The 72,089-nt window shown below is 37.5% G+C and overlaps 3 protein-coding genes and 2 long non-coding RNA genes across 5 annotated transcripts; all 5 read right to left on the bottom strand.

Moving 5' to 3' along the window:
* Nucleotides 1–29,327: 29,327 nt before the first annotated feature.
* Nucleotides 29,328–31,674, bottom strand: LOC135943737 (receptor-type tyrosine-protein phosphatase kappa-like). Its single transcript, XM_065490400.1, has 11 exons — nucleotides 31,582–31,674; nucleotides 31,386–31,526; nucleotides 31,182–31,306; nucleotides 30,990–31,125; nucleotides 30,834–30,935; nucleotides 30,512–30,641; nucleotides 30,246–30,454; nucleotides 30,080–30,193; nucleotides 29,877–30,025; nucleotides 29,685–29,820; nucleotides 29,328–29,631 (listed from the first exon to the last, which is right to left on the bottom strand). The coding sequence occupies exons 1-11, from the start codon at nucleotides 31,672–31,674 to the stop codon at nucleotides 29,557–29,559; spliced, it is 1,410 nt and encodes a 469-aa protein (XP_065346472.1). The 3' UTR covers nucleotides 29,328–29,556.
* Nucleotides 31,675–33,682: 2,008 nt separating this feature from the next.
* On the bottom strand, nucleotides 33,683–34,320 carry LOC135941867 (uncharacterized). Its single transcript, XR_010575021.1, has 3 exons — nucleotides 34,006–34,320; nucleotides 33,860–33,955; nucleotides 33,683–33,800 (listed from the first exon to the last, which is right to left on the bottom strand). It is a non-coding gene; the product is annotated as an uncharacterized LOC135941867 (long non-coding RNA).
* Nucleotides 34,321–41,090: 6,770 nt separating this feature from the next.
* On the bottom strand, nucleotides 41,091–42,323 carry LOC135943736 (putative ankyrin repeat protein RF_0381). The gene has a single exon (XM_065490399.1). The coding sequence runs from the start codon at nucleotides 42,321–42,323 to the stop codon at nucleotides 41,091–41,093; it is 1,233 nt and encodes a 410-aa protein (XP_065346471.1).
* Nucleotides 42,324–42,493: 170 nt separating this feature from the next.
* On the bottom strand, nucleotides 42,494–55,530 carry LOC135943735 (uncharacterized; the record flags this gene model as incomplete). Its single annotated transcript, XM_065490398.1, has 16 exons — nucleotides 42,494–42,532; nucleotides 42,576–43,355; nucleotides 45,276–45,850; nucleotides 46,796–48,415; nucleotides 48,586–48,828; nucleotides 48,886–49,124; nucleotides 49,240–49,465; nucleotides 50,522–50,657; nucleotides 50,782–51,050; nucleotides 52,712–53,785; nucleotides 53,843–53,924; nucleotides 53,995–54,209; nucleotides 54,266–54,487; nucleotides 55,016–55,052; nucleotides 55,107–55,279; nucleotides 55,332–55,530. Coding segments are annotated over 16 exons (6,129 nt in total), but the record flags the coding sequence as incomplete, so codon positions are not given.
* Nucleotides 55,531–55,594: 64 nt separating this feature from the next.
* On the bottom strand, nucleotides 55,595–56,137 carry LOC135941947 (uncharacterized). Its single transcript, XR_010575035.1, has 3 exons — nucleotides 56,029–56,137; nucleotides 55,803–55,841; nucleotides 55,595–55,678 (listed from the first exon to the last, which is right to left on the bottom strand). It is a non-coding gene; the product is annotated as an uncharacterized LOC135941947 (long non-coding RNA).
* Between the last annotated feature and the right edge of the window lie 15,952 nt (nucleotides 56,138–72,089).

Raw genomic sequence — 72,089 nt, 5'->3', positions numbered from 1 at the left:
CACTTGAAATCTTGCAAAAATCAGAAAAATCGGTGAAAACCTGGAAAATCCCACATTCATAGACTTTGCCTCCAATGCGAATTTCTTGTTACATTTTATTCATTAAAAATTATTTCTTATTTTTATTTGTCGATTAGTATGTACTGAAAAACTATTAGCTGAATTAAAAATAAAAATGCAAACGAATAATTGAATTCTCTAATTCAGAGTTTAAATAAAAAACGAAACAAATTCCGGTTATTTGCTGCATTTTCTTTCTTGTCATTTCATCTCAAAGAGTGATTGAAGGTGGAAGTTTATTTTATGAATTGCGCGTTGCTTCCTAAATAAAAAGGCGGCGAGTGACGCGCGTCGAAAGTAGTGCTGGCATAAATTTTGGCGCGCGATCACGACCGCGGAATGGCCTTTGAGCCGCGATTATTAGCCGACAAATAAATACACAAGGTGGCTGCGTGCGAGCAGCCAGCAATCAGGGCCATGATTGGTTTTTATTTATTTTCCAGGACAGGTCTGCAAATAAATTTAAATTTCCGGCTGGTTAATATTGCAGCACCCGTGATGATTCATTCGGTAGCAAATTGCACGGAAATTTGCATTTTATGATGCGGGTAAAAGATTCGTTGTCACGCGCCGAAAAATTTAATAAAAAAATTATAGAAACCTAATAAAAGAACTGTTGCAATATCCTAGCCCGTACTCGTCCGCTCGCTCCTCTTTTTGCGAGCTGAACCGCGCATTCAACTCCTTCCTCCCGAGACAGACGCTCAATTATGGCTTCGACCCACTCACCTGACCCATTAAATCGGCTTGTGATGTGATATTGCTATTTCCCTCTGGAAGCGTATTGAGCCGCATCAAGCATCCCGAGAGTATCGTCCGGAAAAAATTAAATATTTTAATCTCCTTCGGCGACCTCTTTTTCCGCCTCTTTTTTCTCCAAGGGCGTGGTCGATAACTGTTCATTGTAGAAATGCACTTCAAAAGTGACTCTTCGGGTAACTCTGCATCGTCCAACTCGTGGGATTTATTTAAAAAATCATCACCTGAGTCAAAATTCGATTTCTTAAATGTTTTTACTTCCTGACGCAGTTTATGGTCCTTTTTTAATTCATTTTTCCTGCCCCCATGATTGAAATGTGTTGAAAATTGCCATTAGTATATCTGATTTTGGATTTTTTCAACCATAAAATCGTTGCCGTATGATATAAGTGAGGGTTTAAGGAAAATTGGCAAGCGATTTTTATTTGTACAGATTAGATTAAAACAATAATTATGCTTCGCACTGTCCTCTCAATGATTTTAATTAGTTTTTCTCATATGATATTAAATCTATTTGCTACGGAAAGCAAAAAAGTTCTCGGCTCAAACGTATTTAATTTAATTCTATCGAGTGGCATCGTACGTGATCAGACTGGTTTGGATCTCAACAAACCAATCCTCCATCGTGAGCAAGGACATTGAGACGAGAACGAAACCCTGCATCCCAATCAGTGAGTTTTTATTCTTTTAATGCTTCGAAATTCATTTAAATGTTCCATCACAAGAGATTCGATTTATGGTTTTTGTTTGAACACGCAAATTCCTGATTTTTGTTTTTAGAGTAATATATGCAGATGTCGAAATAATCAAGTTTGCAAGTTTCGCCCCGAATAAAATCATTAAAATTTCAACAGAGGAAAACAGCGTGAAGACCGACGAGACGTGTGTTCTGCTCGGTGACGTTGAGAGTATGGAAGAGCAGAGGGTCGTACTGGGAGTCGTGCTGCTGATTGTGTTTGGTCTTTTTTGCGTCGTCTGCCTCTGCTGCATGAAGAGCAGACGCAGGGCACGCGAAATTGAAGAGCAGAATCAACAGCGATATGAATTAACAAAAAACGAGGTGTATTATATATTTTAAGGAAAAAAATCATTGCTTTGTTATCTAAAAAGGTGCAGAATAAATTATTTTCCTTGATCTTTAATAAAAAACAAGTACAAACTGCAAAAACAAGACCTGTTTTTCAAAAATGTTTTAGAAATTTTTAATTTAACTTATTTTGGGCATAATTTCACCCTAAAAAGATATTTTTGAGGTATTTATATAATTAAATAATAAACTACAACGACAGCAGTTATTATCTGAAAAAGAACCGAATCGGTTCCGTGAAAGGACTAAACAAAACAGTTCCATGAAAAAGGAACCGAATTACAGTTCCATCGTGGGGTTCCAACGTGGCTCCCACGTGGGCTGTTTGGCATATTTATATTACTGATATTCGAATAATTTTTAGGCATGTAATTTATAAGTTTTTTGTACCGTAATATTTTAAAAATAAAGATTTATTGATTGTTTAAATCATCTTTATCGTACTCATGGCGAGAAAGCACAAGAAATCAATTGAAAATTTTAAAAAGCCGTGGAAGTAAACAGCAGGTGCCGTATTTAAAAAAAAAGAAATTTCCTGGCGACCAGGTCAGTGAGACGTTGCATGATTATTTGTGCAGTTTCGTCAAAGGTCGGTAACGCAAAACATTATGAAATGAATCGGCACCAAATCGCCTGATAAGGCGTGTTTGATTTGCGTCGCAATTTTTCCGCGTTCACAAAAATGTTGAGCCTGAAATGCATAGACAATTATTTTGCCCAATTTTAAATAATTGCCCAACTCTATCGGCTGGTTGAATTATTTCATTATTTGTAACAGAAACATCATGCGAGGCGTATGACTAATTCAAATCAGAGTTTCTGAAATCCACTCGCGCTTAAATTGGTGTCAAACGAAAGCGCACGAGTTGAACTACAACTTAAGTCGAAACCGTGACCGTGGACAATGTAACAACCGAGAAATTCACGTTCGAATAGGGCCTCTTTTGGCCTTGGAAGAGAGGGCTATAAAATTTGTGTGCAGGAGAAGGCAGGGACATTAAATTTGCTCATTCCCGCAGTAAGAGCAGAGAAGCTGAGCAGTCAAGTGACTCAATCCCGCAATCTCATTGGCTAAGAGTAGGCACGCCCTTCCACTTCCTTCAAGCAGTGGCACGCACTCTGCTGCGCAGCTGCGCATGTCACACTCCTCAAGAGTGGGGGCCATTCAAGAGGAGGGAGAAGCAAGAAATGCACAATATGCCTGCTCTTAGCCAATGAGATTGCGGGATTAAGTCATGGCTGTTCATACCCAACAGGAACAGTGAAGCAGAGAACACAAAGCTTGAGTGTCACTTGACTCAATCTCGCAATCTCATTGGCTAATCTCTCCCTTCCACTTCCTTCAAGCAGAGGCACGCACTCCACTGCGCATGTCACACTCCTCAAGAGTGGGGGCCATTCAAGAGGAGGGAAAAGCAAGAACTGCACATGCCTGCCCTTAGCCAATGAGATTGCGGGATTAAGTCATGACTGCTCACACCCAACAGCAACAGTGAAGCACAGCACATAAAGCTTGAGTGTCACGTGACTCAATCCCGCCATCTCATTGGCTAAGAGCTGGAACGCCCTTCCACTCCCTCCAAGCAGTGCGAGTGCGTCTCGTTTGGGAGCAGCGCACAAAGAGCAAAACCATGACGTGTGTCGTGCGCGCTATTTTTATTTCCCTGATTTACGGTGGAATTTGATCTGTAACCCCTCATGCAATGCAAGTCATTTGATGTCATTTTCCTTGAAATTAAACGAGCTTTCAAGTGGGTTGCTTAATTTTGTACTTCAAACTTTCTAAATAATAGAAACCGCGCGGGGGAAAATAGGAATTTTTGATATATCGTTATTTTTGGAACTCCAAATATCGGGTTCTCACCATCAGAACTGAAATACCGTTCAACTTGTCTGCACCTTCCGTAGATAACCAAATTGTTTTTAGGGGGATCAACCCTCATCCCCCTTCCACCCCGTGTATTAAAGTAACGAGAAAAATCACGTCGTTTTGCACTTATTCACTGTTGTAAATTGTAAATAATGCTTTTAATTTTGAAAAAAAATCTACCCCAAATTCCAATAGCTGTCTAGAAAAGGTTATAATACAAGTCGAATGGTGATCAGTTTTTGCAATTCTGAAAGTTAGAACCTGAGATTTAGCGATTGGAATGGTGTCAAAAATTCGAAATATTAATTTTTCTGCAAATATTGCCAATGCCAAATCTTTGGTTCTAACCATCAGAATTGAAAAATTGCCCACCGTTGGACTCGTCCCAATCTGCTCTAACGAGCTAAAGGATTACATACTAATATTCGAAACCTATGACAACTTTAATTAGGGACTGAGATTATAGTCTTTTTATAATATTACTAGCTTCTATTTAATTTGATGATGTACTAATCATTAAACAACACTAATTTTAGTTGTTGATATCAAGAAATAGTTATTATAGTTAGTACTTGTGAAACTAACACCATTTATTTAGCCTCAATAGAATTGTTTTGAAGCTATGTTAAAATCCATTGTTTCAATTTTTCTTTAGTGTGTATTTAATTTATGATATTTGGAATTAAATAAATTTGTCAAGGGTGTATACGTGAGCTTTTTCTTAACAAGTTCAATTTTTACGACGGACAGAGATTTGGGGCCACTTGCACATTATTCTCAGGTCAGCGCACAGGGCTGCGAAATGGAGGGCGATCTTTCCTTCAGGATCGACTGCATCAATCAGTTTCTTCGTTCCAAGAATGGACTCGTTCCACAATTTCCAGTTTGTCTTCAGCGACGAAATAATGAAGCAGGTTCTTTATTTCCTGCGCTTCGCAGAGCAAGCAGTTTTTCAGCGATTTCAAAGTGTCTAAACCTGACTGTGTAGTAAATTAGACTCTCGCCGTCCACGTCCTTCTTCAGCTGGTCTAAGCCCTGGACGACAAAGTGCTAGGGGATCGATTTTGTTCAAAGCGACGAAGTGGAACAGTGTCACGCCGTAATGAGTGACAAATGTAGATCGAACGAAGTAACTAACTGCATTTTTGGTGCAAAATTCATTTGAATAAATTATATTTGGCAATAAGCCTCTTGTTTTTAACTCTTGACAGAAATTTAAAGTGTTGACGTTCCCACTGTAATTATCTTATTGAGGAAAGTAATTTAAAAATATCTTCCTGAGATATTTGCGAATCTCTTAAATATATGATTTAAAATCCTTCTTTCGATAGGTAACATAAATTTAAATAATACAAATTGAACACCATTACACCATAATTTTATTAATCAATATGCTTTACATAATAGGAGACAATTGAAGGATATGAATCGTAGCGTAATTTATTTCATTTTGCAGAGAGCACGAATTCATGAAACGTGTAAATGAAGGAACCATTCATTGAACACCATGGATAAATAGCAAGTGGGTTTTCATGCAGCGTTTGAGCATTGATTTTCCACATATTTTGCAATTTTTGAACACCTTGACCTTTAAATGAGTTGACTTTAGATGCATGAGAAGAAAAGGTTTGGAAATGAATTGTTTTTTGCATTCATCACATTCCACTCTCAATTCTAGCAAATTTTGTTTCACTGCGAGGTGGTTTTTCAAATTGGAAGTGGAAGAGAAACTCTTTGGGCAGTGGGCACAGTTCTTCAATTTTGTTTGGTTGTGCATCCTGTTAGAATGCCGTTTCAAGAGATTCGCACTTTTGTAGTACCTTTTGCAGGGTTCACACTTGAATCCGAGAGCTTTGTGCTCCAAACCACGCCATTCGCGATTTCCATGTTGTCTTTTCATGTGGTATACAAGCAAAGATGGCAGTTGAAAGCTCTTTGGACACATGGAACATTTCAACAAAGTTTCTCTGCACTTTTTCATGTGTGATTGGTACAAACCTGAACACTGAAACTCGTTTTTACACCGATCGCAGGACAACTTTCTTAAGTGTTGAGAGGCATAACGGACAGGAACATCTGATTTACAAATTTTGCAACGTTTGAATACATGCTTTGAACTAATATGCCTTGCCAAACTATCCTTTGTTGAGAACCCTTCACCACATTTGTCACACTTGAATGGCTTTACTGTTCTGTGTTTTCTAGCAACATGCCTTTGTAGATCACATTTGTTTCTTGTTTTGAAATCGCAATATTCACAATCGATCATTTTCGCATCATCGTGAAGAGAGTGAAAGTGGACCCTCATTTCAATTTTAGTTTTGAAAAACAAGACACAGCCACGAAAAGTGCAATTGACAGGAAATTCACGATGGACCTGACGCACATGATTGTTGTATCTATTATTTCCATTGAATTGCTTGCTACAAAAATCGCATTTGAATATTTTCAGTTCCCTCGATTTGTCATGCACTTCTTCATTGTGTTTTTCTTTTTCCTCAATTGTGTGAAAATATGTCGCACAATTATGGTTTTCACATCTGATAGCATCTTTGTGTGTTTTCTTTACATGCTCTGACAATATCTTCGATAATTTATATTGTTTACCACAGTAGAGACATTTTTCTTTTGTGTCTCAGTTTCCAATTCTTCCTCGTCATCTTCATTTTCTTCTTCTTCACTTTCGGGCGGATCGACCTCTTCCAATGCCACCCAACATTGCTCTATATTTCCCTCTGAAAAATATTTATTAGACTAAAAATTGATTAATAAATAAATAACACTTGTACCTAAGTAATGTTTCCGCAGCTCTCTTGCCGCATCGTCCAATTCCAAATTCCACCAAACCAAAGCCTCGTCTGACATCCCATTGAATTTCCAGAGAAACCTGAGAGGAAATTCCTCAAATAATATAATGAAAATTCGTTGAATATCTATTAAAAACTCACTCGGCATGCCAGAGACAAAAGCAACAAATTAAATCGTCATCCTTGATCTCTTCATCCAACTCGAATCCACAGACGTTTAGAAACCAAGTCTGCAATTTGTCCTGGTCCACGTGAGCAGCGAGAATTGCACCGTCCGCCGTCGGAGTCTCGCAGATCAAGCAAAGCGTCTTTTGAATCGACATGTCAGACAGACCACCTGAACCTGAATGGAAGATGGAAGGTTGCAGGTGAAACAGGGCGATCGAAGCGCCACTCTAAGGATAAAGGTTAAAATTTTGGCTTGCGTGGTTTTATTTAAACCAGTGACCGTTGCAGAAAATAGGATACATTGGTTTAAGTTAAAATAAGTTGAACTTATTATTTACATTATAATTTATAGTTCTTGCTTTTCTTCTATCAAAAGTCAATAAAGAACAACACGAATTCATACTCAGTCAGAGTAAAAATGATTTAATCAAATTAATATAACTTAAATTACCAAGGTGCTAGCGCCTTTTCCACATGCGGGCGAATGACGCAGAAGATCAAAATGGTATTTTGACTTTTGTTTAATTTAGCGCCGAGGCGAAGCAGAGTTTTGGCCACCTCCAAGTTTCCGCGAAGAGGGCGCCGTGCAGGGGCGTCTCCCCTTTTTCCGATTCTCCGTTTACTTCGAAAAAAGATAAGAGTGTGGTGGGCAGCTCGTTATCGGGGACGAGTATACATGCTCTTTGTAAAGGCTGGGCGGCAGGTGCCGCGGCGGCAACGGACGGGAAATGACGACGGCACAGAAGAGAAAGTGGCGGCCGGCGAATGATGGACCGGCAAAATTCTACAGAATCAAAATCGATGCAGTTCATCTCGCCGAGGAAAGACAAAAATACAAAGGGAAAATGCAACAAGTAGCCCATAAATTTCACACAATTTAGATTTTGAAATAAATAAAAAGAGACGAAAATGTCATTTAATTTTAATTGTAAAATAGTGATGATAACGGTTTCAAACTCTCTAATACCTTTGGCAAGGGTAGAATATAAATCCAGATGAGGACATTTAAATTGCGTGGAATAGCTGTGTAAGAAATGCAAAGTTTTGTGACGGTGAAATTATTTAATTTTTGGTACAAAAATCTAAAAAAAATCTATAACTGGCAATGAGCGTCTTTGTTTCAAACTCTTGATAAAAATATAATAAGTTGACATTCCCATAATAATAATAATTAAATGAAGGAAATTCATTTTAAAAATATTTGGGATTCTGATAAAAAAATATAATTTAAATCCTTTCTACAACAGGTAACATAAATTCAAATATTACAAATTGATTACCATTACACCAAAATTTTATTAATCGACAAAGGGAACAATTCAAGGATATATATCACATCGTAATTTATTTCTTCTTTCAGAGAGGAAGAATTCAGGAAACATGTTAATAAAGGAACCCTTCATTGAACACCATGGATAATTAGCAAGTGGTCTTTATAGTTGAAAATTGATTTTCCACACACTTTGCAATTTTCCAGCACCTTGACCATTAAATGAGTTGAATTTAGATGCTTGCGGAGAAAATATTTGGAAATGAAATGTTTTTTGCACTCATCACATTCCACTTTCAATTCTATCAAATTGTGTTTCTCCCCGAGATGGTTTTTCAAATGAGAAGTGGAAAAGAAACTCTTTGGACAATGGGCACAGTGCTTCAATTTGAATTGGTTGTGCATCCTGTAAGAATGCTGTTTCAAGATTTTCACACTTTTGTAGTACCTTTTGCAGGGTTCACACTTGAACCCGAGAGCTTTGTGCTCCAAACCACTCCATTCGCGATTTCCGTGTCTTCTTTTCATGTGGTACACAAGCAAAGAAGAAATTCGAAAGCTCTTTGGACATTTGGAACATTTGAACAGAGTTTCTCTGCACTTTTTGAGGTGCAATTGGTACAAGCCTGAACATTGGAACTCGATTTTACAGCGAACACATAAAAACTTTCTGATGTGTCTACCGTAATAACGGACAGAAACGTCTAATATGCATATTTTGCAGCGTTTGAATACATGCTTTGAACTCATATGATCCGCCAAAATACCCTTTGTTGAGAACATTTCACCGCATTGCTCACACTTGAATGGCTTTTCTGATCTGTGTTTTCTAGCAATATGTGTTTGTAGAATATAATTCTTTGTTGTTTTGTACTCACAATATTCACAATCAATCATTTTAGCCCCATCAGTTTTATGAACAGAATCAAAGTGGGCCCTCATTTCAATTTGAGTTTTGAAAAACGAAACGCAGCCTTTAAAAGCGCACTTGACTGGAAATTCACGATGGACCTTACGAACATGTCGGCAATAGTCATTGCTCCCTTTGAATTTCTTGATGCAAAAATCGCATTTGAATATTTTCAGTTCCCTCGATTTGTCATGCACTTCTTCATTGTGTTTTTTCCTTTCCTCGATTGTGTGAAAATATGTGGCACATTTACGGTTTTCACACCTGACAGCATTATTGTGAGATTTCTTTACATGCTTTGTCAAATTGTATGGGAATGAATATAGTTTACCACAATAGAGACATTTTTTCTTTTGTGAACAAATATTGGATTGTGTCTCCGATTCCGTTTCCACCTCTTCCTTTTCGACTTCATCTTCTTCACTTTCGGGTAGATCGACCTCTTCCAATGTCACCCAGCATTGCTCAAGATTTCCCTCTGAAAACATATTTATTAGAAATAAATAAATAAATAAATAAAATGTAATTTTTACCGAAGTAATGTTTCCGCAGCTCCTTGGCTGCATCGTCCAATTCAAAATTCCACCAAACCAAAGCCTCGTCTGACATCCCATTGAATTTCCAAAGGAACCTTAGGGGAAATTCTTTAAATAAAAAAGGAAAAAATCCCGAATTCCTCTGAACTCACTCGGCTTGCCAGAGACAAAAGTAGCAAATCAGGTCATCGTCCTCAATTTCCTCGGCCAACTCGTATTCGCAGACGTTTAAAAACCACTGCTGCAGTTTTTCCTTGTCCACGTGGACAGCGAGGACAGCGCCGTCCGCCGTCGGAGTCTCGCAGATCAAGCAAAGCGTCTTTTGAATCGACATGTCAGAGAGACCACCTGAACCTGAATGAAAGAAGGAAGGTTGCAGGTGAAACAGGGTGATCGAAGCGCCACTCTAAGGATAAAGGTTAAAATTTTGGTTTGCGTGGTTTTATTTAAACCTGTGACCGTTGCAGAAAATATGATACATTTGTTTAAGTTAAAATAAATTGAACTATTAATTTATATTACAATATATTATATCTTCAATTGAAAGTCAATAAAGAACAAAATGAATTCATATTCAGCTTTCCTTTGATTTATTAGGGGCCCCACGTTCCATTGCACATCTTGCGAGTGCGAAACCGAAAAAACCGTAAAACATATTAAAAAGATTTGAGCGGAAGTCAAAAATTTCAAATGGTTCTCGATCTCGATCTGTGTTAATAATATAATGGGTTGGAAAAAGGCTTGGAACTCTTTATATTTCGGCTGTTTTCAACGACATTTTGAAAAATTAAGTGTCAAAAAGCGCGTTTAACGATGATTACAATCACATGTAACAATTCGAAACCCTGGGTCATACCGTGACCCTGAGATATTCCCAAAAAAACATTTTTCTCGATTTTCAAAATAAAAATGCATTGCAAAAATCTTTCTATAATTATATTTTAATTAAATCAAAATTAAATTTGCGACGAGTTTACTCTGCATTCATAGATTCTTTTGGTCTTCTACATTTTCTTTCATTGCCACATCGAAAGTGCTTTAAACAAATTATACGGATAGCTATTAATTTGTTTGTTAGTTTCAAATTTAAAAAATATCTCAAAGCAATTAAATATCCTACGCTTTTTGCTCTAGCTTTAACAAAACACATTGTATGAATTTTCTTCTATATAACAAAAGTATTCCAAAGATGCGAGAGAGGGTAAGAATTTCGGAATTTATTCTTTTCTCTCTTTTTCTGCTCTATCTCCAAGAAATACTCGCTTCGAATTCTTCCCGTTTGTTCATTCTTGTGTCGGAATCAGGAGCTTGAAGACCACACAACTCGCAATTGGACGAACCAAATTCAAATTCTCGTTAAGCTTGTAAGTTTTCCCCTATTTACTTTCTTATTTCTGGATTTAAAAACGCATTGGAAATTTTCATTGCAGACCAAAAGGAAGCCCAGCCAATTAGAGTTTTGATCAGGAAGCACAAAAGGGATTGATTTTGTGAGAAATTATAAATTTGACTTTTTCATGTTATATTATTTTTCTATTTTGTTTTCCAGCCTGGAGAAAAATTTCTGAAAGATTCAAGAAAAAGAAGATTCAGATAAATAGAAAAAAAAACGGCTGAGCATATTATGGGAATTCTACACGCCAATTAACAGCCCATGTAAGATTGATACATGAAAACGCAGTCAGATGTGAAAATAACCGTTGTATTACTTATTTTCACACAGTTCAAGAAGAGCACCTGAAAGAAATTCGAAATATGCCTAGAGGGCGGCAAAAAATCCAATGTCACTTTTGTGACAGTAGGTTTGAGGGCAGAATTGATAATTACAGAAGTCACATTCGTCTGGTCCATCGGGACTACTCTGAAAAATGTTCTGCTCGTGGCTGCATCGCTTACTTCAAAACCCCCGACGAGTTGAAAATCCACTTTGACTCCGTCCACAGAGCAGAAGAAGAATCCAAAAAATTCAAATGCGGAAAATGTGATTTCTCATCTAAAACCAAGTGGTCGTTGAGAAGACACATCAATGTCAAACACGGAAGAGAAAATCTTGAATGCGACATTTGTAAGAAACAATTTGGCTCCAGGTCGGCTATATTGAAACATTTGCTTCTACTTCACATTTTGACGCAGTGCAGAATTTGCAAATTAGACGTGGCTGTTGGGAGATACAATAATGATCACTTGTTGGAGAAGAACTGCCAGCGCTGCAAAAATAATTTCAAGTGCTCGGGACGCTATCAAAAGCATCTGGATCATTGCAAACAAACTCCGTTCAAGTGTGACGTTTGCCTCAAAACCTTCAAGAAAAGAAATCTTTTAGATCGTCACTTGAAAAACAAAAGTGGAAAATGCCAAAAATCAAAGCTGTTGATGAAACGCGAAAATCACCGGCCGAAAGGAAGTTTGAGATCAAAAATCCATTTGAAGGTTGAAGCCGCGAAGAAGGAGAAGTTCTGCTTGAAACACTGCTCGCATTGCTCATCGAGTTTCCGTCGTTTCAGAGATTTGAAGGAGCACCTTTTGAGCGCGCACGATTTGATCGGGTTCAAATTCGGGTGTGCGACGTGCGGCAAGAGGTTTTTGTTCAAACAGCATCTGCTGGAACACGTGCGAGTGGCGCACATGGAGCAGTGCGACATTTGCAAAAAATGGTTCACTAAAAATTGCAGGGAGTTACACATGGAATACAACCATCCCAATTTCAATAACTAATTTGTGTCATTCATAGATTAAATTTAACTTTGACAAGCTAGCATGTATATATATTCAAGATTTGGAACTTAGTAGATTAGTAAAAATTTGTGTAGGACTTAGGATAGAAAATAAATCATCTTCAATGTATGCTTCTTTATTTAATTTAAAAAATATTCACGTTAATTTCAATACGATATCTTATATATTGCATTTTTTGTTCAAGATTCGTACATTACAAACTGACGAGAAATAATTGTTTTTCATAAATTAGTTTATGCAGTGTACAGCGAGAGATATAATCGAAACTGAACCTACTTAACCACACAATAACATTTTTTCACAGCGAAAAATGCAAAGAAATAATAAAAGGGGGTATTAATTTGTTCACTTGATGTGAATTTATTTCGGTCTTTGAGTGATATATATATTCTTCTTATGACCATTAACTAAATATTGCATAAATAATATACTACTGTTCGGTTAGGAAAAGATGTTCAAGTATAATTTTTACTCAACATTGATCCCAAAAATGAAATAAAAAAGTAATATTAATTAGTTTCATCAAAAATCCACCTCTGCTGCGAGCTGAACCGCGCATTCATTTCCCTCGCGAGCGATTCTCTCGAGACACGCGCTCAATTTGCGCTTCGACCCACGGAACTAACCCAATAAATCGCCTTTTGACCTTTCCGCCTGTGATGCACAAATGCAAGCTTCCCCAAAAAGTAACAAAAGTGCATTATATTGGGCCGCAATCAGCATCCCGAGATTATTGATCCAGAAAAAAATTAAAAAGTTTCGTCTCCTTCAGCGACCTCTAGGTCCTCCTCTTCCTCCACCAAAGGCAAGGTCACGTGCGAATTTAACTTTTCACCATTGCAATTTCCCTCAAAACTGCTGGTTGCTCTGGTATTTAACTCTGCATTATATGGGTTGGCCCACCCTGAAATTCCCGAGTCTGCGAGGTCCAAATCGGTGCAAACGGAATCGCTAAATTTTCCCTATGTACCTCACAAGCCTGATTAATCTGTCCTTCGGAGGTTTAGGGGCTGGATGATTGCTTCATAGGTTTCGGTACAATCAGCGTCTCTGTCTGCGTGCGTTGAGCAGCATTGTGAATATTATTTTTATTCATTCTGGTAGAACCAAAATAGATTATTGAGCCGCTTGTTATTCACAAGTCTAAACGCACAACATTAATTTCAGTAAAGCAATTGATTTTTCACCTAATCAAATAGACTAAATTTTAACTATAAGTTTATGCGATTAAATAACAGGGTCACTTCCATGTTTTAATTAATATAAATTAATTGATGCCTGCAAAAGCTGATTGAAACAGTTGATCTATTTTCGAGAAATAAAAATGGAAAATTTCCGCTTCCTTCTTGGAGTTTTTCTAAGTTTAAATTTTTCCAGTAAAATTTAATTTAAATTTGTACTAAAACAATTAGCATTCAGCAAATTTATCGCATTTTAGTCTATTTTTTCGTGCTGGGAGTTAGCCTCGTGGACCATTTTGCGCAGATTTAAATCGCAGAGGTGCTCCAAGCAGAGGCGGCCGACGCGTCCGGCCTCGGCGTTGGCCGCTGGCCGCCTCGCAGAGGGCCGCGTTTTACGAGTGCGACTTTTGCTCCGCCTCGTCCACCTTCCGCACATATCATCTTCCAAATAATCACGAGTCGACTCTTCTTTTCACCTTGTTGATTGTTTGTGCTGCCACAACGACGCCTGCCACCGTCTCGACTTTGTTGCTCGCGCGCGCAAGAGTGAAAATCGTGAAAATCGCATCAACCAGCTCATGGATTCCTGCCGTTAACCACGTGCCATGTTTTAGAGAAGGTCAACAGAGTGCAGTTTTGTAACTCTGACAATTTATTCTTTCTAAAATTACAAGGAATAAATAAAAAAAAATACCTGAATAGCTTTCAATGATGAGCTCGATGAAATGAATCAAACACTCGATTATGTCTCAATTTTTTATACAAATTGCACCACAAAAAGATCTATATTTTTTAAATTTTTAATGTTTCGAAACTAATTAAAGATGTTGCTGATTTGATTTTTGGTCGGATTGCTTTCCAACGAGATCAAAATTTAAATTGCTTGAGAGCCGCTTTGTGTCGGTCGGGCCGTCGCATTCTTATAATAAATAAATTACGGCGTGCAGACTCAAGTCGAAAGGGTGGAGGAAAAGCTTGTTTCGAAAAAGTGTGCGACGTCTTTCTATAAATAAACGCCGAGAGGTATTAATTAATTAATAATATATATGGCTCAATACGCCCCGGCTGTAGGGAGAGAGCTAACAATATTTTATCTTGTATCACAAGCAGAAAGGTTAAGGTGATTTACTGGGTCTGCTCCTCGGATCAAAGCGCCAAATGAGCGCGTGTCTCGAGAGAATCACTCGCGAGGGAGTTGAATGCGCGGTTCGGCTCGCAATGAGAGGAGCGAGCGAACGAGTACGACGAGATTCCGGCAGTACTTTTTTGCTCTTTTTATCCCTGTCTGATGACCGGGAAGTGCGCGCACTGCACTAGCACGAATGCTGAAACTTGGGTCCCAATAACACCGCGAACGGATTGAATGGGCGCACCAGGCCGCACATTTCAGGGACCCAGCCCACTCAAGGGCCACTTGCCTCCGCACCGAGGACTGCATTGAAACGCTAGACATTCGTCCCGTGAAGCCAAATCACGCATGCTGGAAAGGTGCAAAGCAGTAAGTTGCGAGTTTGGCAGGGAGGCCGTCACCCATCCACCTACTGACTGCATTTATTATAGTTTCTTAACTCCGGTGATCTACCGAGAACCGGTGTGTCGAACAAGCTACACCCTGGACACACTTTCAAACTTTATTGAAAATAATTTTTTGTTTTAGTTGAAACCGGATATTTTAATAAATAACATCTCGTCTCTTAAAATATTATTAATTCTTTTATTGTTATGAAGAGTTAATTTCAAACAGAGTTAATAATACTAGTAAAATATTGAACAAGCATTGCAATCGAATCAGGGTAACGTCATTAATTGTGTTCTGCATCACATTCACCGATTGTGTTTTTTTCTAATGTGAAAAGCAAGGCTGCATTTGAATTTGAATGATTTCGAGCACTTGTCACATTTGAATTGTCTCTTTCTACATGATTTCAAGTGTGAATTGTACAAACCAGAACATTCGAATTTCCTTATGCAGAGGGAGCACTTTTTAACATTTAGGTGAAAACTTTTCATGCTATCGTTAGTAACAGCTGATTTGCAAAATCTACAGACCTTGAACTTGTGGAATCGATTAATATGTTTCTTTAGACTGGATTCAGATGAGAACATTTTTTCACATATTTTGCATTTCATATATTTCGGCAAGTGCTTGAAAGCTATGTGCTTTTCCAAATTATATTTTTTCATTGATTTGTAATCGCAATCATTGCATTTGAACATTCTTGCCTTGACATCATTCACGTGAGCAGAATCATAGTGTGTTTTCATTTCAATTTCCGTTTTGAAAAAAGAAAGGCAACCTCGAAGAGAGCATTTTACAGGGAAATCTTTGTGAACACGGCGAACATGACATTTGTAGTTGGATAGTCCCTCAAACTCCTTCCCGCAAAAACTGCACTTGAATTTTTCTCGTTCCTTCGATTCTTCGTGGACATTCTTGATGTGGTCTTCTTTTTCTTCAAGAGAGTGAAAATAAGTCACACATTTGCGATGCTCACATCTGATGGCTTCCTTGTGCAATTTCTTCATATGTCTTGACAAATTTGTCGCATATTTAAATCTTTTCCCGCAGTAGATGCAATTCCATCGCCTCGGCCGTGTTTCAGTTTCAACAATTCGTCTCTCTTCTCCGTCAGTACTTTCCGGCAGCTCAATTTTCTCCAACTGCACCCAACACTGCTCCAATTTACCCTCTGAAAATGCATTAAAATAATATAATTTAAATACTCCAGAGTTTTTTTTATATATTCACCAAAATAGTTATTCCGCAGCTCTTTTGCTGCATCGTCCAAATCCAAATCCAAATTCCACCAAACCAGATTCTCGTCCGCCATCTCTCCGAATTGGCATTGAAACCTTAGAAAAATTTCCTCAAATAAAAAGAAGATTCCTGTAATTCCTATTTAAAACTCACTCAGCTTGCCAGAGACAAAAGTAGCAAATCAGGTCATCGTCCTCGATTTCTTCGTCCATTTCGTACTCACAGACATTCAGAAACCAAGTCTGCAGTTTGCCCTTGTCCACGTGGACAGCAAGGACAGCGCCGTCTGCGGTCGGACGCTCGCAAATCAAGCACAACTCCTTTTGAATCGGCATTTCAAACAGACCACCTGAACCTGAGTGAAATAAGATGGAAGGTTGCAGGTGGCTAGGGGATCGAAGAGCCACTCTCAGGTACCAAATTACATTATAAAAGCGGCAAAATTTGAATAAAACAGTTGTTTCATCAACAGTTTTTAAGTTGGTTACCAGAAAAACACATGTAAATCTTATTTTAAAATTCATTTATTAAAAGTTGATATAATTCTCATTAATTTCGAAAGCTTGCTGTGAACTCCATCTCATTTGAATAAATCATTAAATTGGTAAACAGTTACACATACAAGCGGCTCCAAATCGCATCTGACTTGACGGCCAAGAAAAATTTAAATTTCGCCAGTTGCGCAATTCACTTTGCTCGCAATCTAAAATATTCGCTTGGAGTAATCGTGCGCAGAGGTCGTATCCTGCAAGCGAGATTCGGCTGGCCCTTTTGCTGTGGTAACGAAATATTTACTAAAATTAAATTTTAAAATGAAGAAGAAGGAAAGATCTTACAATTTATGTTCTGCAAAATTTATGTACAGTTTGTCGGAACAGGTCTTTGAATTGAAATCAATCAGAATTAATTAATAATTAGTTAATTAGTTATTAATCTGTAGGGTGTGGAGCACCGGTGAACTTTCCTCTATAGCAAATATGTGTAATTATTTCTTTGACGTAGTGGCATTTTGTTTGTTATAAGGATGTTTTGGAGGAATGTAAATACATCCAAACCTCCATGAGAGGACGGGAACTCAGAACTTTTGAACTAGATTTCCGGGTAGAACATAATATCTGTTTTCAAAGCTACTTTTAAAAGGAGATGATAAAATCTGGCACACAACTTTCAGTCCTGACAGAAAGATAAAAAAATAAAATTCGATTCATTTTCGTTTTATTCTCTGCAATACACCGATCTGTTTCTCCGAGATTAGCAAATGTCGGGGTGTATGATATTACACAAGTCCTGGAGAAAGAGCAAAAAATTCGTCTCTCGAATCAGTGTTTACATTACACAGGCACCCGGCAGGTTTCATCCGGCGGCACCTTTGGCGCCGTGCGATCACTATTCATAGCGTGTTGCCGCTTGCGCTGCTCACCCCCGTGTATCTCCACACACCCTGCTCTCGGGGGCGAGAAATGTGCGACGGGGAGCATAAAAAGGCGGCGAACGAGCCGAGAAAGTTGCTGCCGCGTGCACCTCGCGCCCGATATTAGCGCACGTCCCGAGAGCGGCAGCAAAAAAGGAAAACACCGCGCGCGCCGAGTGGACCAGATTCGCCAGACCAAATAACTTATTGCCAGCGCCTCCTTGTTTCGCCGCAGAACTGCCAAACGGGCTTTTTGTGTGATCAGATGAAACCTGCACGAATATATTCACGCTTTTGGGATGGTAAAACGTATTTATATTATCTGAAAAGCGATGAAAATATATTTGAAATTTGAAGACCATGTCTTCCTGGAAACACACACATTCATAGATTATCAATCAAATGTCTTTTCTTTCTTCATTTTTGTTTGAAGAGTATGCAACACAATTTAATCGTGAAACCTGTTTCTTAAATTCAGGGTTTAAATAAAAATACTAATGACACAAATTCCGATAGTTTCATGCGTTTTGATTTTTGTCTACTTTTGTAAAGAGTGAGTGAATCGGACGTTTTTTAGTGATGCATAATTGCTTCGAAAATAAAAAGGCGGCGAATGATGCGCGTCGTTGATTTCGGCGCGGCAATTACGTCCGCAAGAATGGCTATCGAGACGCAATTATAATTGGGCAAGAAATAAATACATGCGAGAAACCAGCAATCAGGTGATTATTTACGTGTCGGGATGTTCACAGAAATGTATAAAAATAAATTTCCTAATAATTTAACGGAAATTCCAATTTTGCGCGTTTTTGGTTTATTTGCACCTCCAAATTTCAGGTTCTCAAATTCAGGTTTGCAAAAATTGCCCACAACTGGACTCGTCTTGACTTCCTCTGAGCAGCTGAATGGTTTAGGAGTGTTTTCTTTCCATCCCTTAAGTTGTTATACAAATTTAAAAATGCAACATTGAGCAGCGCAGGAACGGTGGTCGCTCCTTATCAAAATTGTGGCCATGGGGATGAAAGGGGATGGGAGCATGCACCTCCTAAACCCCACAGCTGGTCAGAGGAGGTTTAGACGAGTCTAATGGTGGGCAGTTTTCGCAATTCTGAAGGATAGGACCTGAAAATTGGAGGTGCAAAGAAGCAAAGAGGAAAAAAATGCATTATTAAGGGGACAATCTCGAAAACTGAAAATATCACCACTCTTAACTGAAGAAATTTTAATCTGATGACTAATTCAATTATTTGAAAAAGCAAAAACTGGTATTCTGATCTATCCCAAGTTCTTCTTTACTTTGTAAATAAATTTCTGATTTGAATAACGTGTAATAATCAAGACGGATAATTATGAGATACGCGCAATGGAAAAAAAGGTTTTTGAATTGAAAATAAAAAGTTTCTTTGTAAAAGAAACAGATTTTAACCAAACATGCTAGGAAAAATATTTTCAGATTTAAAATTATTTTGACAGCCTCATTAGCGATGTACAAGGTGGTTTCCTTGAACATTTTATTAATAGAGGAAATTTCCACAACTATTGCTTAATCTAATCAATTGAAAACTATTCGGTAATTGTATGTGTGGTTTTGATAAATTATCTTAATTGCTTTATTTAATTACAGCGAATGAGGCCCAGAAAAAATTAAAGCTAAAAATTACTCTGGAACCCAGCAATGTCAACCATAAATTTTTTTCTCACATTCTTTAGCAGAAAGCATCCCCTTTGACAGCTATGACAAAAGGGCCTTGAGTCGGGTACAATTGGTTGAAGCAACAAAAGATTGAAAGAGCGCTGCATTCCTGAGAAGTAAAAATATTCATTTGTTATTTCAGGTCGCTCTACCGCCGCTTTTCACCCCAGTTGGTGGCTATTCGGACAATGGATCCTTTTCTGGCGACTAGATTCCAGGTAGAGCTCAACTTTATGTGACAAAAAGGTTATTGTTTTACGGAATGGGAATTGTGTACCTAAACAAAAGCCCAGAAATGTTTTTTCGAGGCAGCGTTAGCGGGCCTGTGTAAAGAGGAGATAAATATAAATGTTTGTTTTTCCCACGCGGTGAAATTTTCTCAAAGCGCAGGAAAACTTCAAACATGGCATCGTTGTGCTAAATTAATTTGTCGAAAATAAAATTAAGTTATTTTTATACAGATGGTTAGGCAATGAACTGTTAGTTGGACCGGTAATAATATTGGCGGCAAGAGTTTAAATGCTTTTAAGCGATGAAGTAAATAATTATTGTTAATAAAATACAAGCGAATTTAATAATCAAATGAATAATGGGCATGAAACGCATTGTCTTACGCAATTAAAAAAATGTTATGAAGCCACAAACTAGCGCCGCGGTTTGACGCTGAAATTACATGTAATTTATTTTTACTTTTAAAACTGAGAATGTTCCTGACTCTTGCATTTTTTAAGCTTTATGGAAACTAACTGTTAGGGGTGGAGAGAAATCACTCCTTGACCACTTATCTGCTCAGAGCAGATTTTGGCGAGTCCAACGGAACGTAGTTTTTGCGATCGAGATGCTTAAAACCCGAGAAATAGAGTAGCAAAGTTTAGAGAAAAACGCGAAATGAAGGCATTTTTTTCACTTTTCGTGGTTTTTGCGAATCCCAATCTCGGGTTTTAACTATCATAATTACAAAATCTCTCCACCATTTACCTCGCCATGACCTCGTCTGACCAACTAAATTATTTTTGACGCACTGAATTTTTCTTTAATAAATATGAGCATGTCAGACGTCAAGAAAAAACATTGACATTTTTTATTTCAATTTGTAGAAAGCTCCAAAATGGAGCTACACCACTAATTTCAACTAACTCAACCTGGTGAATGGTCAATTAATTGAATATCGCACCGTGAAGATTGCTAGGTGAAAAAATTCCATTTGTTTTGCAATTGGAGACTCCAAACAATTAAAACAAATTAAGTTCTTACGGCAAAAACAATTCTGTGAATCAGATGGGGTTGAGATGGGTCCAACGAGTGTTGAATTTTTCGATTCTGATATTTAAAACCCGAGATTAGGATTTGCAAAAATTACGAAAAGTGAAAATTTTCCTTCAATATAAGTTTTTTTCTAAACTTTGCAACTCTACATCTCGGGTTTTAAAAATCTCAAATGCAAAATCTACCCACCGTTGGACTCATCTCAACTTTTTCTGAGCAGCTAAAGGGTTTGAAGGGTCCACACACCCATCCCCTTTCATCCCCGTTGCTACAAGTTTGATAAAAACCGACCACCGTTCCTGGCGCTGATCACTGTTGCATTTTTAAAGCTTAATGGCAATTTAGGGGTGGAGAGAAATCGCCCCTTAACGTTTCAGCTACTCAGAAATAATTGAGACGAGTCCAACGATGGGAAGTTTTTGCAATTGAGATGCTTAAGAGCCGAGATATAGAATTGCAAAATCTACAAAAATCGCGAAAAGAAAGCAAAGTCGGTGACGTGCGGAGCGGCCCGGCAACGAGCGCCGCGCCAAGCGCTTGTTTGAAACAGTGTATACGTTTTAAATTACTGGTGCTTTTTAATACTAAATTAACTGTCAATAATAAAGTTATATATAATCTCTCGCATAATATTATAATCAAAACGGATATGAGTTGCACGCAGTAGTTGAAATCACAGCTGTTAAATGATTTATTTTTTAAATATTTATTCTAATCCATTATCTTTGCTTTGAAAAATATTCACATGTCTCGAGGGGGTGACAGTGCCTCATTTAGCAGCCATTTTTTGGTTTCGAAACTCTTTGGCGATGTGCATAGCGGTTTCATTAATTGCATTTCCGGAGTTTCTCAAAGGTCTTTCTCAGTTTCTTGCATCATCCGGGTCTCCATCTCGGAACCACACGTATCCATCTCATTAGAATTTGTCAAAGTCTAATTTTGTACAACAAGAATGCAAACGCTATATATTAGAAAAAAAAAATAAAAAGTTAAAGTTTTCTTTTGCTTTTCATCATTGTCTTTGGACCGGGAAGGGCGCACACTGCACTAGCACGAATGCTGAATTCCGAGTGCCAATAACACCGCGAACGGATTGAATGGGCGCACCAGGCCGCACAGGGACTCAGCCCTGCACTGAAGGGCCACTTGCCTCCGCACCGAGGACTTTATTTTTGAAACGCTAGACATTCGTCCCGTGAAGCCAAATCACGCATGATGGAAAGGTGCAAACCAGCAAGTAGCGAGTTTGGCAGGGAGACGGTGACTCATTCAGGTTTTGATTGCATTTATTATAGTTGCTTAACTTTGGGGATCTACCGAGAACCGGCGTCTCCAAAATGCTACACTCTGGACCATACTTTCAAACTTTGTTAAAAATAAATTTTTTGTTTTGGTTGGAACCGGATATTTTAATAAATAACATCTCGTCTCTTAAACTAATATTTATCATTTTTATTGTGATGAAGAGTTAATTAATATAATACTAATAAAATATTGAAAAAGCATTGCAATCGAATCAGGGTAACGTCATTAATTCTGTTCTGAATCACATTCACCGATTGTGTTTTTTCCTCATGTGACGGGCCAGGCTGCATTTGAATTTGAATGATTTCGAGCACTTGTCACATTTAAATTGTCTCTTTCTGCATGACTTCAAGTGCATTTGGTACAAACCAGAACATTTGAATTTGCTCTTGCAGTGAGAGCACTTTTTAACATTCAGGTGAAAACTGTTCAAATAATTGACGGAAACATTCAATTTGCAATAAGTACAAACCTTGAAATTGTGGACTCGATTAACATGTGTCCTTAGACTAGATTCAGTCGAGAACATTTTCCCACACTTTTTGCATTTAATATATTTCGGCAAGTGCTTGAAAGCTATGTGCATTTCCAAATTAGATTTTTGCATTGCTTTGTAATCGCAATCATTGCATTCGAACATTTTTGCCATGTCATCTTTCCCGTGAGCAGAATCAAAGTGAGTTTTCATTTCAATTTTTGTTTTGAAAAATGACAAGCAACCATGACGAGAGCATTTTACGGGAAAATCTTTGTGAACATTGCGAACATGATGGTTGTAGTTGGATGGTCCCTCAAATTCCTTTCCACAAAAACTGCAGTTGAATTTTTCTATTTCCTTTTGTTTCTCGTGGACATTCTTGGTGTGCTCTTCTTTTTCTTCAAGAGTGCGGAAATAGGAAGCACATTGGTGATTTTCACATCTGATGGCTTCCTTGTGCATTTTCTTCATATGTCTTGACAAATTTGTAGTATATTTAAATCTTTTCCCGCAGTAGATGCATTTCCATCGGCTCGGCCGAATTTCAGCTTCAACAATTGGTCTCTTTTCACCGTCTGCACTTTGCGGCAGCTCAATTATCTCCAACTGCACCCAACACTGCTCTAATTTCCCCTCTGGAAATGCATAAAAATGAATAAAATTTTAAAAACTCCAAAGTTCGTTATCTATTCACCAAAATAGTTCTTCCACAGCTCTTTTGCTACCTCGTCCAAATCTAAATTCCACCAAACCAAATTCTCGACCGCCATCACGTCGAATTTCCATTGAAACCTTAGATAAAATTTCTCATTTAAAAAAGAAGATTCCTTGAATACTTTTTAAGAACTCACTCGGCATGGAAGAGGCAAAAATAGCAAATCAGGTCGTCGTCCTCAATCTTCTCAGTCAACTCGTGTCCGCAGACGTTTAGAAACCACTCCTGCAGTTTCTTCTTGTCCACGTTGACAGCGAGGACAGAGCCGTCCGCCGTCGGTAACTCGCAAATCAAGCACAGCGCCTTTTGAATCGACATTTCTATTAGACTACCTGAACCTGAATGAAAGATGGGAGGTTCCAGGTGGCTTAGTTATTGAAGCGCCACCTTTAGGTGAGGAAATAAACCCTTGATTTCGTTTAGTGGGGGAAAGTTTGAAAATTGTAACGGACTTAAAAATGCATGAGATTAGAAAATAAAAAGGAAAATCTATTCATTTGTAAAAATGGTTCTCACGCATCTGGTTTGAAAACACGCTTTTAAAGTTCGGACATATCAAAGGTAAAGTAGTATTGTGTTACAAACAGGGGAATCTAAATAAGAAGTGAATTAGTGCTGCGAAATGGTGGAAACGATATTATTAGCTGCTGTGGCAGAGTGCGTGCAAAAGAGGGAATTGGCAAAGTGGCGCCGGGAGTGGTCTGTTGTGGGCAGTGTCGGGGCCATAGCTCAAAGTGCAAAAATAAAAGCCGCGTCTCGATGCTGCTGCAACAACTAACATCACAAAACGCCGTGTCGTCGTCGCTCCACGCTCATTTAAGCAGACGAACGGTTGCTTGCGTGTCTTTCACTTATGCCTCATGAATAGACATCTGAGCCGCCCACATTTTGATCGGCGGCTGGCTTTCCGACTCCGAGCCGTCAATACAGACATCGGCGGCTGGCTGGCAAATTTCGTCGGCTCGGCTGGCGGCTGGCTTGCAGCCGGCTCATGTGCTTTTAAAGGCTGCATAACTCAAAAGTCGCAACTCAAAACTTAATTGTAACACGCTGTAACTGCAGAGATCCCAAAATCCCGTATTTTTTCGGGAAAACACTGCATTGCACAAAAAACTATTTTTGCGTTTTTTCTGCAATTTTGCGCGTTTTTTCCGAAACACATTCATGCATTTTATTAAATATTAAAAAAATTATCATGATGCTTTAACTAAAAAAAGAGATTTTTAGAAAAGCAGTAAAAAAGCCACTGGTTTCACCAAAAGACCGAAAATTGTAACACTTTGTGGTCATCGTAATATTTCGAAATTTCTGACTCTATTGACGCGACCTTTTCGGGTTTTTTCGGAAAAAATGCAGAAAAACCCAAAAACTGGTGGATTTTCCCGATGGTTTTATACGCAAAAAACTGTGGCTCGATCGATTTTGCACATTACAAAATTGGTGAACCCTCGTAAGCTATAAGTATATGCTGTAAATTAGACGACAAAGTAAAAGGTTAATGAAGATTTTTGTAATAAACTTGTGTTTTTCCTTTCAAATGATCATAATTTAAGTTTATTTTAAGAATTTAGGAGCAATGAAGTTTTCAGATAAAAGAAGTGAATTAGGTGGGAAATCGGTTTTCATAAGTTACAGGGTTCGTCAATATCGCAATGTACAAAAAATCAGCTGGCAATGCCACCAGTTTTGGGGTTTACCGCCTTTTTCCGAATTAAACCCCGAAAAAGACATATTTCGCGCAGTAAAAAGCTGAAATTTTGGAAAGGTATGATGATTGAAGAGTTCAAATGTTCAGTCTCTTTGGTCAAACCATCAGTGGATTTTAAACTGATTTTGTAAAAATTCCTATTTTCGGTTATCCATCGTGAGAATTTTTGATCTCCCATAAAAATTCATGTTTTGGAAAAAATGCGCAAAATTGCACATAAAGCCGCTAAAAACAGTTTTTTGCTCTTCAATGGGGGTTTTCTGAAAAAATTCGGTTTTGCGAACCCTGCTTGCGAGCTACATAAATTTGCAACTAACACGAAAAACACCGTTTTTTAAGACAATCAACTTATTGAGTTTGCAAGAGAAAAAATTCCGTGAAACAGAAAACGCGGAGCGAAATTTTTTAACTTGGGGGTACGTGAAATGAAAAAATTATAAAAAATAAAAATTATGAGTGGCTGGCTGGCTGGCGCGGCTCAGCCGGCTGTGCCGATAAAAAAGGTCGGCGGCTGGCGGCTCGAGAAAAGGACCGGCTGAGTTGGCTGGCGCGGCGCGGCTGGCTCAGATGTCTACTCATGAAGCACCGTTATTGTGCTTTAGGGTTTTTTAGGAAAAATCGGGCAGTAAATTAAAAGAAAAATCAAGAAAAAGACAAATTTTCATTTAAATTTAAATTTATAATGGCTTGGCAAATTATTTTAATAAAACTGTGGGTCTAATTTTTTGGACAGTCATATTTATCCAAATTATTAAAATACATCGTCCAAAATACATTTATTTTTATTTTGAAAGGCATGTTTGATATTAATAAATTTAATAGAAGCCAAAAACCCTTTTCCGATTTTTGGGTGCACTCATTTACTAAAAAATATATCATGTTATCTCGTCAAAAAACCCTTTTATGCAATTTTGATGGTTAATACCCGAGATTTGGAAAAAATTCAAAATTATCGAAATGTGAAATATGTGCTATAATTTAAATATTTTGTATAATTTGCACCTCCAAATGTCAAAATCTCTGGTTCTAAACAACTGAATAGCCAAAACTACCCACCGTTGGACATTTATAAACCTCCTCCGAGCATCTAAAAGGTTCAGGGGGTGCAAAACCCCATTTAATTTCATCCTCTTTGCTGCAATTTTCATGCTAAGCGACCACCGTTTAAAACTACATTGCAACTTAGGGGTACAGAGCAAACACCATTTAGCCTTTTAGCTACTCAGAATTAATTTAGACAAGTATTATGGTGGGTATTCAAGGGCCACTTGCCTCCGCACCGAGGACTGCATGGAAACGCTAGACATTCGTCCCGTGAAGCCAAATCACGCATGATGGAAAGGTGCAAACCAGCCCGTTGAGCAATTTGAGCATTTCGAGTCACTAAACTAACCATTTTTTTCCATCGCTGACATTGAGTGGCCAGTATTAGATCTCCCAACTGCTCAAATACCTCCCATTGCTTTCACACTCCTGAGAGTGCCTTAACAATGCGAGCCAACGGACTGGTTAGTGTGAAATTTGCCGCAATAAATTGACAGTTTAAAAAGAAATAAAATGCATCATCCGAATCACATTGCCTTTACAGGCCTACTAAATTTATTTTGTATTTGTCTTGCAAATTATACAAAAGGAATAGTCGCACAACTGTGCGAGAAGCGTTCATTCATGAATTTTGTCATCATATAATCTAGGTTCTAAATTAAAGGCGAATACAGGTTCATTTGCTAAAATTTTCCCTCCCTTCATAGAATACTATAGAAATCTTTTGCGTATTTAAATCATCAGTTATCCTGATGGGCCTTTCGAAAGTGCTGAATTACATTGGATTGCATATGGCTCACACTCAAACGTTTCTTGAATTATACACACTTGGAACAAATGTGCATTTTCATTTCTCTCCGAGAGTAATTAGCACAATATTTCGATCTCTCCTGTCGGATCTCTTTGTGCTGAAATTTGAGTTTATTTTTGCTGTTCGCTCTTTTTGTGCAGATCCGAAAGTTTCATGAAATGAAAAATTGTGCGTCAAAGTGTAAAATTTTTACGGATTTGGCTTGCAATCCCTCCGGTGTACTTGAAGCAGTCCAGAACAATCAAAATATCTTTTGCAACGTTTGCAAAACTTCCTTGTTAAATGTTCATACAACTTAGGGACACTCATTTTGCAAATGCTGCATTTTTTCAATTTGTGAACATCAGTCTTGTGCTTGGCCAAAGAAAGCTCGGATAAAAACTCACTCTTGCAGATGTCGCACTCCAAACTTCCTGTTCCATGCGTGCATTCAATATGAGTTTTTAAATTGTATTTTCTCCTCGTCCTGAAATCGCATTTGTCGCACTTGTGGGGTTTCGACTCTTCTTCATTTTTGTGCTCACTTTCAGTGTGGCGTTTAAACTCATTTTTAGTTGCGAAGTAGGAGTAGCAACGAAGAATTGAGCATTTGAATAGCAATTCCTTGTGCACTCCTTTGACGTGTGTCCTAAAATCAATAGATGTTCCAAACTCTTTTCCACAAACGCTGCAGGGAAATTTTCGTCGTTCCCTAGATTTTTCATGCACCTCCTCGTTGTGCTTCTTCCTTTCCTCTTCAGTGTGAAAATAAGTAGCGCACATTTTATTTTCACATCTGATTGCGTCTGCGTGATTTTCCTTGACATGTCCAGAGAGATGTCTAGAATTGGTGTAAGTTTTTTCGCAGTAGATGCATTGTTTCCTCTTCTCAGCTTTCTCTTTTCCTTCATTGGGTGGCATTTCTTCTTGGAAGATTGCAAAATTCTCAGCTGTAAAATATTGAAATAGATTCAGAATTGACTAAACTTTTCTGCTCTTTACCTTAGAAACTTCTTTCGAGGGTTTGTCTCATCAGCAGGCCGCTTTAATTACACAAAGGCTGATGTCCATTCAAAATCTTTTACAAATCTTGATTAATATACAGATCAGAAAACCAGAATAAATTGTACCAACCTCAAGTTTCAGGGATTCAATTGTTCCGATAGAGAAGTGCGTGAGTGAAAAATATTCACTCCTTACTCAAGTTCCTATGCAATAGAATAAAAAGAAAAAGAGAAAATCGCTCACGTTGGCCGCATTTTCAGAATGTTTTTCCTTTCAGAGCAATTTAAAAATTTCTCTCGTTCTCGTGTTTAAATTTAGAAGCTGCGCATAACATGCATTGTTGAGATTATTCGACAAAACTTATTTAAAGAGGATTGACTGATAATGAATACATCATGAAATTACTTCGCTGTAGATCGATAAACAAATCATTCTATAATTTGTTTCAAGTCTTATTTCGAGTTTGATTTGTTTTAGAAATTGGGTAAGTCGTGTGTAACCTATAAATCCCTTCTTTTAAAATTAATAAAATCGACAAATATCAGCCGAATTTTTTATTTGTCCTATTTTCCCCGGCGCTGCGATTCATTTTTATTCATTCTGGCCAAGCACGTCATTCAAAGCAGCGGGTTTTGCTCGCCCGCCGCCCGCTCCTTTCTTCTAACGCAGCAGCCTACGTCGCCGAAACGGCGTTTGAGCATGAGGAAGCGATGTTTAATTAAATCACAGTTCCGATCTCCGACTCCTCTCTGGAGCCTCAAGCCTGAACAGGCCAGTTATATTTTGTTCACCCCCATTTACCTCGTAATTTCCGTAACTTCAACCTTCAAGCGGATTTTCTGTGGCTTGATTGACAAGAGGCAAATCGAGGAAGATTTCATGAATCGACGCAATGGGTGAGGAATAAATTCACTCCTCGCTCGAATGAAATTCACATTGTTATCTCTTTTTCGTATTTAGAAGAGAGCGGAAGCGTTTCCTGCACACCCTTAGGAATGAAAAACGGCTAGCACGTGGAAACGATTCAGACACAGATTCAACAATTTCGGTGAGTTTTTCTAATATTTTATTTTGACTCTTTTAAAATTCTTTTTCACAGCAGGTAGAAAACAATGACACAGTTGAAGAAGAAGAAGAGAAAGAACCCATCAATTTATCCCTTAACATAAGCGTTTACGTTAGCCTGTTCCTTTTTGTATGTTGTTGGATTTTCTTGTTGATATGGCTACCGCCTTAATAAGTACTTTTAACTTCTTATTCTCTGATGCTTGAATAAGGATTTTTAAGTGGACAAATTTGGGGGTTGGGGACGCAAACATATTTAGAATTAGTGCCAAATTTGTGACCGACGTCAGATGGAAGCGCAATAACGTTCTTCACTTCGCGGCCGCCGACGCTGATCTAAATATGTGCCGGTGGCTTTGCAATGTTCACTTTTACGCGCAATATCTTGAGCGACGAGATGCACAATTCCGTTTTGCATTTCGTCGCCTGCAACGAGAACGGACAAAGCCTAGTCAACTTGTTTGTTTCCAAGAGTGTGGACATTAATGGTCAGAACAAAAATATGCAGACGCCTTTTCAAGCTGCTCTGTGCGAAGAAAACATCAAAATTACCTAGGATCTCCTTAAATTTGGCGCTGATTTAAATATTAAAATCGATAAAGACAACGTCCTGCACTTTTGCATCCGTAGAAATAAACTTGTAAAGAAAAAGCTCACGCATATGTACACACTTGAAAATTTATTTTGATTCCAAATATCATAAACTGATTACACATATTAAAGAAAAATTGGAACAATAAAGTTTAACAAAGGTTCAAAATTGTTAGATCATGGCTAAACAAATGGTGTTAGTTTCACAAGCGCTATTATAACTATTAATTATTTCTTGTTATCAACAACTAAAATAAATGTTGTCCATTAAGTAATTAGTATCATATTAAATTAAATAAAATCCAGTAATACATATTATATTAGTAGACACTATTATCTATCCCTATTTGAAGTTCTTATAGGTTTCGAAGGCGCTCAAATAGAATTTGGCAGCTTTGTAGAGGAGACCGAACTGCATCTGTGAAAACAATTAAATTAATTTCTAAATTAATTAAGCAAGAAAATTCGTACTCCTGAAGAAATGAACACCGGTTTGGCCTTTCTCAGGGTTCGCACGGCCAGACCGACGTCAACCTTTTGTTCCATCTTGATTTTTTCGATTACAAAGCCAATTGCAAGGAAAAGGCCGCTGGCTGTCACTCCATCGCTGCGATTGGCGATTAGATTACTACTCGAAATAATATAAACTAATAAACTACTCACTGGCAGGCAATCGTAACGATGTCTTTACCACCAGAGATTTTTAAATCTTCCCAGAGTTCGATGACCGATTCTAGGTTTGGTGGAGCGTCTGCTTCAGATTTCCAACCGAGTGAGGCGTATTTCACACAAACTTTCTTGCAGATCCCACGCTAAAAATAAAAATATTTTATTGCAGCCACAATTTTAAGCAAAGTATTTATTACAGTATCCAGTGTGATTTCATAAGTCTTCAAGAGTTTTCCATCGTCGATGTCATCCAAAATGACTTCAATTTCATCAAAGTCAAGCTTGCGTTGTTTTGTGGGAAGGAAATCTCCCTGTATATTTAGAGAAAATTCAATATAAATTGTAAAAAATAGCGAAACATACGTAAGAATGATGCGACTCATTGAGGATGATAATTTGCTTGACGTTGAACTGGTCAATCATCCTCCAAAAATCCCAGACGGTGTTTTTCATGGGCACTTGGGTAACAATGAACTGCTTTGCCCTCTTGTATCCGTCGACGAAAACGGCGTTTATGAAATTCATCGTCGTGACATCTCCGTAGGGGAAGAGCGAAACAATGGCGCTCGATGCTAAAGAAAAAATAAAACGTGTTAAGAATGACAATGAATAAAATTTTGCTTTTTTACTTGAAATAATATCAGGGTATCTGCACTTGTTGGCTTCAAACTCCGCCGGTTTATCACCCCTTTGGAAATCTTTGTTGCAAATTTCCGTGAGTAATTCGAAACTCTCATTGATCTTCTGGTTGTCTTTTGACTTCAAGTAAAGAGAGAGTTAGAAAAATTCAGCATTAGTTACAAAATTTGCTCGACATTTCACACACGTAAAAATTACTTTTGTTTTTGGACAAACATTTGAATTAAAATTAATTTTGTTGCTGTGTTTCAGTCACAAAATTGCTAAACAGCTTTATACATGATAAAAAGGAAAATAGCTTCATGCAGTTACCGTAAGGTGTTTGTATTCTTCAGGAAAATTCTCACAGTTGATTTCAAACTTTGGGTTCAAAATGCTTTCCAAGAGAACCAGGTGCACAAATTCGAATTGTTCCTGTGGATTTATGGTTTTATTTTTGCATTTAAATTTAAAACCATAAAATTTTACCAAAGTGTCGACCAGATTGGCTCTCTGTTTCCTCATCTGTGAGAAAATGTTGACGACATCTAGTTGACCGCATGAACGAACCATTTTGAGGCATGCGTCGATCAAAATCACCGTGCCGGTTCTTCCGACTCCAGCACTACAAAATTCAAAGCAGGAAATATATTTCAATTTGTTTAGTTTTAAACGAACTACCTGCAGTGCACCAATATCGGGGCCAATTCGTTGCGGTGAGTAAATTTTTCCCTGAAAATGGCTATCGACTGCGGATAGAGAGGAACTCCGTGATTGGGCCAATTGGTGTAGTGCAGTTGCTGAACCTAGAGTGTGATAATAACAAAAAAATTGATAGAAAATTCGGCCAGTGTGTATTTTGAATAAAGAATAAAAATATTTTACGATTTTCTTTGTATTTTCGCGAGTAACTAATAGATCTCTTGTAACATAATCGGCGTTGATCTCCTCTCTCATATTGCGAACAGTCAAACGGCCAAATTTGGCTTCCTGGTCGGCGTCGGGCCAGTATTTTTCGCATTTAACCTTGAACAAAAATTTAAAATAATCAAAAATTATTAAGGATTTTTATTACTTTTACCTTTCCTCCTTCAGTAAGATTTGTAAGCATTACGATCAAGGACACTTGTTCCTGCCACACCATTCTCCAAAAGTCATCAACGGTGCTCGCCATTGGTCCTTGACTTGCAATGTACGCCTTTGGACGTTCGAATCCCTTTTTATTTAATTTAAAAAAGGTAACTCTTTGGGCAAGTAAAATATTACGTCTATGTAGTTGGCATTGATGTAGTCAGAGTTTTCGTCACCAGGAAGAAGGTCCAGCTTCACTCGGGAAGAGTCATACGCGGCCAAATTATTGTAACGATTCTTTTTCTTATTTTCTGGTTTGGTGCCAACTTCCCACGGTTGCGTTTGGCCCCGCGGGAATTTCTGAAATTTAGGAAATACTGCTTTAGGATTGTATAACTTGAAGTGTATTATTTTACCTTAAATTGCTCGTCAAGGAAATTTTTTATAAAAGCCGACTGCAAGTATTTTTCTACCTGCGATGCATTGAAAGGTTCATCATAAATTGGTTCGTCGCCATGGTTTTCCTCAAACAATGGTGCTGAATCAGCGGTGCAAGTTTCCAATGCTTCTGAAAATTGTACTGTGGCTTCGTGAGAGGTTTGTTCGGGCTTTCTGCATTTCTTGAAATAAATCCAAGTCCCGATTAGAGCGAGAAGTGCGAAAATCAGTGGCACAATAATGAGGGTTGCAATCATAACGTTGCTCAGATTGTTTGCTTTTATGTGTATGCAAAAGAAACAATAGCTTTTAAAAAAATTACATTCGAAAAAATTACTCTCACTTGTTTCACACTGGGGGAAAATGTATCCTTCTGCACAGCCCAATCGACAGCTTCCATTTTGAGGAAAATGTGTGTCGTTCATACAGGTTCGATGAGAGATTTCAGAGCAGTTTGGACCAAATCTCTTTCCAGTGCATTCTAAATAATCAGTCAATCAATGAGCCATTTATTTATCTGTTTATAAGTTTCATTTTTGCTGCTATTATAACCCAAAAGTGGTTGTCCATAAATTTAAATTCCTTTTTATGTAAAAAAGATAAAACCGTTTCTTCGTGAACTCTAAAGCACGTACCTGCAAGACATTCAGGGTAAAGGTATCCAGAGACGCAACCCTGTAGACATGTTCCATCCACGTTAGAGAATTTTTCATCGAAACAGAATCGATGAGATGTCTCCAAGCAGTTTTTGCCATATTTTCTCCCAGTGCAGCCTGATTTTTCAACAGGAAATTACAGTTACACATTGATCCTTTATATGAAACTAATGACCATAATTTTGTTCAGTTAGCTCATCAAAATCACAAGAAATATATGGCATGTCCTCGGCGCTGATTTAAATATTAAAATCGATACCGACAACGTCCTGCACTTTTGCGTCCGCAGAAAAAAATAATCTTACTCTTTTTACACTCGGGGAAAAAGTATCCTTTTGCACAGCCCAATCGACAGCTTCCATTTTGGGGAAAGTGTTTGTCGTCCAGGCAGTTTCGATGAGAGATTTCATTGCAGTTTAGACCAAATCTCTTTCCAGTGCATTCTTAAACATCAGCCAATGTTTTTATGTTTAATTTTTTACTGCTATTATATATCCCAAAAGTGGTTTTCAAGCCATTTTAATTTATTTATATAAAAAAGATAAATAAATATTTCTTGATCGTTAACTCTAAAGTAATTACCTTTAAGACAATCAGGGAACAGGTATCCAGAGACGCAACCCTGTAGACATGTTCCGTCTATGTTTGAGAATCTTTCATCGAAACAGAATCGGCGAGATGTCTCAGAGCAGTCTTTGCCGAAGTTTCTCCCAGTGCAGCCTGATTTTTGAACAGGAAATTATAGTTACAAATTGTCCCTTTATATGACATCAATGACCAAATTTTTGTTCGCAGTTTAGCTCAACAAAATCACAAGAAAAATATGGCATGTCCATTAATCCTGAAGAAATTATCCAGCATAATTTTATTTCACTTTTACAGCAACTTTTTTATCCAATGCTACTTGAGAAAAGTTTTATTATGTTAATATCTTAAATAGTTTATTTTTTCTCATGAAACAACTCTATTATTGTATGTAGGAATGAAATTGCCGCATTTTAAACCTTTCAAGACTTACTATTGCAGGTTCTTCCTTGATATCCAGCAAAGCATTTACAATCATGTTGAGTGTAGCACAATTTGTATCCGTCACAATATCCTCCGAATGCCTTGCATTTACCGAGCTGATTGAGAACTACAAATAAAAATGAACGAACAAAAAAACAAGAAAAAAAAGAATTTAAAATAGCATACGTTGATTGTATTTGTCTGGAGCCTTGTTTTCCGGTCGTTTCACTAATGGATAGCAGTTAGCCACATTCCTCATTTTAGTCTTAGTGACCAAGTCTCCTGTGTCGAGATAATGAGTACAAATAAACTCAAACAATCTGGAAACTCACCTTCTTTGCAGAATTTCACGCCTCCAATGACAAGTGATTTATCATGTGCAGTCAATTTGATTTTCCAACCCTTTTTCGGTGTGATATGACCTGCTCCAAATCTGACCGTGGTCCATTTCAAATAATTACCCGCTGATTGAACTGTTTTATCAAATATATTTGATCCTGTTGCGTTCAAGACTCCAGCCGAGATTATTTTGTTGCCTGAAGTAATTCTTTCATTTGTTAAAAACACGACGTCTACGCAAAACGAGCTGGTCGAATCTTCCTCCAGTTGCACCTCCATTGAACTTGGTGCTTTCACAGGTCGAATGATGGAATCTAAAATGAGATTGCGTCTTTCTTTGAAATTTCGAGTGAAATAAAATGTTTCAAATGTGCAATGAACTTAAAAAAATAGCGCTTTTGTACAATTTTTGCTAAATTTTAGAAACCAGGAGTGGTAAAGGAATTCTTGAAGGCCAAATCAATGTTGTATATTTTTTTAACTTATCAGATATTGTTTATTGTATTGATTTAATCACGTATATACCAGTTAACGCCATCAATTTTTATGATACGCAAATAGTTAAACCTCCGCATATAACTTGATAAAAGGTGGAATTTGATTGGTCACCGGATTTGTAGATTTGGTTTATGATTATAAATATTTTTCAATTGAAAGTTCCATATCTAATAAAATCTAATCTTATTAAAATCAATTTTAACTATATTCCCGATTAAATCGCATGTTCTATATATTATATGAGATGGTTTTGACTTAAATATATTAGTTTACTTACAATCATGACTTTTAAACAGGCCTCGTTTAATTTTTGAACTCCTGAACGAAACAAAAAAATCGCTGCCATGCATTTTTTTGCTGCAAGAGCGAGGAAAGGATTACTTATTATTTTATTTGTTATTATTATTCTTGAAAAGTAAATAATTGTGTATAGTTTAAAACCTTCTTGCAGAAAACTTGATGTAAATGTTTTCTCCTAATATCAGAGAATTGCTTGTGTCGTCTTCATCGAATGTAATTTCCAGTGTGACATGTGCCCATTTCCTCCCTTCTTTGAGAACATCACGAACCTGTGTATTTGCGTATCATCATCCCCTTGTGTAGTAATAAAATACTTATAATGAAAATTATGAAATAACTAACCTCTTCATTTTGATACTCTCTACATCTTCGCCAAAGGTCACCATTATCATAATTATTAATTAAAGTATTATTGATTTCAAAGCAATATCTGATGAGAGATTTATGCGCTGATTCCCATCCATCAACAACGATGCTCCATCCACTATCTAAAGTTGAATCGTTGGTGAAAAGGAATTGCGCCGAGTTGTGGGCCAAAATTGAAAAATACATCTTGAAATTCTGATTCTTCATTATTTTGATTTTTTTCTGAAACTTTTCATTCGCAAAGAAGCCCGGCAAATCTAAAAATTATAAGCTGCAAAAAACCATTAATCTGGAATAGGAATTTTGTACCATTCCAGCGGTAATCAGTGACCATCGGGAATGGATCGTACGAGCCCCGCATGTTTCTTTGCTTTTCCCATCCTTTCAGATTCCATTTCTCGCAGCCTCCCTCTCGGACCAAGTTGCAATCGAGATCAGCAAGAGGAATTGCATTTCCGTTTAAATCCACAACATCAACCGTTGTGTCATCTGCGTGTCAATTTTGAAAAATTACCACACCTGCCTCCACTCTATGGTGAAAATTAATCGATCATAATTAAATTCCGATATCCATGGGGCGGATGCGGATCACGGCACCGTTTTTAGCTCGACCTTGAAACGTTGCCGTAATCCGCCCCCATAGAGTGCTGCGTGAGTTTATATTTTCCAAGTGGCATTTGCAAATAATAAATATTTACAAAAACGTGCGTCTTGATGTGCGAAAAGGACCAAAGGATGAATTCAGAACGTTCCAGATGTGGTTTTTAAAACTGACTGACAATACCAGAAATAAAAAAAACGTGTAATGTTAAAAAAACAGAATATGAATTTGGAGAGTTCTATATCAGTGAAAATGTTAAAAAATGCAATGAGAATATTTTAAGCTTGTTTTTTGGACACGTATGGAATTATGTACAATGCAAAACCGCTTAACTAAAAATGTCCATTGATAAAAGTTTATTAGCAGTCAATTGCAGGAGATGACTGATTTTGTTTGGGAATGCTGGTTTTAAGGTTAGTAAAGATTAGGATCCAACAATAAATTTTCCTCCAATCCCCAATGTATTTATTATGCAGAATTTTTAGCCCATTGCGCATGTCCGTCTTAAATCTCTTTACAGTATCCTTATTAACCGGTGTCAGCGAGGGGCCAATTGAACGCTTGAGCAGCACCCCTTATTTTAGTTTGTGGATCACTGATTTCGGGGGTGTGGTTTCATTCTTTTCAGTCTCGATTTTGCCAAAAATCACTCATTTCATACTCGCGCTACATTTAAAAACATTTCTAAGGTCATAATGATAGATCAAGCCTTATAAGGAATTGAAATCATTGACAAACCAGTCTTTCGTAGAGTGAGAAACTTAAAAAGAAGTTTGAAATTTATTTGTTCTCAGTCCTGATACCCCTGATTTGATTGCAGAGATTAATAAGCTTCCCCCTTTTCATGTTAGAGGTACACAGTTACATTCAACGATAACCTATCAAGTATATTTATTTACATGACGGAAGTAAAGAGTGAAATGACGCCAAAGAAACCTAAAATAAAACGTTTCCCTGCAAATTAAGTAACAGTTTTAAAATTTTTCGCAAAATAGAAGCCACGAAACAGCGTTTGCACAGCATACATGACGATTCACAAAAATATTTAGTACAAGTGCTCGTACGATTGGAATAGAATTTTATCAGTCTTTTCTTCTCATTATTCGAACTCCTGCCCGAGAAGATCTCACATTAATTTCAATAAATGTACAAACTTGCCTTTCAAAAATTGGTGATAAATTAAATAAAAAAATACCCTTACCGTTTTCGACCTGGAAATCCTTCACGAACGCAACTGGTGTTTCGTCTGAGACGCAAGCAGTCACAAACTCTCCTTTCCGAATGGGGACCGCATATCCATCCGTACTTTTGAACTCTGGTTAATTGGAAAATTCTTGAAATCAACTGAACTAATTCAGGTCACGACCCACCTTTTGCTAAAAGGAAGAGAAATAGCCGAACGGCGAAGCGCCCCAACATTTTAGCTTTCTCTCAGTCGCGAGTGAAACCTAAACTGCAAAAAGACCAAACAAGGAACAAATCGAATCAAACTTTTATCGCGTGATAGGATAACGTTGATACAAACATGGAAAGCGCCAATCAAGTTGACACAAGTCAGTCAGGAATTATTTCACACCATTATAGAGTTAACTGTTTAACAATATTTTTTTTTTTAATTTTGAAAAGACTATCAGTATTTTTGTTCATGTTCAACCTGTGCATTTTGGGCCATAATTTCCTGAAGCAACTTGAAAAAAGGCAAAGATGGCCCTTTTCCAGAGGCCCCATCGCCAAAGGCTGGACGGCGCACTTCTAAAAGCTTATAGACAAAATTGCCACCTTTTGCTGGTAAGCGCAGGAGCAAAATGAGTCGCTGTTAAAAATCCGGAAATGAAACAAACGTAGCTCTTTATCTCGTTTCCGTTGCACCGAATGCGAGTTAAAATATAAATAATTTATTCCTAACAACTGAACGAGCTTTTCACTCTTTTCTCTTTTCGCAATACAAATTGAAAACTGATTGAGGTAGCCGCAAGATTGAGATATAAAATTGTATGCGGTGTGCATTTGCGTCATAGGAAAGACCAGGATTTGGATTGATTTTCCTCCTCTCATGCAATTTCTGTTACAAATAAATCAACTAGCCGATAGAGTTGGGAAATGATTTAAAATGAACCGAAAACACATGTGTCACAGCTCATATACCATTGAAATATAGTTACCGGGCAAGATTCAAGACTATGAGGTGCAAAATATTTTTCTGCGCATTTTAGGCTCAATATTTATGAACGCGGAAAAATTGCGACGCAAATCAAACACGCCTTATCAGGCGAATTGGTCGTACGCAGCATAAAATTGATAAACCCTTTTATCGCGCTTGTACTCTACGTAAATCGATAAAAGGCGAGTTACTTTCTAGAAGGACGTGGCTTGTTCAGTTGTTAAAAACTTAAAAAAAAAATCAAATCAAATCCGATTTATTGCGTTATAAAATTCACTGCACCATATGACAAAATCATTGGTGAACTTCTATAAACAACTTACTTCATGGATAAGCATCTTCCTATATATTTAAGAATTTTTTTTCATCATTTAAAATTGTGAAATGATCCCGAGGTTCCCTTATCAAATCAACTAAAATTAATTTAATGTAACAAGAGTGCGTTTTACGCGAGGTTGAATGCCTGTTGCTGAACGAAAGAGCGGATCATTCTCTCAGTTCAGCGTGTCCCAGCGACTCACAGCAGATTTATTCGAGTTCTGCTTTCTGCTGGGCGCAATATTGGACCAGAGATTTCTCCCCGATTGTTCTTTGCCGTGGACCAGATTCAGCGCCACGTAGTGCAGCGCCGTGGCGCCGAACTTGTCGGTTTTAGAGTGGTGACGTCGGCGCCGGCCTTTATCAGCCGACGACAGGTGTCGACTTCGTCCAACCAGGCGGATTAACTTCTCCAACATTTACCTTCCTCTGTTATTTGAAGCTCTGGAAAATATTTTTCTGCAATATAAAAAAATTAGCAATGCTGTCTTTCTATTAAAAAGCTCTTGCTGAATCGCAGCTCTGAAAATAAATGAAGGAACATTTTGCTTCAGCAGTCAATACAATACAAAGTACCGGTTCACTTGCTATATTTTTCAGAAATTTTAACAAGAAAATTTTTAGTTCATTCATCTGTAATAAGAAGAAAAGTAAACCACAAATTTTTACTGTACGGTACTGCAATCTGCACCGCAGCAATGATTGGCGGAACAGTCTGCATTAAAGTCACTAAAAGGTAACGCGATTAACTTTGGTAAAATTCATTTTTTTGGATTTAATTACACTCAGTCAGGACATTTTGGATTGCATATTAAATAGCCCAAGCTTCAATTTAAAAATAACAATGTTTGAATAATTGGATTCGTCTCTTCAAACCTGAAATAAAAATTAATCAATTATTTCAAGAAAAGAAATCTTTCTTGAAATGAAATCAGTTTTTTATGATAATTGCACTGAAGAGACGGCGTAATTGTAATAATATTTTAATGCTTAAATTCCACTGGAGCTTCTTCCGCAGCTAGTCAACCATGCAGCAGTCAATCAACAACATTTTTTAGTAACCGTGGAAGTAGATATCAAGTTACTTTGGACAAATTATTATTATTTTGTTTATTCTTGCAATGGTCAATAGAATAATTACATTAAATAGAAAATTTAAAATCAAGAAATGGTGAATAGCATTAACAAAATAAAGATATAACGATCTTTAACAAAGTAATATCACGCCGCGGAGCTGCAGACGATGATCATTGCGTCAAACAATTGACCATCATAACACACAGCCATTGTTAAATCATTTTTTTTAAATTTAAAATGAATTTTCGCTCTATCAAGTTGGTTATTTGATGATTTAAAAGATGCATTTCTTCCTTGTTAATCGAATTCACAGCAGAAATCCACGAAGTGGTGCTACCCGTCTCAATTGTCATCAGCCTAAATTAAATAACAAAAGCTCAATAATGCGGATGGTTGGTTATACGCGAGTCCACTGGAACGATATGCAGCAGGCGAAGAAGGCTTGCTCAGCGGCACAGCTCCTACTTTCGATGAGCAAGACGTAAATGTCATGAACAGACTAGAACTCGCACGTTTAGTTTATCTGGTTTTCCTGCTATTATTTTAGAACTGTTGTGCTAGTTACAAATCAACATTTCAGTATAGGGAAGAAACATTCCATCAGACAATAGTTACAAGCTCAATTTTTATTAAAATGTTAGACCAACATATTATTTATTGTATTTTGTGAATAATAATTGTACTGTCCAACAAAATTAGAGCTTTGATCGAGAGATCCAAATGTACCTGCAGCGGTGAGATACGTTTTTCGATGAAAATGGCGCATACGTTGCCACTTTGTGGTACAAGACCTATTTTTTCGGGACTAGAAATTAAACAATATCATGAAGTGTGCTTACAAAATTTATTTTATTTATATTCGTAGGAAATGTAACTGAACAAATCAACCGAAATACATTTTTATAATTTTTTATTTAAGCATTCATCAAATTACATGCGCATTGCGATGACTATATACAGATTTATTTATCGGTTTGTAGCCTCATAATTTTGTTATTGCTTAAATGACCACAAATAAACTATATGAATTAGAAGAGAATAAAACAATTTACTGAACGAAGCATATATAAAATAAATTATACAAAATTCCCCACACGCGTGAATCACTTAAAAAACATAAAAGATTAAAAGCTACACATATTATGTACAAACATGTTATTATGCAAATATTTTAGAGCGCTTCAGAAACGACAGAGCTGAATTAATGGTTAAAGTAAAATTTCCTCTTTGTATTTAAACCGATGTTAACATCATCATGTGAAACATGTCCCATGACAAGTGCGGACTCGGGTTCTAACCAAAAGAATTGTGAAAAATCACCCCACTTAGACTGCATAGCCTCCACTAATAAGTTGCTTTACTTCAACACCATCATATAAGCAAAATATTTTACAGTTCTCTATATTTTCTCTATATTATTGTATTAATTTGAATTAAATTAGCGAAATAATTTATTGAAAGAATTGAAAGGGTGGTAATTTAAAAGGAATTGCGGATAATCTAAAATATTTCAAGCCCATAGGAAGCATGCTACAATGTATATAATTAAAATCGGAGCAATGGGGTTAAGGGGAGATAAGGGTTAGCACCCCCTAAATACTTTAGCTGGTTAGTAGAGGGCGAGACGAGTCTATTGGTGAGTAGTTTTTCCAGTTCTGATTGGAACCAAAGATTTGGGGGTGCAAAAACCCAAAAACTTATTTTTTAAATATTTGTGAAAAACACTGAAATTTTAAGCTTGACTTTTTGCTGCACTTTCAAGTGGCATCTGGGAAGATCCTCTGGCCCTCTAACACTTTGAGTGTGGGAGGGACGCCGCTTCGGTCTCGTCGGCCGCCAATATTAAGTAGTATGCCCCGGTAAATTTTTAGATAACTGACCGGCCGTGATTCAAGCTTCATGGTAATATTCTCAAATTGATAAGGGTTGAGGGCCTCGAAGGCCTTGAGCCGTATTAACTTCTCGCCATCGGTTTCCATTTCAACCTTGGCAAAAATTTGCACTAACTCTGAATTATTCATGCGTTTGGCAACGTCCTCAGCAGTATCTCCTGCATTATTTTTCAAACTGAAATCTGCACCTTGGTCGAGAAGTGTTTGAACTATATCTGGGAAGCACTTCTGTACCGCAATGTGTAGAGCAGTATCTCCAACATTGTTCTGTGCATCGATGTCAGCGCCGTTTCCCAGCAAAACTTTAAATAGGACTTGACTTTTTCTTCTCACGGCAAAGTGCAGTGCAGTCCATTCTTTAAAAGTTTTTGAATTTACATCCGCGCCATAATTGATCACCTTTTGAACATAGTAACGAGAGCTTTTTTCCACAACTTTGTGCAACATCGTGCATCCCTCTTGGTCCTGAAGATTTACATCGGCGCCATGGTCGAGTAGTTTACAGAGCAAGTTATCTTCAAGCAAAGCTAAATCATTATAATGAAGAGAAGTGAAGCCACTTGGTGTTTCTAAATTAATACCCCGTTCATTGAATAGCTTCTGTGCAAATTTAGAATAATTTCCGGACCCAGTGAAGTGCAGAGCGCTACATCCGTCTTCATCTACGATATTTAAGTCAGCACCTTGTTCAAGTAGCAACTCTGTTAATTGCTTATTATCGTTCATCACAGCGATGTGCAAAGCAGTCCGATCTCTTTCAGTTTTCGAATTAATATCAGCACCATATTCAAGCAGCGTTAGCACTAACTCTGGATTATTTTTCTCCACTGCTATGTGCAGAGCAGAATATCCATTTTCGTCTGTCGTGAGGTTTGGATTGGCATGATGTTTGAGCAGCATTAGCACCAATTCAGGATTATTATTTTCAACAGCAAGGTGCAGTGCCGAATATCCGTCTACTTTTAAATTCATATCGGTGCCATGATCAAGTAGAATTTGCACCAACTCAAAGTCAGGATCATTTTGATCAACAGCAATGTGCAGAGCGGTTCCTTCTTGATCTTGTGAATTTACATCAGCGCCATTCTCTAATAGCATTTGTACGAATTGTTTATAATTATTTTGGACAGCAATTTTCAAAGCAGTCTCTCCCCTGGCGTTCTTTAAATTTATGTCAGGGCTATGGTTCAGTAGGATGATCAACAGTTCGTAGTAGTGTTTTTCCACAGCCAAATGCAGAGCAGTCGATCCATCACATATTTTGGAATTTATTTCAGCACCGTGTTCGAGAAGAATTTCCACTGCTTCTATTTTATTTTGTAACACAGCAAGTGGAAGATGAGCTTTAACAATATTCCCATCGACGTCCTGGTTTAAAAGTATTTTTAAAATTTCACGATAGTTCTTGCTCACGACAGTGTCCATTAAACAAATTTGTCCCTCAGTGTCGGTCGAGACGGTCTCTTGAAACCATCCTTGTAAATTCAAATCGGCACCATGGATTAATAGCTCTTGAACAAGTTCTGGATAATTTTTATACACAGCGACGTACAAAGCGGTTCTCCCTGATTCATCCTTGAGGTTTGCGTCTATTCCATGGTCGAGCAGCATTTGTGTCAAACAAGAATTATTCTGATCCACTGCAAGATGCAAAGCAGTCAATCCATTATTTGCTTGTAAATTCACTTCCACGCCGTGCTTCAGAAGCTTTTCCACGAGGTCTGGATAATTGCTGGTCACGGCTACTTGCAAAGCAGTTGTTCCGTCTTTGCTTTGAGCATTTATATCGGCACCTTGGTTGAGCAGAATTTGCACCAATTCTTGATGGTTGTAGTTCACAGCAATATGTAAAGCATTCCATCCATCATTTGATGGTGAATTCACATCAGCGCCGTGCTCCAGAAGCTTCTGCACACAGTCTGAATTATTTTTCAACACAGCTATGTTCAAAGCGGTGTTTCCATATTTATCTTGAACATTTACATCGGCACCGTGGTCGAGCAGAATTTGCATCGATTCAGGAAAATTTCCTTGCGCTGTGATATACAATGCTGTCCTCCCCGAGTTTGTTTTTGGATTAACTAGCGCGCCATGTTCAAGCAACTTTTGCACCAAATGTGGGTAATTTGACTGCACAGCTATATGTAGAGCAGTCATTCCATCATTTGCTTCGATATTTACATCAACGCCATGCTCAATGAGATTTTGAACTAGATCTACATGATTATTCCTCACAGCTATGTGAATTGCTTTCATTTCATTTATATTTTGCAAATTTACATCCGCACCGTGGTTTAGCAGATGTTGCACCATTTCAGGCAAATTTTTATTTACAGCAATTAACAAAGCGGTATCTCCGGCTTTTGTTTGCAAATTTACATCAACACCATCATATTGAAGCAGTTTCAGTACTAACTCGGAAAAGTTTATGCTCACTGCAAGGTGCAGTGCGGAACGACCATTTTCATCCAATATATTAATGTCAGCACCGTGATCAATCAGCTTAAACGTCATATCTTGATTATTTGTCCTAATAGCATGGTGCAGGGGGGTCGATCCATCATTACATTTTAAATTTACGTTTGCACCGTTGTTTATAAGTATTTGAACAATTTCTACGTGATTTCTGATCACAGCTAAGTGCAAAGCTGGATAAATACCATCTGTCTCTAAACTTAGGTCTGATCCGTGATCGATAAGCTTTTGAACCAATTCTGGATAGTTTTCTTTCACAGCGAAGTATAGAGCATTCTTTCCATATTTGGTTGTAGCATTTACTTCAGCTCCGTAATCAAGAATCTTCTGCACTAACTCTACTTCGTTGAGGAATACAGCATAGTGTAATGCTGTCCATCGACCTCCGTCTTTTAGATTTACAAATTCTCTATAGAAGATCAGCTCCTGTGAACTCTCCATGCCAACTCTGCTTACAGTTTCATGTAGAGCAATCCAAATATCTTGAATCGGTGGAGTCGCACCTGTGAGAAACCTTTGCACCAATGCTGGATTGTTCCCCTTCAAAGCAAAGTGCACAGCGGTGAATCCATTTATATCTTCCAAAGTGGTATCGGCACCATGATCGAACAGAATTTGCACCACATCAGGATAATTGTTAAGTGCGGCGATGTGCAGAGCAGTACATCCTTCGCGTGTTTGAGCATTTATTTTGGCTCCTAAGTCAAGCATCTTTTTCACCAAATTTGAATCATTTTTTCTCACAGCTTTGTGAAGAGCTGACCATCCATCTTCGTCCGTTAGGTTGACGTCAGCACCGTGTTCTAGTAGCTTTTGTATCAATTCAGGGCATTTTTTATTTAAAGCGAGGTCCAGAGCAGTCCATCCAGCCTCCATTCTTAAATTAATGTCGGCTCCGAAATCAAGCAGAAGCTGCACCAATTCTAAATAATTTTTATTGACAGCAATATGCAGAGCAGCCCATCCATTTTCTTCTTTTGAATTTACTTCGGCATCATGTTCTAGTAGCTTTTTAACCACATCTGGATGATTTTTGTTTACGGCTATGTGTAGAGCTGTGCACCCATTTAGACCTAGGTTTACATCAGCGCCGTGGAAGAGGAGTTTTTCCACTAGCTCGACAAAATTATTTTTCATAGCCAAGTGCATGAGAGTGGTTAGCTCTTCCTGAGTTTGTAAATGAACTCCCGTGTTGTGGTCAAGTAGCATTTGTGCCACTTCGGAGAATTTCATTTCCACAGCAATATTTAGGGCGATAAATCTTGTTCGTGGATTGACATCAGCGCCATTTTTAAGCAGTAATTGCACTAATTCTGGATTATTGTTGCTCACGGCTTCATGCAAAAGAGTCCGCTCATTTTTTAGTGTTAAATTTACATTTGCACCGTATTGTAGCAGTATTCTTGCCGATTCATAGCAATTTCTTTGTATTGCCATGTACAGGGCAGTAATTTTACTATGCGATTCTGAATCTACTTTGGCTCCATGCTGAAGGAGCTTTTCAAGTAGTCCAGGAAAATTTTCACCCACAGCTATGTGCAAAGCAGAGAATCCATCTTCTCCTTTTAAATTTACGTCTGCACCATTCTCAAGCAGCTTCTGCACTGATTCTTCGTGGTTATGATATACTGCAAGGATAAGAGCGGTCCATTTTTCATTTGTTTGTAAATTTACTTCTGCGTTATGATCAAGTAGACTTTGAATCATTTCTGCATTTTTGTTTTTCGCTGCAATGTGCAGAGCAGCTAATCCATTTTCTGATATTTTGTTGACGTCTGCACCGTGATTAATCAGCATGCGCACCAACTGTTGATTATCACCTTGAACAGCGAGGTGCAGCGCCGTATATCCATTTCCTTCTAAATTCACGTCAGCCCCATGGTCTAAAAACTGTTGCAAAATATCTGGACGATTCGCTATAACTGCTTCATGCAGAGCAGACCACCCTTTATTGCTCTTTAAATTTATGTCGGCACCGTACTCCAGTAATATTTGTGCCATTTTTGGTCTATTTCTTTTGACTGCGATGTGAAGTGCAGTCCACCCGTATTCTTCTTTTGAATCGACATCGGCCAAGTGTATAGAGGTGTACCCCTCGTTTCCTTTTGCATTGACCTTAGCGTTACGATCAAGCAGAAGTTGCACTGATGCTGCATGATCGTTCTCCACAGCATAGTGTAAAGCAGAAAATCCGGTACTCGCAAAAAAGTTTATTTCAGAGCCGTGGTCTATCAGTTTTCGCACTACTTCGAAAAAATTGTTTAGCGCTGCAAAGTGCAGAGGTGTCATTTTTTTGTCTGTTATTGCTAGTAAATTAACCTCAGCGCCGTGGTCAAGGAGATTTTGAACCATTTCTGGATCATTTTCATTCGTGGAGGCCAGATGCAAAGCGCTAAATCCGTAATTATCTTGCAATTTCACATCGGCGCCATGATAAAGAAGAATTCGAACCAATTCTTTGTGATGCTTAAATGCAGCTGTGAGTAAAGCTGTCCGTCCATGCTCATCCTCCTTCATATCAACGCTCGCGCCATTCTCGATTAATATCTGCGTAATTTCTGTAGCATTAGTTTGCGCTGCCCGAAGTAGTGCTGTCATTCCTTTAATGTCTTTATGGTTAACGTCTGAACCAAATTCAAGCAGTTTTTTCACTAATTTAGGATAATTTGAGGTTACGGCAACGTGAAGAGCGCTCTTACCGGATTTATTTGTCAAATTTACGTCGGCGCCACGATCAAGTAGCATTTGAACCAAATCAAACCTATTCTTTTCCACGGCTTCATGCAGCGCAGTCTCTCCCTTTCTTGTCTGAGAATTCACCTGAGAGCCGTTGTCCAGAAGCATTTGAACCAGTTCGGGATAGTTTTCCCTCACAGCGAAATGGAGAGCAGTTGATCCATCTTCTGCCGTTCCGCTTATATCAAAGCCAATATTTATCAGATTTTGCAAAATGTCCGATCTCCTTGATTGTATCACACAAATCAGAACAGCCATATCATTTCCGTGTTTTTTTAGTCTGTCAAAACAGTTTTTGAGCAAGGTGCGGGCAACTTCCCATTTTTCTCTCATGCAGGCAAATAGAAATGCTGTTTCACTATTTTTGTTTTCAGCGTTCACATCGACTCCAGTTTGCTGTATAAGCCAAATAGCCACATCCTCGCTGCAACGCCAGTCTTTAATCGCAAGGTGCAAACTGGTGTCACCGTCTTTAGTCACATCCGTGGCTAGGCTGCTGTCTCTTTCATGCACCAACTTGACCATTTCCAGATGCCTTAAGGCGTGATGCAAACCGTTCATTCCCCGTCTGTTTTTCAATGAAACATGAGGCTTTATCATCTTGAAAATCTTCCTCAGGTTTTCTTCGCACGTATGCTTCATTAAATTATATGGGTCGATGGAATTCGTGAGAGTTGATAGCGTTTTTGTGTTTTTCTCATCGCTTTTCATTGCCTCTGCAGTTGAGTAGAACAAATCCACGAACTGTCTGCACTGCTCAAAGCCTTCTTTAAACAAAGGTACATCAGTTTTTTCACGAACGTGGAGATCATGTATGAACTTTTGTGCGGTTAGAAATTCAGCGAAGGTGCGATGCACAAAAGTCACATTTCCATCCAACACAGTTGCAACACCCAGATCGTTCATCTTTTTGAGGTCTTCATTTGTAACTCCTGGTCCAACTAGGTCTATTCCGCTTGAAAACCGGAATGCTATCAAGCGAAGGAGGTGCAATGCTAATATTATTTTCTCCTCGGCAACTGGTTTAAAATCATTGTTCCTCTCCAAACAAATCTTCACTTTTTGTTGCACTACACTTTCATAGAGTTCGTACAAGTTTCCTTTGCGATTGTACTCGACCAGCAAGGAGAGATGCAGAGGGTTCTTAAGGATGTCCTTCTCTTCGTGACTGTTTAAAAACTCTATGCTCTCATCCTCATTTTTCCCTGACACAGACTGCAAAAACTCTAGTTGTTTAGCTTTGGTGAGAAGTTCAATTTCGACAAAAACTGCCTCATTATTCAAAATTTTCATAATCGCATCCACCTCGTGAGGCCTTGTTCCAACACAAAAGGGAACTCCTTTTTTCTTCAACCCTTTCACCAATTTCATAGCCTTGTCTCTGTGATTCTGACAGATTTCATCAAAACCATCCAGGAAAACGATGATTTGTTTCGATTCTATCAGGTCGTTAATATCGGCTATAGAATAATAAGCAGTTTTCGAGAGGAATTCAATTTCATCGAAATGTAGTGCGGACATGTTGTACATTTCCATGGAGTATTTTTTTAAAGGGATTAGTAGAGTTTTGACCCCCCGTTCATGCTTAGAAAGTCGATGGGCGATTTCTTTCAAAACGGTTGTTTTCCCTGCACCGGCAACAGCACTTAGGATCCAAATATGGTTCGCAGTGGCAGATTCATTTTGATCTGAATCTGTTCTGATATTATCTATAAAGGAAATTTCAGCTTCACCCATCAGCTCGTCGAACCCAATTTTTTTCGAAGGAGAGTTTTCAAATTTTTTAAATAGCAAACCGGGACTAATAAATGACAGAGGCCAGTTGGGAAAGCTTACGAGATACTGCAATGTCGAGTTCAGCAGAGTTTTTTCCTTCTTTGCTTGAGAAATCAGCAACGGCATCAAAAGTTCTTGCAGGCTCTTCTTCTCCTCCTTTAACTCCTTATCGTTCAGCACTCCAATGAGCTGCTTTAGCGTATCTGTTGTAAACATATAAATTAATGTAAATTATTGTTAAAATATTTTTAGTCCGTACCATTATTATTTATAATCAGAACGAGCCAGCCACTGTGATTTGTAGCCGAGATGTGAGCCTCGTTCTTTGTCAGAGCAAACTATATGTTGGAGAAGTTTAATGTAAAATATATACTTTTGTCAGCAACAAGCCTTACAGAGTCGCATTCCAGTGCTTCCTGGTTAACGAGAAAAAGGATTTTCGGCTTTCCGACCCATCTGCTGCTGTCATTTTTCGCACCAACGAATTGGTGCAGGATTTCCGAGATTGGTTTTTCATTTTTGTCCACTATCACGCTGACCCCTTTCGTTTTGTCTTCTCTTATTTGGCCGAATATGCAGGTCAAAATACAGCCAACATCATGCTCTAATTTTGAAACTGAAAATTTCAAAGCTCAATTAGGTTCCAGTTGAAAGTCTTTGAATGGCTGAAAACCTTTTTGATAATATAGGTTCAAATTTGTTTGAGTCAGTCTCCAATCGTTGATGTCAAAGTCCAAATTCTGTTGCAGGGCATTTTTCATTTCCTCTACTTCTTCCTTTTTCTGCTCGAACAAGATAAAGGCTGACCGTCCTCTGATGTTTTGACCATGGTCTGATTTCCATGAGTAGTTCACGGACTCCGATATTTTGGTGCTCTCTTCCAGATCCTCTTTTAGACACCTGCTGAAACCCCTGATTATTTAATATTAAACATAATAGTTTAGGGTATGAGCGCAGTTCATGTATGTTTTGAACAGCGACCATCGAGTGCTGTTTAGTAATAAATTTTGTATTAGATACAACTCACCTTGAAATAATGAAGCTTTGGCTTTGAGAAAACAATTTAATCTCTAGCGTCTGTCCAAGAGGATCTTTTGTTAGCAAATTCATCGCTGTTAGCGACTCTTGGTGCATGGCGAACTGAACTGTCGTGAGAAAAGGCAAAAGTGGCTTTTCTTCTGTCCAATTGAGGCAATTACACAAGTTGCGGACAAACCAAGATCCTCTGCTTGAATCCGTGTTGGCAGAGGTTGCTAAAATGTTTTCAGTTCAATCATAGAGGCTTAAAAATGACTAATTTAATGCTCACTTTCTACAGTAGAAAAGAGAATAACCATATTGTGGGCTGCAGGAGCGAACGTAATTCTGCATGAATTTTTGTTTTCATTCGTGCTGGAAACACTGCTGTCTTTAATTAGGGTATCAGGCAATTTTCCACGACATGGCTGGTTTAAAGACACAAATTAATCGGCTTCTTGCAAATAAAATGGCATGACTTACCCCTAAATTAATAATTTTGAGGCATTCATCGAATTCAGACATCCTGCTCAAGGAATTGAAAACTTCATCAGTTGTAAAGTGAGCAAAATCGTTTAAATCTTCGCTCCAGTGGTCGGTGGATATTTTCCCATTTTCGTCTCCATGAGATAGGACAATAAGAACAAGCACCGCCGGGACCTCTGGATCAGTACGCTCGTTAATTTTAACTGATATTATTTTTTTGCTCTTTTGGTACCTGCTGAATTGAAGAATCTGAGAAGCATTTCTTTGTTTGAAAGGAGCTCCAGCAAAATCCTTTTGTTTGGTGACAAAAGATCACGAAAATTGCAGTTTCTGTTCTTTCCAAACGCCTCCCTAAGGCTTTCCACATCTGCAGCGTCGCAATTTCGAAAATCTGAATTTTTCTTGCTGTTCTTGAAATCGTAATGGACAACAAGGACGAAAACACTATAGTAATATTCAAATTCAGATTAAAAAATGGAGCCGGGGAAACTTTAAAAAATTACTTGTCAGCGTTTTGTTTTGTGGTAATTCCGTTTGAATTTGATTCAAAAAGTCCAAACGTTGCAGGCCCATCCGGTTGACCTTCATCCTCGCCTGTAAAGGGTCGTGTAAATACAAAAAGCTAAGTGGAATTAATTCCTTACCTCGCTTTAAAATTCCTTCCATCGTTATCATGTCGGAATCTGTGGTTTTTTATATTCATAATTATTTTTTTGTTAAAATATGAATACAGTACAATATTTTTAAGGCATTTATATTTATTCTATTTTTTAAACTTATGTTGTATAACTTTTTATGTATTTTACCTGCTTCCATGGAAGTGTTCTCTTTCAGGTCTTGAGGGAACGTTAGATTGTCTCCGCTTTTTTCGCCAATGCTATGAGTTCTGATTTGTTTAGTGAGGTGTGGATTTTGTCCAACTCTTTCTGACTGATCAACCAGCTGAAGCATATTCATTTTATTCATTACTATAAGCATTAATTTTACATTTACTGAAATACAATTCTCATACAGAAATATTTTTTTTAAATTTTAAATTAAAAACCCAGCTTTAGTTTTTACGTACCTCTTCATTGAGCCTAAGGTTCGGGTTTCCCAATGAATATTTTGTTGATACGGATGAAGCCATTATTCGCTTGTTCTTGTAATCTGGAACTTTGATTCCGCAGGTCTCGACAAATTTTTGAAGTTGTCCAACGGACGGAGCAGTGGCCAGAACGACGCAATCGCAGTACTCGACATCGGCCAACAAGAGCTTGAAATCCTCTTCGTTTTTCTCCTTTCCATCGAGAAAATCGCCGTCAGGGTCCACCTCCAATGACTCATGCCAAGCCGCTTTGAATATTGCCCCCCAATACTCATTCCCGAAAGAAATCAGAGCAATTGATGGCGTAGAAAATTTTAATCTTGGATTTGGATTCAAATAGTCCGACGGCAGGATGCTGTATTTTTCACTAGAAGTGAATAAACAATATGCAAAATATCGATCCACCTCCATGTTTGATAATGTGCAGTGTATTTCACTCTTCCGAGGAGCGCATGGAACCTGCAATCAAATGTAAAAAATATTTAAAATCGTAATTTTTTTAATTCAGGATTTGTTTGGAATTTTCACTGGAAACGGCAGCCGCGCAATAATTTATATGACTCATCGCTTTTTAACACGACTATTAAGGGGCTCGCCGACTGTCTGCCTATACATTTTTTTTTTATTTCTTGCGTCGCATTTTCATGCAGTGATGAAATTTGCAAGAATACAGATCGTTGGAGAGACTTAGAAAAGGAGCTTACATTAAAAAATGTACATATCGTAGGAATATTCGCACTAAAGACGATTAAATTTGTGCATATAATAAATCCTAGATTAGCAGGCCTTACGCATCAGAGGACGAAACATATCAAATCAATTTATAATTGCGCATCGTGTCTTTTTTTTCATGAGTTAACAAGGAAAGTAGACACAATTTTAACCTTTAGAAGAGCCTTGACCGCCTGAACAATTATCCGCGCACATTCCAATTAATCTCGTTCGCCGCGAGACTGCAAAGTGGCCTCGCGCACGTTTCTTACCTAGCTGAAAGCTGAAATGATTCATATTTTATGTAGTTTCCTTTAGTTCAAAACCTTCATCTGGACATCCATTGCTAATTTTAAAGGATTGACAAAGTAAAACGATTTTTTCAGTAATTTGCCTTTAAATCTCACTGAAAAATAATGTTTTCTACCGCATCAAAATTGGTAAAAAAAGCATTTTATTCAGATTTAAACGCAAATAATCAATTAAACGTACTAACATTTTAAATTAAATTAATAAAAATCTAGTAAGTACTTACTAATTTTATTTTTTTTCATATAGTTTTTATTGTTAAATTTAAGCAAAATATATTTATTAATATAATTATTTTATTTTTATCTATTAGATTTTATTTTATAGTTTCTTGCATTTTAATTATAATAAATTTACTGCATTTAATGTTCTGTTTATTTATTTTTAAAAATAAATGCAGCACGTTTTAGTTATAATGCATATTTAAAAATCAATATACCTATTTTGTAAGTCGTATTCCATATATAAATATTACTGGTGCCAGAATTAATCAAACACATTATCAATTCAGAGGGTTACAATATATTTTATTGAGGGAGCTACCAATACAAATAAAAAGTAAACTAAAATCATCGCATACATTCACCAAAGAGGAATAAGGGAAAATTTAACATTATTTCTTCTGGCTATTATCATAACACATTGAATAAATCCCTTACAATTAATTAATGACAAATTTTTTTCAAATTATCCAACATATTTGATTTTGATTTTTTGACTCAATCGCTTAGGTTGAAATCCTGATTCCACACTCTACAAACATCAGGATATCAGAAGATTTAGGCATCAACAAGATTTTTCAAGCTCCACTGCGCTGCGAGGAATTTGGCAATAGACTCGTACACAAAATTGACTTTTCCAGCAGAAACGGTCGTAAATCCAAGAATACACATATTTTCCAGGGTTTCATCAGCAAGGACGTCCGATCCACTCAGCGAGTGATGAGCTATCAACCGAAGGTGGTCCAAATTTATTTCGACGTTTTCATCAGTCACTTCCTTGCCATCATTGTCGCGCTCCATACATATTTTCATATTCTTCCGCACCACACGGTCAAAAATTTCATAAAGACCTCCTTCGCCATTGGACTCGGCCAGCAATAAAAGATACAGAGGATTTCCCATGATGTCTTTTAATTCAATATTGCTCACGAGTTTTTCGATGATATCATCTTTTTTCCCAGCAACCGACCGCAAGAGCATTCTTTGTTTCTCTTCGTCCAGATGCTGAATTTCAACGATTGCTGCACTCTCCAAAATTTCCAGAATCCCTTCAGTTTCATGCGGCCTTGCTCCGAAGATAAAGGGAATTCTCATTTCTTTTAAAGTCCTCGCAATTTTAAGGACCTTGTCTCTCTGACTTGAAAGGATTTCACTAAATCCGTCAAAGAATACGATGACTTTCCTCTCTTCAACCCAGTTTTTCATGTCATCCGGGTCAGTCCACGTGGTTTCCGCGAGGAATTTGGTGATGTTTATTTCCACCTCAGACATATTCAACATGTATATTGAGTGTTTCTTAAGGGAAACATGCAGGACTTTGATCCCTAAATCAAATTTAGCTAACTGATAAGCGATTTCTTTGAAAACAGTGGTTTTCCCCGCGCCGGCAACGGAACTCAAGAGCCAGGCCAAAGCAGAATCTTCTGTCTCACGATTATTTGCTCCACTTGAGTCGTCCATTTGGCTCTCTTTGGATGAAAATACAACTTCATCAATGAGTTCATCGAAACCAATTTTTTGAAATGGCGAGTTTCCACCCCTTTTAATTTTTAATTCGGGTTCAATGAAGGTCCGCGGCCAGTCAGGAAAGTTGAGGCAGCAGTGCAGAGTCGAATTCAACAGAATGTTGATCTCTTTTGTATTGGAAATAAGCAGAGGAGCTAGAAGTTCTTGGAGACTGCTTTTCTTATCCTGTTTCAGCTCTTGGCCTTGCAAGATCTTTATCAGCTGCATCAGTGTACCTGTAAAAAATTTATTTTCGTAAAATATGTTCGACATATTCTATATTGAATCTGCACCTTCATCATTCAAAATCAATACGAGCCAGCCACTGTGGTTAGAAGCAGAGATGTGTGCATCTGAACAAGTGAGCAACGAGTCCTTTTAAACATGAGAAAATTGAATTTTAATTAAATACAAAAAATAAAACACGGTGGTCATCAATGCTTACAGTGCCTATTTCCCGCGCTTTTTGCCTGACGAGAAAGAAGATTTTCGGTTTTCCGATCCACTTTCTATTTTTCGGGCCGACAAATCTGTGCAAGATATCCGTGACTGGTTTTTCCTTTTTGTCCACCAGAATGCAGACTTCCTTTTCTTCATTCTCGCATATTTGCCCGAATATGCAAGTCAAAATGCAGCCGACGTCATGTTCTAGTTTAGAGACTGTGAATGAAAAGAGACCTTTATAATATATATTTTCATTTGAACCAAACACGAACCTTTCTCGAAATACAAGCTCAAATTGCTTTCGCTCAGTCTCCATTCGCTTGTCTCGAAGTCCAAATTCTGATGCAGAGCATTTTCCATTTCTAGCACTTCTTTCTGCTGCTCTTCAAACAAGACGAATGCTCGCCGCCCTCTGATGTCTTTACCTTGTTCTGACTTCCAAGAGTAAAATCCTGGCAATGATGTGATTATCCTTGAAGTATCTCCACTTCCATCTGTTTTGTTCATCCTAAAAATCATAGTAAATTATATTTACATGTTTTTCATATTCCTCGTCACATCAGTAAAAAACAAATTTTAAAATATCTTAAACCTTCGAAAATATAAAATCACCAAAATTACTAAATTGGAGAATTTTAACAACTTAGGAAACAAACCAAACAAATGCCCATTTTTAAAGCTTGTGGAATTTTCAAAGACTCACCCCCAGAGCACAAATTTTTTATCTTGAGGAAACATTTTTAACTCTGACGTCTGGCCTTGATGTCCGTTGTGAATAAAGTGCTGGACAAAGGTGAGAAATTGTAGCAGCGGCGTTCCATCAGTGATCCAATTAAGGCAATCACAGAATCTCCCGATGAAGCATGATCCGGTTTCACTCGTGTTTGCCAAGATCACTGAAAATCTAAAATAAAACCAAAGCCTTTACAAATTTTTGTGCATACTTTCAACAGTCGAATAGAAAATGACCACATTGTGGATCGCAGGGTGAAAAGTGATCCGGCAAGCGTTCCTACTGTCACTGACAACGATTTCGTCTGTCAAAGTTCCTCGGCAAGGCTAGCATTAAAGAGTTATAGCGATAAAAATTACTCAAAAGGGCGCATCATTTACCCCAAAGTTGATGAGCTTTAGGCATTTTTCGAATGCGGTTAATTTTTTCAGGGACGCAAACACATCGTCCGTTGTGAAGGACACAAATTCATTCGATTCTTTGTGGTCTGTGAAAATGGTTCCATTTTCATTCCCATGAGAGAGAACAAAGAGCACAAATAGATCCGGAACATCTAAAAATTGTGATAAAAAGGATGAATTTATTAGTTGGTAAAATCCAAATACCTTTAGAGCGAAAAAAGCGCAGAAGCATTTCTTGGTCGGAGAGGAGCTTGAGCAAAATCATTTTATTCGGTGATGAGAGCTCACGCATGTTGCAGTTTCTGTTCTCTCTAAACGTCGTCCTCAGATTATCCAGGTCAGGTTTGTCACACTTTCGAAATCTATCGGTGTTTTTGAAGTCGTAGTGCACAACGAGGACAAAAACACTTAAAACAATCGGTTAATAATGGACCACGGTTATGTATGATGAAAAATTTACTTCGTTGCGTTTTGTTTTGTAATTTTCCCGTCCGATTCCAATTCAAAGTAACCCAGTTTTGCATCTCCTTCTGGACGACCTTCAGTTTCACCTGGAATTTATTTATTTAAAACCTTTTAAAATTCATCAACTCTACAAAACAGTTAAATTTTGCTGTTCTTTTATTAAGAGGAAAATTTATTTAGCTTGCTTATATAAATACATGTTTGCCTTACCCTGCTTTAGAATTTCCTCCAATTTGGCCTTCTCTAAATCTGTAAATTTACAAAATTTGCCAACTTTAGCGGTAATGACAAAAAATATCAGATGAAATTCATTGCCTTATTTCTATTGCAAAAAGTCGGTATAGCCGTATAAAAATGCAAATCAATAGTTTGATATCCAAAATTTTCAACCGTAATTATCATAATTATAATCGAGTCACGTATGGCGGTATATTACCTGTTAATTTGATTCCGGCAGATTCACGATCTTGCTCTTGAAGACCAACAATTTTTCCTTCTGGAAGCTGGTCACTGCTTGGATTTCTTTTTTCGTCATTGGTGTCTGTCTTTGGACTTAAAGCATCCATTTCTGCTGAGCGCACAGCAATCTAAACAATTTATTTGATTTATGCGATTAAAAAGCTCAAGCTGAAAGTGTTTTTAAATTATTTTAATTCCAATTTTTTGCTACAATCACATAAATACATTAAAAACTACTAACCTCTTTTTCAACCTTAAGATTCACCGGGTTTTCTGACAGTTTTCTCTTCAATTTTGGAATTTTGATGTCGCAGGTCGCGATGAACAGTTGCAGTTGTTCCACGGAAGAAGCAGTTGCCAGCACAAAGCAATCGTAGAACTCGGCATTTGCCAACACGATCTCGAAATCCTCATCATTTTTTAAATTTCCGTCCAGGAAAATCCCTTCTTTAGGGAACACTTCCAACTTATCATGCCATGCTGATCGGAATGTAGCCCCCCAATACTCGTCTCCAAGGGTTGCCCAAGCAACCCCTGCACTCGATTCCTTTATTTTCGGGCGTGGCTCCAGAAACTTTGACGGCAAAATGCAATATTTTTTGCTAGTTGTGAAATAACAACAGGCAAAGTATCGATCTGCTTGCTGCATTCTAAATGACCCCTCTGGCCAATTAGCTTCAGTCCGCTAGTATAATCTTTGAATTTTTGGACCTCTAATTGTATCATCTGCAATTAAAGAAATTATATTTGTGTTTTAATAACTCAATTCAATGCTAACCGAAGTGCTTATTTGTAATTAAAGTAAAGCTTTATAGGCCAACAATTGAGAATATATTTGCATTGTTGGTTTAATAAAGTAGTGAATAGTTTGTGAAATTTAGTATGTAACAGTGTGCAATCGTGACAAAGGAACAGTGAAATATGTATAAGATTTTGTCAAATTCAGAGGAATCGCAGAAGGCAGCCGCGCTGCGCCGCACCAGCTAGCAAATTCTGGGTCACGTGTGCAGCCGCCGTGAATCTGGCTAAGCTGCGCCAGCCACGCCAGCCGCCGGTAAAAAATGTCCAAATTTAAAAAGGGCAGGAGGGAAAATGTCTTCAGGCAGTTTAAGACCGTCTTTGACAGAGTTTCAGGGCACACGAATTGTTTTTTAAGGGTCGAATTAGGTAAAGTGGATATTTTTCCTGCCAAAAAGTGTAGCGCGACGTGCGAACTTTTTTCCAAAACAATATGAACCTATATGCGAGAAGTGCGCATGCGTCAGAGCTGGCTGGATGTGACAAAGAAGTCATTCGTACAGGCGGTCTCTCTGCAAGTGCTCAAACCAGCTCTGACGCATGCGCAGTACTCGCATTATTTACGTTCATATTGTTTTGGCGGGGAAAAAAGCACGTCACGCTCGACCTTTTGGTCGGAAAAAATATCCACATTACCTAATTCGACCTTGAAGAATCGATTGGTGTGCTTAGAAACTTCGTCATAGACGGTCTTTAAGCATTATCAAATTTCATGGTTAAATTGGTCAGCCGCCGGCTTAGCCGGTTCCGCCCGCCGCCGCTGACAATGAGACCTCTAGTTAAATTTGTCGAAAAAATAAAAGAATTTCCTAATATTCAAAATCATTTTCAATAACATGTTATTTATGTTTTTGTACTTATATAATACGCGATGGCGGGGGGCAGAGTTAAGGGGCAGGGGTGGGGGTGAGGGGGTCGAGGCGAATCCAAGCCCCCGAGGTTTCTCGCCGCCGGGCCATAGGGCCCCCAACCGAATCGCGTCCTTATGCTTCTGGGAAAAAATTCGCGAACACGGGGCAGATCGGGGTGAAACCCGGGTGGTCAACGCAGGGTGGTTTACAAACGTGTTTCCAGGTGCGCAAGACCGGATCCCTGCCATAGGAGAATTTAAAAAAAAATAAAACAAAAGTGGGCCTTTTTGCGACGTTTTGGGGGTACGGGGGGTTGCGGGGTGGCTGGGAGGTGGAAAATGTGCTTAAAGCACGCAGAATTTTATGGCGAGCACGGCCATTACCGATTTTGGTGTGCAGTTGCAATGGAATCCGAGATATAAGAGTTTGAAGGTGGGAAAACGTGGTTTGGACATTATAATTATTCTTAAATATTTTATTATAGATATTTGTGGATAGATAGCACTAACTAATTGTAAGAGTGATCACTATTAGAAGGCTTCAACCTCGAATTTAGCCACATACCACATGGGTACGTGACAAACAGAAAGTAATCGGTACATGGGAACCTTTGCAATGGTAGTCACAAATTTTGATTAGTAGCCGGCTGGCTGCGCAGCTGTCGCGGCTCGCAAAAACTGCCTGTAAAGCTTTTATTTGAATCGAACTGTTGGGACTGATTATTGAGTAAAAAATAATTGTTTGAAATCAAATATTTGGCGATTATACCAACAATTAAATGCCAACACGCGTTTTCAAACTTCTAAGAGCCGAGAAAGTTCACCTCAGTGAGTAGAAAGCACCCGAGGTCATCATGATTACAATTTGAAATTCAACAGAATAAGGTTGTGTAAATTTAATAGAGTTATCGTGACAAATATTCATGCTAGATAGATATTAAGCAATCCCCTCGAGAAAAATGTTAGTGTGGTACCGGTTTATCTCATTCTATTGTGATTTTTATCAACGACTAGAAAACGCAGTCGTGATCTGGATTAACTTGACAGGTTGGCGTCGAGAAAATAGATGTGTGCAAACAACACTCGAGAGAGAGATTAGCGCTTGCTTTTGAAAATGACAGTAAAATAAAGATAAAGAGATCACCGCGAGCGTGACAGCGGGACAGATCAAACAGTAAACCATTATCTATAGCCTCATTTTGGGATAAACAGCAAGCGTTATAATTTATAATTATTGCGCAGTATACATTTCAGTCATCAAGGCCACTTTTCTAACCCAAATGACCATGTATATACTTGCCACCAACTTTTGTACCGCTTCAAATAAGAGACTCTTCCTGCGTCACGTTGATAAATTCAGCAAAAACATGATTTCTATGGGCATGTCAAGGGAACTAAAAGTTACAAATTCAGCCAACTATACACTAAACACGCTCAACCCACATTTTTCCCGGAACAAATGTTTTTTCCACAACTTTGCCCATTTTTACGAAACACGTGTATTTTTTTGTTGAAGATAAAAATGTGTGATGGCAGATGGCCAAAAATATGGATTATTACAAAATCAGTGTAAATTCCACTGGTTTCCCCAAAAAACCGAAGAGTTTAATAGTTCAATTTCTGACTTTTTTGCGTGAAATGCCACCTGTTCGGGGTTAAAATTCAGAAAAATGCGGTTAAAAACTGGTGATTTTTCTCGCTATATTTCGGACAAAAGAAATAAATACACAAAGGTGCATTTTCACGCGTTGGAAAATTAGGAAAATTAGTGAACCCAATTAACCACACTTAATATGAAATGACGCCGTTCCGGCCGACGGCTCTCAACAATTATTGGTAAAAAGAAGTAAAATGGTCTGGCCGGGGAACAGCACATTCCCTTGCAGTAGAGCATTACAGGCCAATAATAAAGAACATTGTTAGTTCATAGAGATAATTGTTTGTGAAATTTGCAATACGTTATGAGTAATAATGAAATCAGGACGGAGGAACAGTTTTAAAATCTCAGATTTAGCCAGATTTTCCGAAATACTTATTATTTATATCTCTTTCATTGCGATTTATTAATTGTGTGTGAATTATAAGGTACAATTCCTTATACCGTGAAATAAATCGTGGTTATACGGGGAGACAGCACTTGATTAGCATGCAAATTTTGAGCCAAGTTTTTTTTTTCAAAAAATTAAAACGGCAACCTGGGAAATTTTTAGCTTTATCTTCAGTTTCAGATAGTGTTTAAACTATTCTTGTACAAAAATAAGCTTATTTATTTATTTTAAAACAGTTAATAAGCGCATCCATATTTTAATTTTACTGATTTACTAACGGGAAACATTTTTAATCTCAGATAAATTATTATTTGTTTATTGAAATATTTTGTAATTGTTTTCAGACTGTCCTGATATTATATAACACTTTAAAAAATATTCCAATCCCTCAATATCTCGAGGCGCAAATAGAAATAATGCTGCAATAATCGGAAAATATTCCTACCTATAGATATGGACCCATAAGCTGCTGCGCGTGATCACTGCTGTGTCTTTAGGTGTGTCTTTTGTAATAGGCGGCCTGATTGTGAGTGCGAGGACGCGAGCTACTCCTTTTGCACGTGACGGCTCTTCGCCTATGATAAGAACAGTCTAATCTTGAACAGATCAGACAGCAAATACTGTAGTTTCAAAGTCAATTGCTACTGGTTCTCAAAAATAATTTTATCAATTTTTTAATGAAATCATTTCATAAAATTCCCAATCAAAATTCGCGACTGTCAACAAAATAAAATTTAAATTAATGTAATCAATGACTAATTTTTATTGATAGTCAACGAGCACATTGCAAAACTAGAGTAAAAGTCGAAAGAGCGAGCAAGCCATCGACTGCGTGTGTTTGTCTCTAAATTATTTGAAACAGAGACGCTCCACATCGAGTTCAAGGCCGTGCTTGAAATAAATATTTAGAGGAGCAAGACGCGGGAGCGGCGTTTACAGCAGCGAGCCGAGCGCGCCGGCCGCGAGATAAAAAGCGTAATATAGCCACGTGCAGCGTGGAGCAAAAACGGGAGGAGGTATAAGAGGCGCGACAGCGGGAAAATTGACGAGCATATTTTATTATAAAGTTAAAAGCGATTGATTCGTGGCAAGAGTTGCATAACTCTGATTTATTTCAGATTGGAAATATTATGAATAAAAAAGGAAATTGGAGGTATGTACTCGGCAAGAAATATAGGCCGAATTAATTAGAACACCGCGTGGAAATTTCAAATATTGTTATTTGTCCCGGCATCAAACTAAAAATGAGATTGCGTTTACCGCGAGGATAAATTCCTGCTGCTGAGCGTGGTCCAGCGGCAGCGATCGAGCACCGACTGACAGCAGATAGATTCGGCTGGGCCAATTCAGCCGCGACTCCCCGCGCGACCCCGCAGCGCCTTGATGAGTTATCCAAGTGTGTGGTTCTCTCACTCTCACTCACTAGGCCCCTTTCGGTTTCTGTTCCTGCCTCATATCAAAGCAAATTCAAAACCTTTCACCTTTTTGCTGGGTGCCTTTGAGAAAACAGTGAAGTGTGGCTTGGTTTCAAGTGTGAAACCTGCCAAAGGTACTACAAAAGTGAAAAAATCTTGGAAGAACATTTATATAGAATCCACAACAAAGCCAACTTGAAATTTTGCGCTCACTGCTCTAAAAATTTCTATGATTTCTCTTCTTTGAAAAACCATCTCTCTTTAAAGCATAACTTGATTGTGGGCCTTTTGCCGTGTCCGACTTGCAAAAAGACTTTCGTCTCGTTGCAATTTCGAAATATTCATCAAAAAAAGGTTCACGCAAAAACATGTCCGGGTAAGTTGTGATTTGTGTGGAAAAACCATGTACTCGCGTTTTATTCACGGAGAAACTGAATTCCATCAGCAATTGCGCTTTCTCTTCTGATATTTTTATAGAAACACGATGACATTAAGGTTCAATATTTGTCAACTATATAAACTATTGTCAACATACACCGTTCCAATTGAAAAAAACATGCCTTATCCTACAATTTTATCAAATGTATAAATTTCGTTATTGTGAGACTGTTTCACTAAGTATGCACATCATCACTGCTGGTTATGTATGAATTTGATTAAAATTAAAATAAAGCTTAATATCTAGTTTTAGTGATCTTTCCCACGGGCGCATTGCAATGACTAAAGTTTGTTTAATCGGTATTTTAAGACCTTTTACTATTAATATTTATAAGATCAAAGAATTGCATGCCTAAAATTATTAATAAATCAGTAAAATTAGCAAACATAATTAATATTTTGTTTTTTATTAAAGAACAAGGAAAATAATTTTTCTGCACATAATATTGCACCTTTTTAATACATCAGAGCCACGAAATTCGTCTCTAAAATAAATCATTATTACGCCTCGGTCTCTTTTAAGTCGTATAGCTGTCGATTCTGCTCTTCGATCTCGCGGGCCCTGCGTCTGCTCTTCACGCAGCAGAGGCAGACGACGCAAAAAAGACCAAACACAATCAGCAGCACGACTCCCAGTACGACCCTCTGCTCGTCCATACTTTCAACGTCACCGAGCAGAAAACACGTCTCGTCGGTCTTCACGCTGTTTTCCTCTGTTGAAATTTTAATGATTTTATTCGGGGCGAAACTTGCAAACTTGATTATTTCGACACCTGTATATATATTACTCTAAAAACAAAAATTAGGAATTTGCGTGTTCAAACAAAAACCATAAATCGAATCTCTTGTGATGAGAAACATTTAAATGAATTTCAACGCATTAAAAGAATAAAAACTCACTGATTGGGATGCAGGGTTTCGTTCGCGTGTCAATGTCCTTGCTCACGATGGAGGATTGGTTTGTTGAGATCCAAACCAGTCTGATCACGTAGAGCGTCCCTGGCTTGAGCAAATTCAGAACAAGCCATCTTCCCATGGATGATTTATACATCTCTGTCTTCCAATCTTCCACAAACTCCTGATTTTATTAAAATTAATTCAAAAACCCTAAAAAATAAATAAAAAAATATACCTCTTGGTACTGAACTTGAATATCTTGAGATCCAGCGACACTTTTCAGACTCTGATCCATGTCCAGTTCAATTTTCCTGGCCCAGATTTTATTTACGACAGGAACCAACTTTCGGAAAGCTACATATAATTTTAAAAATTATTAATTAAACTTCATATTCTATTGGACTCTTACTGCTTTGTTCAGGTGTCATGCACGAATATCTGACTTTGATTTTGTGGTCAGCCTCGTCGAACAGGATGACGTCATACAACATCCCGGCCGTACAGTTGCCAAAATAATTTATAAAGTCGAACCCTTGCACGTTTGCACTAAAAAGGGTTTTCTTCGACTCGACCACTTTCAAAACTCTGGGCTCGCATATTTTCTTTCTGTCTGCAAAACTGGCGTTTGAGCTGATTACCACTGTGAGCTGATCCTCGAATGAGATTTGCACAACTGACTCATCTTCACGTATAGAAAAAAATAAATAAACTGGTTATCGAATTAAATTATTAAACTCACTAATTGGCAAGCAGTCGTTTTTCATCTGTTGATCTGAAATTTATTTTGTGACAAAATCAAAACCATTAAAATATTTTTAAAATTACCTTCGAGCAAAAACTTATTTTCAGCGGTGCACACCAGTCTGGCTTCGACCAAGTTTTGATAAATGTCCGACACGGACACGATAAAATAGGAGCCGTTTTTACAGGACGTCAAGTTCTTTTGATATTCCTCTTGGTCACGAATCTGGATTGTGGAATTGATTGGCAGCTCGCCTGAAGACACCTCGGACACATTAAAATATGTGGGTTTACAGTATTTTTTGTCCGCGTCTGAAACGGAGACTGTCGCTGATGATGCCGTGGCGTCAATGGCAATTTTTAGAATTGATCCGTCTGTTGAAATAGTATTTTTCAGGGTCACAATTTAAATTAGGAGAACGAACCGATGGGTGTACAAGTTGAAGTAATCACCTCTTCAACAGTTATTAAATTTTGCGGTTGTATTTTCGAGTTCACCGTGAAAGTGATCACGTACTCCGTATTAGCCTCTAGATCCTCCAGTTTAAATAATCTCCCGTCTGACTCGAAGTATGTTTTACTCTCCCACCGTTTACGTTTTTCCTGTGAATTAGAATAACATTCTGAACGTCTGAATGTAATTATGAGATACCATTCTATACAGCACTTCGACGTGATCAAAGCCCAGAACATTTTGAAGACTTCTTCTCATATTCAAGCCGATGCTGTTTGGCGACGCGTTTTGCACAAAAGGCTTTACCTTCCAGATTTCTAATAAATTCAATAAAATAAACCAAATAAAACGGTAAATCCTTAAATAACAATTTTCATACTAGTACTGCAAGAAGGAAATCCGGTCGTTGAGTTTGAGCAAGCCTCCAGGCAATGTCCGTTTTCCAAATCGAATTTGTCGTTGAGGCATTTACCCACGACGTATTTTTCTGAGCAATCCACGCCAAAAGTGTGTTCACCACAAGCTTCAAGTGAATTAATTTTAAATTTTACTGTTGAATGATTATTTTCAAGGCTCACGTGTTTTGCAGTCTTCTCCAGTAAAGCCGAGAAAGCAAAAGCAACCTGTTGAGCTGCAAACGTTCATTCCAGAACAATTGCTTGCCTCGTTTATCCGTTCGCAAATCTTCCTTCTGGTCGCAACTGAAATTCGTTGTTTTAATAATGCTAGTGTACGAAAACCAAAGAATTCCTGGCAATAGGAAAACGTTGCAACATGTGGTGCTTTATTTATTTGCAATTTCCGCGATTTCAGACATTTAGTGGAGTTTTGGCGTAATTTCAGTAAATTTGACGTGCTAAAATCCAAAATTGGTCCAGCCAAATGCTGTAAAAATGCACAGATAAAATTGCATATCTGAATTTGTTTCTAAGCTGATTTGCCGAGCCGATTTTTCTTCCTACCCTATAGGGAAGGAGCACTACTTTGAATCCACCAGTATTTAACCTAGATCCACCAGGACTGGCAATGGCACTTACTTAAAATTTAACGAAACATCTTGAAATATCTGTTATTTTAAATGAACGTTGGCGCCATCAAACAATAATCAAACCTAATTTGGTGAATTTCTCCTCTTCTACTGCATCTTCAACCGGAGGTGGCGCCAAATGGGTTGATAAAAAGTGGCACCGCTCCACGCCACGGCGAGTTATCTCAACATCCAAGTCGCCTACATAATTTTGAGAGTTTTAAGATGTGTAATTAATATAATTTCACATCCAACCTCCTTGACAGAACTTGATACCGCCGATTTCCAAGTCTGGCGGTCCGATGCTCAACCTGAGCGTCCCTTTTCCTACAAAGCGCCTTTTCAGACTATCAAACCGAACCACGTGCCAGGTGTCGACCTTCTTCGAAGGGTTGCCTTCGGTGAAATTCAAATATTCGCCTTTTCCAGTCACAAACGTGACGTTTAACGCGATTTCCGAGTTTTTCAAGGGACTCCTCAAAAGGTAAACAACGTCGACGCAGAAGACTGACTCTTTCGGAAACTCGATTTCTCTTTCCATCCACGCATTGGAGTGCTCGGGGACCAGCAAATAGTCTAAAAATTTGTAACGGTTTTTTTCATAAGATCATATTACAAAGATTGAAATCTTGGAAAAAATCTACCGATTTAATTTCACAGCCGTATTATTATAGAAAGTAATTTTTAAACTTACACGAATGCATCTTGATCATCGTTGATCCGTGAAAATCAAAAATGGGACTTGCTAATCTCGACATTTCCTCGACAACGCTATGAGATAATTGGAAAATAAAATAGCTATTGCTTTTCAGCCGAAATCATTTCACAAGTTACCTCATTTCGACATCTTCTAACTTGGTTGGAGTTAATTTCTGACTGCTGTTGACAGAAACTATGTTTTTCAACGGTTCATCGTGGGAGAACCTCACTGAAAACGTTTGCCATCTCTTTCCACCACTTTTTAAATCTATTTCCTGATAATTTAAAATAAATGTAATTTTCCGCAGGCCTACAATAAAATGCATTTAACTAGAAACCCTCACCTCAAAATTGGTCAGATTATAAGAGCCGTTTATAAAATCATTAAAACTTGGTGGAATCAGAAAATCAAATGTCGAGTTTGTCAGGATCGAGAAATGTGCATGCGCCTTCTTTACCATCAGGATTTCCGGCGTCGAACCATAGTATCCTTTTCTCTTTAAATGGTAGGGAAAATCTAGAGGAAAACATCATAGTTTTTGTTAAGAATTTAGTTGGCTCCAATTTATTTTGCTTGTTTGCTTTGTATGTCATATCTCAAATTATGCTCAAATGGGTATGCTTGGCTCATGCCGTTGTAAAACATAATTCAAGTTCTATAGCTCAATAAAATAGACCATTGTTAAGGTATTCTCAGGAGTGTCAAAGCAATTTGAGGTATTTGAGCAATTCGGAGATCTAATACTGACCACCCAATGTCTTGTTTTTGTGGTTTTGGGCATCTCAATTAAAATTAAATAAATTTTATTGATATATTTCTATTCAGATTTAGCAGAATTCTTACCCCGGATATTCGATAAAATTCCGATTAGTTTGAACAAAGTCAATATCCGGAATAAATTTGGGCCAATTATGGACAAAAAAAATTATTTACCGTGCCAGCGAAAGTCGGTGACTGCCGGGTAATTTTCGTATTTGTTAGGTTTCAATCTGAGATTTTCCTTGTGCCACTGATTGCTACCGACACCAGTGACCAAATTGCAGTCATAGATGCGCATTGCGTTCGCATTGCGGTCCAAGTCGGAGTTGGCTTCCAGCACCTTCGACAATTTGTTACCTAACAAAAAGATAATTTAGAATCAGGAAATTAGTCTAAGGAAAATCCCAAGCTAAATTTCCTTGATGATTTAAAGAAAATAATGAATTGTATATTTACCATTTTCCTTCATATTTCTGGCTGAAATAACTGCATTAACCGCTTGTCGCTGGTAATTGGTAACGCAACCTCTGATTTTGTTCTCGGTCCCAAAGTAACCGCGAGCCGGCAAGTTGCACTCTTCAGGGAATTTAATTTTTATATATTTATGTTATTAATTGGCAAGAATGAACAGCAATATATAGGATCAGGAAATTTGTATGTGTCAAATCCCAAACTTAATTTCCTCGATGATGTAGAGAGGAAAAATCCGAATTTAATTTACCTTCTTCCTTCAGATTTTTGACAAATGCGACCGCGTGTTGGTGGTCATTGGTAACGGAGCCTCTGATTTCGTTCCCGATCTTAATGCTGACCAAGTAACCGCGAGCAAAGCTGCACTCTTCAGGGAAAAAGTTAATTTAATTTTAAATAGCCGTGAGCTGAAACGATATACTCACTGCAAATAAGGAAAATTAGAACAAAATACGTTGCGATCCGCTTCACCATGATGACGAGGCCAATTTAAAATGTTCTGAAATCAAATTCTGATCTAAAATACACACAACTTTTAAATGGGTTTGAAGCGAAAAATTACTATATTTTTAATTTACCCAATGTAAAGAGGTTTTAAATAATTTTTAATAAAAATTGGTTAATGTCTGTGCCCTAAGAATAGTAATGACGTGTAGAAGCTCGTAGTTGTTATCATCAAAAAATAAATTATTCACGATGACAATCAAGGAAATCATCCCCTTTTAACAATTAAACTAACTTAAATAAAGTAGATAACATTTAACTAAAAAACCTTTTGAGTTTGACATTAATTTAAATTGGATCGACGCAGACTCAGCAAAAAATCGGAAACATAGAAAAGCGAGCGTAGGTCGCTTTTTCAAACAAGTGTCAGCGACGCGGGGCAGGGCCGCCGAATGGGCGCAGTCGGCCCTGCCGGCGCGCCTTCTCCCTATCACGAGGTCAGAGTTTGTTCTTCTGTGGCCAAAGTAGACTTTACAGGGTGCAGGGTGGACAAGAAGGGAAAATGCCCAGTTACTATACCATACCAGTTTATTGTAGTTATAGCGGCGACAGTACACAGCGTGGCTACCCAGAGGGACGAGCGGGGGAGCGTGAGAGTTACCCTCTTGCTCGTGTGCCGTCAGGAGAGAGAGTGCGTTGGTGCGAGCGGGTCGTGTGCTCGTGAGGGGGAGGCTCTGGCGTTGCCTTTATTGATACCTGAGTTTCTCCCTCCGCTCTCCCTTGTGGGTGCCCGAAAGTTAACGTAAATGCATATCGGTGCTGAACAATTATTAATGCGATCGTAATATCGTCAGGTAAAACCCTGACATCTCATTGGGGTTTGGTTTTTTGTTTTCTTTTTTTCTTAATTCTAACATTTGATTTATTTCCCGTGTTTACATTTTTATTTCGGACATAATTGTGTATTCATGTGTTTGTGTTGTTTGTGTGCCCTCATTACTTCAGTTTAATCTAATTTTTCTTTCAAATCTTAACTAAGTATGTATCAATGTGTAGATGTGTGTATGTGTGTGTCTTAGGTGTCTAACTTTCACTTTCGGAGATTTATATTAAACGTTAATTGTAATTAAATGGTAGAACACCTTCTACACCTCCAACCAGCAAAGAAAAAAATTGGCAAATTAGAGTTCGAAATTTACAAAACAATTTAAATAAAATGTGGAGCGCATGAAAAGATGAAAAAATTCTAGAGGAAAAGTGACAGGTAAATTATTTGCTCTCAACCAAGTGAGGTAAGTGGGAATTATCGGTCTTGAACGTTTAAGACAGCTGCATGTAGGAGCATAGTTGTTGGTTGCAAGCAAATCTTGGGGCGATGCTAGATGATTCTGTGGTCGTGAGTGATATATTATAACGGCGGCCGGATCTTCCAAGCCCTGAGGACTGAATGATGATTGGTGTGATGTTCCATGTGTGTAATCACACACGCTGCTGTAATCAGTTGACGAAGTTTTTTCCAGGATTTATCAAACTTCCTCGTTCTGAGTCAAATAGAGAGCAATTCTTCACAAATCAAATTACCACTATAAATGTTTAAAGTAATGAATTGGTTGGATGGTTTCTTTTTTTTTCTTGTTAATGAATCGCGATTTGAAATAAAGAAGAAAAGAAAATACTCCGATAGCAAAATGTTAATGTGGAATAAATTTAACGCTTAATGTGATATAATGTAACTTAATAAATTAAAGTATGCTAAGATCTGGCAAATGAATATCTATCTTAAATTTAAGTAAAATTAATAAGGAAACGATATTCGCGTTGTGTCCCTTGATTGCCTAATCTGAACAAAACAAAGAAAACTTCTTGAACACGTTTGAAAGGCTGTCCGTTTTGTTACCTTGGAAAGTGAAAAAAAATTGCTTATATCTAATTTGGACAACCGTTTGCTGAGATAGAATGAAAATGAATACAATTCTTCGTCGTTAAATTAAAGAAATATACCGAACATAATAATATAACACTCGCGTCCGTTGCACTATGAGTAAATGTCATTGTTTTGGTTATAGCACTGCACAACACTTGTTTGTCATCTTTTCGAAAATGTCGTACTGTCTGGGTCCATTTGTTGTGGAATGGCAGAGTCACAATAGTCTTTGGCTGGAAGGCTTCTAATTTTCCAGGGGTCTGCTTTTTCGTGTGCCACACACTTATGGTCAATTCCAGAGTTTCGTTTAGGAGTTACTCTCTGTGACTGCTTTTTCGGGTTATGTGCCCATAAGTGGAATATAGGTACAGTGGAAAGTATTTACAGGAAATGGCACTAAATGTACGTTACTTTGTTTGTCTGTGAACTTAAAAAAAACTTCTTACTGCTGGTGCCTTAAAATTCAAAATTTCAATTCCATCGTGAGAATAAGATGAAAAATTATATTATAAACAAATCGGAAAATAAAACAAAAGGAAAAAAAATTTAAATGCTTGCATAAAATGATTATAGTGCAAAATCAATGTCTATCAAATTTTACTGTTGTATCCAAATTAAATAATTTGTCTTGAATATGAATTATTATTTTATAAAGCTCAACGATATACTCTTTTTTCTAAGCGTTTATATTCTTTATATCCATAAACTTTGTAACTTAATTTGAGCAGCTATATAGCATATATGAATATTCTTGAAAATGTTGAAAAATACATTAATTTACTGCTAAATCCATTAATTCCATTTTTCTCTGTTATTTCTTGTTTTGCTGCTTTTTGGCAAGATTAGTCATTTTGTGTTGATGGGGGTGTTCTAATGTGTTCTAGAGTAGAGTTGCTGAATTCGGAGAAAAAAAATGTGGCACAGAGTTTAAGCCATGAAAGAGTGTGTGTTTTGTTTTGAAATGATCATTCCGTCCAATTGAACAGTGTAACATATAAGTGGTGGGCTCGTGAAAAAATATATATATTTTTTTTTAGGGTTACTTAAAATAGTGTAATATTTTGTTTTGTTGAAAGATATTAAGTGAGAATTTGTTGGTACGCAATTTATTTATTTATGACGGTGTATAGTGTTGTTAATTTTTTTACCTCCGTGAATTACAAAAAAAAAACGAAATTAATTTAGACTTTAGTGGTGATTGTGTGTATTATTGCTCAAGAGTGAATGAATTTAATTTCATATTAATATGTCGGTTTTCTCATTTGTTAGTTTTTATTGTGTGTTGTATTTACGTTTCAGGCAAAACTGTGGTGTATTATGTTTGTGGGAATGTCTTCTTTTTGAGTGTTTCTATTATGTTGAGTCTATTATTTGTCGTTCCGGCGGGATTGCTATTATGGCTGAATTCAATAGGTTTATTGCACAATGAGAAAAATGATGTTATTCTTGAAATGTGGTATAATGAAAATGCAAACGAAATCATTCCAATTAAAATTAATGTTGCCAACTTAATTTGATTATGTATGATCAGTATGATATGGGATAATATATTCAATTATGCAAAAAAAAATTAGAATCCATTTTTACAGTCTGAATTGGTTTTGATTTACGCTCATCTAGTTGTTGAATTTAATTGTTTTTGGATATACTTTGCAATAGCATTCTTAGAAAGGAGAAAAAAAATAATTTGCTGCATTTTTTGTTTGAGAGACACAAATTTGTTGAACTCGAATTACAATCTGCCGTTAACCGTGATCTGATTTTTTCTTGATGGGAAACAAGTCTAATGTAGTCAATATACAATTACTGGAAACATCGTTGCGCTTCTGTAAATTTTACAACGTATTATTAGTATGTTCAATTTAATGGGTGGTACTAACTCAAAATTTAATCAAATCTTCTATATTGTAATAAATGCAAATAACTCATAAATGGACATGAATCAATCTGATATTATTATTTAAATATTAAACATTTTTTTTTCAAAAGATAAATAACTTTAATATCTGTGCCATTATAATTATGTTGTACTCTTAAGTAAAATTTAAATTATCGTTGGAAATGCTCAGTATTTCAAAATTATTAATTCAACTTTTTATCTTATTTACAACAATCTAGCTTTTTTCAATTAATTTCTTAAATCAATTCAACTCTCAAAACTCTTTAAACTCAAGGCTACTTAAAATTAATTCTTTACCTGATTATTGCTTTAACATGAGCATTTCAAAGAATCTGAAAAGAATACGAAATTAAACTGAAAATAAAATTTAATTAGAACAGAACAGGGAGTTAGGGGAGATGCACGACTTTTCTTGTAGTAATCGTCGAGACTAATGTTTATATTTAGAAGTATTGACATTGACAATGTTGATACCCATTATTTTTGAAAAAAGAAATTGTAACCGTAAATTGTATTAGAAATGTGTGGTGAATTTTTTGTATAATGTCACAAAAATGTTTTATGTTTGCTACACTCTGCCTTTGCGTACATTATTGCTGTTGCATGCCTAACCGGGAGTAATTTTCTATTATGTTAAACCAACGCTACCGCCGCCGCCGCCGCGTGTCTATTTTTCTGTCTCTGTTACTATTTCATGCTATGCTCAAAAATCTCAAGATTACAAAATCTGCTTTGCTAATTACTATCTTTTTCTCTAAATATGTTTCCAATGAAATTATTTTTTTTCTTTAACTGCGGGTTCACTGGACTATTATTCAACTCGGCTAAATAATAAGACCAACAATCAGTCATAATTATTACCAACTTGGCTGCTCACGCGTTGCAGTAAGTTGAAATACTCATGAGATTTTAGTAATATTTGTTTGCCTTCTGCCTATATTAGCAGTCAGAAATCCTCAGGCTAAGATCTGTGTTTTGCTGGCCATGCAAAAACACAGGACTAGATTTGCCAAGCGACTTCCAAATGTAAATAAAGTCCAGTTTTCCAAAAATTATCAAACTATGAAAATTGCAAAATGATTGAATAATTAATATTTTCTTTTTTTATTAATCTTTGTTGTGAAAATTTAATATCTCTTTAATTTATTAAATGAAAAAAGATTAGGTATCTA

This window comes from Cloeon dipterum, chromosome 4 (assembly GCF_949628265.1).
Source record: "Cloeon dipterum chromosome 4, ieCloDipt1.1, whole genome shotgun sequence".
NCBI lineage: Eukaryota > Metazoa > Arthropoda > Insecta > Ephemeroptera > Baetidae > Cloeon > Cloeon dipterum.
The sequence above is the reverse complement of the archived record's forward strand: the minus strand, read 5'-3'. Positions and strand labels throughout refer to the sequence as shown.

Coding starts and splice junctions, on each gene's coding strand:
- LOC135943737 (XM_065490400.1), bottom strand. CDS start 31,674: ATGGCGAGCACCGTTGATGACTTTTGGAGAATGGTGTGGCAGGAACAA. Junction 31,307..31,385: donor GCGAAAATACAAAGAAAATC/GTAAAATATTTT, acceptor ATCACACTCTAG/GTTCAGCAACTGCACTACAC. Junction 29,632..29,684: donor CGGTGTTCATTTCTTCAGGA/GTACGAATTTTC, acceptor TTGTTTTCACAG/ATGCAGTTCGGTCTCCTCTA.
- LOC135943736 (XM_065490399.1), bottom strand. CDS start 42,323: ATGCTATTAGAGAATGGCGCTGATGTAAATTCACAAGATCAAGAAGGA.